Genomic DNA, 69,802 nt, shown 5'->3' with positions numbered 1-69,802 from the left:
GGTGTTCTGGCTTCTGGGATAGATGTGCAGCCTGCATTCGCTCCTTAAGACGCACACACATTTCCCCTTACTTTTTAGAAGGGAAAAAGTGAGTCTTATAGAGCAAAAAATACGGTATTTAAAATGCATCTCTGGATTATTTGTGGGACATAAGAATTCGTTCATTCCCCGCCCCCCCCAAAAAAATATAGTCCGGCCCCTCCACAAGGTCTGAGGGACAGTGGACCGGACCCCTGACCTAGAAGCCAGGTGCCTCCTCTAATGGAGCCATCTAGAAAGGGCCACCCGCCCTCCCGCTTTGACCCAGGAACAAGACCAGCCCAGTGCCTTGTGGCCTCCCCTTTGGGACCCTGGGACTAGAAGCAGCAGCTCCAAGCCCAAGCTGGCCTCTCGCCAACCGCCAAGATGTTCCCCCTTGGCATGCCAGGATGCAAGCAGGCCAAGGAGTCCTCAGGCTCCTTACCTAATATCCCAGTGCTGTTTGATGGGGCAGAAGCCTGTGCCCCACAAAGCAGCTCTTGAGAACAGTCTCTATTTCCCCATTTCCAAGCAGGGGAAGGGCCAAACTTCGCCCCTCCAGATCAACACTGACCACTAGCCCACTCCAGGCCTGTTTCATCCTCACTACTGAAGGGGTCCCACCTCTGACCTTAGGCATAAGAACATCAAGAGCCTACTGAACCACAGAATCATAGAGATGGAAGGGACCCCAGGGGTCATCCAGCTCAACCCCCTGCAATGCAGGAATCTCCGCTAAAGCATCCATGACAGATGGCCACCCAAGCTCCAGGAAAGGAGAGTCCACAACCTTCCACTGTCAAACAGCTCTTACCATCGGAAAGGTCTTCCTGATGTTTAGTCGGAATCTCCTTTCTTATAACCTGAAGCCGTGGGTTCGAGTCCTACCCTCCGGAGCAGCAGAAAACAAGCTTGTCCATCTTCCATGCGAAGCCCTTCAGCTATTTCAAGATAGCTTATCTTGTCACCTCCCCATATCTGGATCGGTCCACAGGCCCATCAAGACCAGCATGTTGCTCTCTCAGCGCCCAGATACCTGGCCATTTCACGTTCCCCGAGGACATCAGGAGGGGACTGGGCCTGAACACCTTGGCCTTGTGGGAAAACATTGTGGAGGCTTCTGGGGTCAGAATCCACCCCCAGAGAGCCTGCTGTCCAAACACTGTGCAGACTCCCTACTCCCCAACCCTCAGAGCTGGGACAGTCTCAAGGCAGACGCAGCCCTGGCTTTGGGTGGGCGGGACTGTCATGAGTCACTCAGGGACCTGGCATGACCCCCCACCCTTATGTTTTGACACCCGACTGTGTTTTGCTTGAGGTGGAAGGGGCCGCAGCCCAGAACACAGGCTGGTGGGCTCAGGGAAAGTCCCCTGCCCCTCCAGCTAGAGCAGGCATAGGCAACCTTCGGCCCTCCAGATGTTTTGGACTACAATCCCCATCATCCCTGACCACTGGACCTGCTAGCAAGGGATCATGGGAGTTGTAGGCCAAAATGTCTGGAGGGTCTGGAGGGCCGAAGGTTGCCTATGCCTGAGCTAGAGCATCTCAGGCAAGCAGGAAGAGGAAGACCCAAGACCCTCGGAATCCCGATGGCACAGAGAATTGGCCACAGCCCTGGGAAAAATGGGCCCAGTGGTCCGACCCAGTTTGTAAGGAGGCTGCAGAAGCTTGGAGTATTTTGTGTGCCACAATTCGGGGTTAGGGAAGGAGGGGTGTGTCTGTCCTCAGCACTGACCTCTCCAAAGTCAGTCTTATAAGGGTAGGTTTGAACAATTTGGGGCTATTAAAATGTTAAAAGTTAAATAAACATTGTGGAAGGAGGAGTGTTAAGGTATATAGAAGTGTAAAGGTAAAGGTAAAGGGACCCCTGACCATTAGGTCCATTCGTGGCCGACTCTGGGGTTGTGGCGCTCATCTCACTTTAGTGGCCAAGGGAGCTGGCGTACAGCTTCCAGGTCATGTGGCCAGCATGACTAAGTCGCCTCTGGCGAACCAGAGCAGCGCACGGAAACGCCATTTACCTTCCCGCCAGAGCGGTACCTATTTATCTACTTGCACTTTGTGCTTTCGAACTGCTAGGTTGACAGGAGAAGGGACTGAGCAACGGGAGCTCACCCCATCGCAGGGATTCGAACCACCGAACTTCTGATCGGCAAGTCCTAGGCTCTGTGTTTTAACCCACAGCGACACCCGCATCCCCTATATAGAAGTGTACATATGGTTAATTTGAATATGTTATTATTGAATAGGTATATTTTTGAATATTGTATACCCAATGTATCAGCCACCTGGAGGGTTTCACTGTTTGTGCTTTGGTGGTTGGTAAAAATAAAATATATTAAAAATAAAATAAAATAAAATAAAATAAGGGAGTCAGAATTTGAGAGTTGGAAGGGATGCCTGAGGGCCATCTAGTCGAACTCCCTTGCAATGAAGGAAACACAGCTAGAGAATCCCTGACAGGCGGCTGTCCAACGCCTGCTTAAAGGCCTCCAAGGAAGGAGAGTCTGTTCCACCGTCCAACAGCTCTTACTGCCAGCAAGTTCTTCCTAATGCTTGGTGGGACTCTCCTTCCGGGTAATTGGAGTCTGATCCCTGGAGCACCAAAGAAAAAAGCTTCTTCCATGACGACCTCCTTTTACACACACACACACACAACCAGGAACGAGTGTTTGGCCACACTGCCCTGTTAGGGACATAGAAAATAAATTTTATTCTCCACTTAGGTGCCCACACGGCGGCTGCATCCCTAACCACGACCCACATGGGAAGAGCGCAGCCGTCATCCCTCGAGACAGACCTCCTCCGCCCGTTGCCAGAGTCCGTGCTCGTTGCTGCAGAGGGGGAGGAGGAGGCGCGATGGCGGCGGCGGCAGCGGCCCAGGCTTGGCTCTTTGACATACTCAACAAAAACAAACGGGGGGAAATAATAATAATATCATATTCCAGAGACAGGACCCCCCCTCCCTGCACCTGCCCACCCCCACGCTGTCCCCCTCCTGCCGGCTGCAGGTGGGGGGCAACGGAGCCTTGCAGAGGCAGGCAGGCAGGCGGGCGGGCGGGGGGCAAAGCCGCGGGCTTGGCGGTGCTGGGAGCCAGAGGTGGCGCCGTCGAGGTCAAGGCTGCGCTCCAGCGGTGGCAGGCACCGGCGAGCCCAGAGTGTTTGGAGAGGAGATGACGGGAGAGGCTGCCAGGCTGCCGATGGGCTGAGAGGCGGACATGGAGGCAATCCCTGCAAGAGAGAGGGAGGAAGAGGGCAGAGCGTCAGGGCCCCGGCGGAAGGGGGTGGGGGAGCAGGGGCCCATCAGCCCTCCCTCGGGTCCCACGTGCCCCACGCCAGAGTAGTGTTACTGTCCTGAATGCAGTCAACACAGTTTCCTTCTTTTAGGTAACATGCTGCTCTGTTTGAATACAAAATAATAATAATAATAATAATAATAATAATAATAATAATTATTATTATTATTATTATTATTATTATTATTACTACGGTATTTTTGCTCTATAAGACTCACTTTTTCCCTCCTAAAAAGTAAGGGGAAATGTGTGTGCGTCTTAAGGAGCAAATGCGGCTGCGCAGCTATCCCAGAAGCCAGAACAGCAAGAGGGATCACTGCTTTCACTGCGCAGCGATCCCTCTTGCTGTTCTGGCTTCTGAGATTCAGAATATTTTTTTTCTTGTTTTCCTCCTCCAAAAACTAGGTGCGTCTTATGGTCTGGTGCATCTTCTAGAGCAAAAAATGTATCTATTATTTATACCCCGCCCATCTGGCTGAGTTTCCCCAGCCACTCTGGGCGGCTCCCAATAGAGTGTTAAAAACAATACAGCATTAAAAATTAAAAACTTCCCTGAACAGGGCTGCCCTCAGGTGTCTTCTAAAAGTCAGGTAGTTGTTTATCTCTTTGACATCTGATGGGAGGGTGTTCCACAGGGCGGGTGCCACCACCGAGAAGGCCCTCTGCCTGGTTCCCTGTAGCTTTGCTTCTCACAATGAGGGAACCGCCAGAAGGCCCTTGGCACTGGGTACTTAGATTAGCTTCTGAAGATTCTGCATTTTTCTGTATTACTTCCTTCTTTTCACTATTATTTTTGCCACTGCCCAGATAGCCATTTACTTCATTTTCAGAATCCCATAAAACCTTGGCTGTCATTTTTTTTTCAGGTGTGGAAAAAACAGTTCTACTTTGCTCCCTTCCACTGCAGCAACACTGAAAGCTGAAGGAAATGAATTATTTAAAAGCGGACAATTTGGAGAGGCCGTCCTCAGATACTCAGAAGCAATTGAAAATGTAATTAGTTCTGGAATCCAAAGTCCAGAGGATCTAAGTATTTTGTATTCAAACAGAGCAGCATGTTACCTAAAGGAAGGAAACTGCGTTGACTGCATTCAAGACTGTAACAGTGCCCTAGAACTTCATCCATATTCTCTGAAACCTCTTCTGCGTGAGCCACGCCAGAGCAGGACAGACAGGGGCAGCCCCGGCTCCGGAAACCTACCTGCCAACATGCTGGAGGAGCTGACGGGCGTGTTAGCTGCCGAGAGCACCGTGGAGGAGCCCATCCTGGCCGGATCTTTCACTATTGGATCTGGACAGGAGAGAACAGAAATGAGATGGGGGTGGAGTTGGAAGGGAACCCCCAGGGGAATCTAGTGTCAGGGGCTGGGTGGGTGCAGAGAAATGGTGGGTGCACCAGGTGGGGAGCCCCCAAAGGAACCAAGAGAGGGAGAAGGGTCAGAGCCTGGGGATTGGCGGTGGGGCGACTCTTGAGTGGTCGAAGGGGGAGAGGACCGCAGGGAGATGGCGCCGGAAACTGGAGCAGCAACAGGGTTTAGTGAGCAGGAGGAGGCTGTGGCAGAGAGCAGTCCAGACTCAGAGAAAGGAGACAGAGGGGAGACCGGCTGCTGAAGAATCCAGGGAGTCTCTCCCTCCTGCTGCAACCAACTCCCTTCCCCCTTGGTCTCCCAGAACACACAGAAATGAAAAGAGCGGAGGAGAGGTTGGCTGCATGCAGATGCAGTCTTCGATTGCTTGGGGGAAACCCTGGAGAGGAGGGGACTGTGAAAAGGTGTGGTGGGGGGGTGACATTCAGTCCTCACAATTGCCTCATCGGGGAAAGACCTACTACGAAGACTTGCCATGATCACGAGGCCTGTGCTGGTCCCCACCGCTTGCCAACCCAAAGAGCACCCCAATAGCTACTGGAGCCGGAGGGAGAGCTTTGGGGTCCCCAGAGGGCAAGGGGCCCTGGGGGAAGGGGGAGGCACTGGCAGGGCCTGCAGAGCTTGGGCAGAGCCCAAGGCGAGACCAGGAGTGAACGTTGGGTGCTTGAAGACACCGCTGCAGGGTCGTGGGCAAAGGCCTGGGAGAAATGGCCTGGCATCCCTCATGGCAGAGTCTTGCGCTGGGCCAGAGACCCTCAGGCAGGTAAGCAAAAGGACAACGGGCAGGGTGGAGCAACTGGCCAGCTAGAACCGAGTGCGCCATTGTAGGGGGAGGCGGGGGGGTGTCCTCACCTGGAGGGCTGCGGCCTGATCCGAGGTGGGGGGCAGCAGCAGTGTTCCCACTATGCAACCATTCAGCAATGGCTCCCCAGATGGATGGGCACCCGGGTGGCCCTGGCTCTGAGAAGGCTGGCAGCCAGGGCCCAATAAGGAGGGGGGCAGGAGGGGAAAGTGGCGGGGGCGGGGGGCACGTACAGAAGTAAGGGTGCTCCATGGCCTCGCGGGCCGTGAGCCGGGTCTGGTGGTCGTAGCGCAGCAGCTTGTCTAGGAAGTCGAGGGCCTCGGTGCTGACCAAGTGCTGGTTCTCGCTGTGCACGAAACGCTCCCATCGCTTGCGAGAGTGTCTGGGCAGGAGAGAGGCAGGCGGGGGGAGTCAGAGGTCTGGCGCTCAAGGGCCCCGAAGCCACGCGCTGCAAGGCCGGGGCCCCGGGACCTCAACCCACATACCCCACACACAAGGGAAAGGGGTTTTGGGGGCAGCGCAAGGCCCTTTGTGTCTGCTTGGAAGCCCCTCTCGCCAAGAGAGAGGGACTCTGGTCTGGCAAGGAACGGAATCACAGAAGGGTCCCCCAAAGGTCATTCAGCCCAACCCCCCTGCAATGTCCTGGCAAGGCCTCCGGGTGCCCCGCGCTCACCTGCCAAGGATGTCGTTGAAGCGGGGGTCCAGTTCAATGTTGTACTTGTCAATGTAGTCATAGAGGTCCTCTGTGCCCAAGACCTTTGCGATCCGCACCAACTGGAGAGGGAGGGGGAGGAGACAGTGAGAAAGCACAGAATGGGGGGGGGGGGAGAAGAGAGAAGGCAGGATCCCACCCACGCACCGAGCGAGGGGTGCAGACAGGGCCCAGCCCGGCTAGAACTGAAGCAGGTGCAGAATTAGAAAATTCTTGGAAGTAAGAAATAGGCTTAGGGGCAGAATATGGGCTAGTAAATATTAAGGGTTAGAATATTAATAAAGGAGAAGAGCTTAGTAAATTTTAGGAGTCAATATTATTAGAAATATCAATTTGGAGAACTGTCATAGAGGTGGATTGAACGAAATTCAGTTAGAGGGGATGCGAGGAAGTCAGTTATTAATGTTATGAGAATTAGGTATCTGAAGAAATAATTTTTTGTGTGTTTAGTTTACTGTATTGTAAAGTGTTTTTCTTTGTTGTGTGTTTTGTAATGTCTTTTTTTGTCATAAATGTGGAAAATCAATTAAAAAAATTGGGGGGGGGGGGATAGAACTGAAGCAGGTGTAGCCTCACCTGAGCAGGTCTCCCACCGCAGTCCTGCTGCCGCCACCACCACCCCGCAAACAAATGGCCCGTTTCCTCCTCCCCCTTGGGCAAAAGCGAGAACCAAAAACGAGAGTCTGGCTCACCTGGTCGTAGTTGTCGTGTCCGTGGAAGAAGGGCTCCTTGCGGAATATCATACTGGCCAGCATGCAGCCCAAGCTCCACATGTCCAGGCTGTAGTCATACATCTGCAGAAGGAAGGGGGGGGAGCAGTGAAGCAACCGGGGGGGGGGGAGGCAGGAAGAGAGCCACCAAGAGAGAGGACCCCTTCCCCCTCCCCCCCCTGCCCCAGAACCAAGCTTTCAGAAGGCTACAAACACCTTCGCCCCCTGCCCAGCCTTGCCCACCCCTCTGTTTCCGTCGGCTCAGACCATCTCCAGCTGGACCCACTGCCGTGGGCAGGCCCCCCAGGGACACCGACCCCCTGCCCCCTTCCTCTGGAGAACCAGGTGGCACGGATGGTCCAGCCCATGCCTGTCCCAAGCAGCATCTCCAGCCAAAACACCCTTGTTTTGAGGTGCTTGGGCAGCAGAGCGCCCTCTTCGCACGCAGGCGTCCCCAGGCTCTCTCCCGAGGATGGAAAAAGGGCCCTGGGGTGCCCTGCTGCTCTCCCTCCGCCTGGAAGGGATGGGCTGGGCGCCACGCAGCGCTGCGGAGCAAGGCCCCGGCCTCCAACCTACCTGGTAGTCCACCAGCAGCTCTGGACCCTTGAAGTACCGGGAGGCCACTCGCACGTTGTACTCTTGCCCCGGGTGGTAGAACTCGGCCAGGCCCCAGTCGATCAGGCGCAGCTGCAGGCAGGGAAGGGAAAGGCCAGGGGGCCCTGAGCGCCAGAGGAAGCGGGGAGGGAGGGGGGAGAGGACCCCCACCCTGGTCCCAGCAGCCAGGAGCCCAAGGGAGGCTGCTTTCAAGGAAACGGATCGTAAGAGTGTGCTGCTGATTACTATGTGCAATTCAACAGACAGGTTTTTTCACATTGTTTGAATTCGACAGATCGTTTGTTTTTTTGCTTGTTGTGGTGCTGTGGGGGTTAAACCACAGAGCCTAGGACTTGCCGATCAGAAGGTCGGCGGTTCGAATCCCCGCGATGGGGTGAGCTCCCGTTGCTCGGTCCCTGCTTCTACCAACCTAGCAGTTCGAAAGCACGTCAAAGTGCAAGTAGATAAATAGGTACCGCTCTGGCGGGAAGGTAAACGGCGTTTCCGTGCGCTGCTCTGGTTCGCCAGAAGCGGCTTAGTCCTGCTGGCCACATGACCCGGAAGCTGTACGCTGGCTCCCTCGGCCAATAAAGCGAGATGAGTACCGCAACCCCAGAGTCGGTCACGACTGGACCTAATGGTCAGGGGTCCCTTTGCCTTTACATCTTTTTAGCTCTGTGTGATTTATCTGTACTTTAATTTTTTGCAAGCCGACTTGAGCCCTGCTTCTGGCGGGTGGGGTGGAGATGGGGCATAAATACATAGGTAATCTTGGGCACAGTCCTCAATGTGTCTCCAGACTGTGACAAACACTCCCTAGCCGGACACTGCTGGACCGGCTGACTGGCCTTGAGCCAGCTGGCTGTGCCAGGTGAGGAAACCTCCATGGCTCCCCGCGACACTCACCCCGCAGCGGCCTTACCTTCCGGTGTTCGTGGTCTATCATCACGTTGTGAGGCTTGACGTCCCGGTGCATGACGCCCATGCTGTGGCAGTAATCCAGCGCCTGAAGAGAAAGTGGGAAAGAGAGGTGGGCAGCGGCAAACAGGCTGCGTTTGGAAGAGCGTCCTTGCCTTGCCTCAAAAGAAGAGCCATGCAAGGAAGCAGCTCTGGGCTCAGGATCCGGCCCCTTTGCCAGCCTACTCCCCACGACCACACAAGTTCTCTCCCAGCCCTGGCTGGAGTCGACAGGGAGCGGATCTGGGGCTTTCTGCATGCCAGGGCAATGCTCCTCTACTGAGCCACAGGCAAAGCAGGGAAAGGACTGGACGCCACCCACAGCGAGAAGCATGCGCACAGCCTCTCTTGGGCTCCTGGGTCACAGGTCAGGAGCCCCTGCTCTGCCCCCCAACCCGGCATAGTCACTGTGTGGGGCTAACCAAAGCACAGATCAGCTCATCTCCCCCACCCAATTTCCCTGCTCTCAGTTGCTTACCTTCAAGATTTCATACATGTAGAATCGGATGTCAAAGTCCGAGAGCGTCTGATACAATTGCTTGGAAGAAAAGAAATATTGCAGAAGTTCCATTAGCAAGACAAACCCCAGAGCTCTGGGCTTGATCTGTTTCCAGCAGCAAGGCTCTGCCCTGGCAACTGCAATGAGCTGCCAGCACAGCACCTCTCGACTTATGCTCGGAGCACCTCTCTGCACATTGCCGAGGGATCACAACAACCTGCCAGGTCTGGAAGGATGCTGAAGGGCTTCAAGGTTAGAGGGCTTAAAAGGGAGACTTTGAAGCCCACCCTGCTCACAGCAAAGCTGAAGGATGACTTTCACACACGTCCCCTCCAAACGGGATCACAGAATTGTGGAGCTGGAAGGGACCCCAGGAGTCATCTAGTCCACCCCCCTGCAATGCAGGAACAGCAGCTAAAGATTACGAGACTACCGCTCTTCACCACTACACCACACTGGGAGGAAGTAGGCTTCCTAGGACTAAGAGACCAAAGGAATAGCGGACAGAAAAACCCATTTGACTGCTCTCAGGTGGGTTTTATGGTGGTGGCCTAGGAAAGAAAGCATCGCACACATGGCCCAAACAAGGACAGGGCTCTTTAATCCGGAAATTAAATTAGCCAAAGGAAATGGGGCAGGGAGGAACTAACAGCTGGGCCTGCATAACTGCCTTTGGATGACATCTGCTCTCCACACCTTTCAGGTGGTATGTCTCTCTCTCTCTCTCTCTCTCTCTCTCTCTCTCTGTGTGTGTGTGTGTGTGTGTGTGATGGGCAACAGATAGAAGGAGGGGCAACAGTGAGGAGCTGGAGGGGGGAGACCTGAATAAAGCTGACACCACATCCCTCCCCCAAGTCAGGCCATCACTGACTCCACGTCAAAGATGGGTTTTCCAGCAGCCCTGGAACAGAAGGGTGACATTGCGCTGCGTCTCCAGGACTTTAGACCCATAGTTAAGCTCCACCCCACCCCACCTAATACACATGCACACACATCAAAAAGTGAGGAGACACCCAGAGGCATCGCATCACCCAACCGGCCTCCACTCACCTTAAAATCTGTATTGTTGACATGCTCAAAGACCAGGGCGGGTGTCCGGGACTGCAGAGCCAGCGCAGAGCGTTCCAGGGCAGGAGAGAGAGAAAACAGAGAATGACCAGAAGGGTTTAGTCTCAAAGCCGTGAGAAGGGGCAGAGAGGAGCACAGTCTTCCTTCTCCCCTAGCCCCCCAAAAGCTACTGTGGCCACGCTGCATCTATGGGGCAGGTGAGCCAGGATGGGGGTGGGCTGAAGGGAGACAGCAGCCCCCTGAGAAGCCCCCCAGCTCAGTTCTGGGGGGATCACCAATGGCTAGGATTCTTGAAAAAGAAGCTGGGCGGGGAAGACTTGGTTTCTGACGCAGAGAGGTGCCTGTTCCCCTCTGAAGCAGGACCGCAGGCTCAAGGTGGGCAACGGATGTAGCCGAGTGGCAGAACACCTGCTCTGCGTGCAGAAGGGCCCAGGTTGCACCCCAACGGCATTTCCAGGTAGGGCTGGCAGAGATGCCTTGCCTGGAAACCGGGAGAGCTGGTCAGGGCAAATACTGAGTTATGTTCCTAAGGGGTCCTGAAGCACACAATTAACCTCTCCTAGGGGGCTCTAGGCCTGGGCTCCAGCAGCCAAGAAAGAACGGCTGGATTTCATTTCATTTCACTTTATATACTGCCTTTCTATATTACAGTGGTACCTCGGGTTAAGTACTTAATTCGTTCCACAGGTCTGTACTTAACCTGATACTGTTCTTAATCTGAAGCACCACTTTAGCTAATGGCGGCCTCCTGCTGCCGCCGCACCACCGGAGCACAATTTCTGTTCTCATCCTGAAGCAAAGTTCTTAACCCGAGGTACTATTTCTGGGTTCGCGGAGTTTGTAACCTGAAGTGTCTGTAACCTGAAGCGTATGTAACCCAAGGTACCGCTGTACTATGCACAAGGCAGTTTGCAGGCTGAAGAAACAACAAAGTAGACGGCAAAGATCACACACCTAATAACCATCTGAGCCGATACAAGAAAGGCAGAATGGAAGCATAACTTTAAAATAAACAACTTATATCTGGATCCCAGGGAGAGGCCCTGCAAAAACTGCCCTGACACACTCTGCTAGCCTGGAGCTTGGAACGAAGTAGGCTATGGGCTGTGGATAAAAATAAACACCCCACATAGCCTGATACATAATAATAATAATAATTTATTATTTATACCCCGCCCATCTGGCTGGGTTTCCCCAGCCACTCTGGGCGGCTTCCAACGGAATATTAAAATACAATAACCTATTAAACATTAAAAGCTTCCCTAAAAAGGGCTGCCTTCAGAAGTATTCTAAAAGTCTGGTAGTTGTTTTTCTCTTTTACATCTGGTGGGAGGGCGTTCCACAGGGCAGGTGCCACTACCAAGAAGGCCCTCTGCCTGGTTCCCTGTAACCTCACTTCTCACAATGAGGGAACCGCCAGAAGGCCCTCGGCGCTGGACCTCAGCATCCGGGCAGAATGATGGGGGTGGAGACGCTCCTTCAGGTATACTGGATCGAGGCCATTTAGGGCTTTAAAGGTCAGCACCAACATTTTGAATTGTGCTCAGAAACGTACTGGATCAGGGAGCCAAGAGCTCACCTAGACCTGCCCTCTGGCCAAAAGGCAGCCCCCCCCTTCCAGGCAGAGCCCACCAGGAGAGGGCACAGCCTGGGGGTCCCAGAAGGGCGCAGGCTCAGCAGGCAGCTGCAGGTTCCAGGAGGAAGGAACATGGCGGAGAGGGGGAATGCTCTGCCCAGCCACAAAATGACAACTCCCGGTGTTGTTTTTTTGCCCAGCACGGCTGCCTTGCTGGAGGCAGGCCACGTCTCTGGGGTCCAGGTGGAGAGAAGCCAGGGATGTTTCCATGCCCCACTTATAGGAACTCCCTGCCTCTTTTGAAAATCAGCTTGAAAGGGGACCAGCTGCCTTGCGCTTCATCGAGCGCCGGGTGCATGAATGCTGCCACACACACACACACACACACACACACACACACACAAACCAGCCATTACCACGGGGTCCTTGACTATGTCTAGAAGGCTGATAATGTTGGGGCCTCCTCGGAGATTTTCGAGGATCTTGATCTCACGCTTGATTTTCTTCTTTTTTACTGGCTGGAAAAAGAGAGAGCAACACAGTCGTTGTCGTAAAGGTCCGGAATCAAGGCAACCGGGAGCACAGAGCACTTTGCAGACTCAAACGCACACTGAGCTCAGGTTTTGTTTTATGGTTCTCGGCTGAGGATCGCAGCACCTGCAATTCCACGGCAAAGGTGAGAGGATGGAGGAGGCGGGGGTCCAAAGGCCCCCCGAGGACACGAACTCCACCTGGGACTTCCTCAGGTTTCCTAGCCTTTAGGAGACAAGGCTGTTCAATGCAATTTCAAGCTTTGCTTTTGCAATTAAGATCCATAAACATAAAATCCTCCTCTTTCTTTTGAATCTGTTAGTAATTTATATTTAATTCTGGGTTTTCCCCCCCTGCCAGATAAATTTAGACAATGCTTTCCGCCATTCTTTAAAACATTCAATATTATCAATAATTGGTGAAGCTTAGAATAAAACCAACATCTTTAGCAATACATTCATCTTACCCACCGATATTCAGCCCATTAATGTCAAATTTAGACTTGACCAGATCTCTCTTAATTTCATTCCATAATTTCTCATAATTATCTTTATATAAATTCACATTTTTCACTGTTAAATTCACACCCAAATATCTCACTTTCTTCACAAAAACAAGGCCTGTCTTTTCTTTTCTCTCCTCGTTATCTAAATTTTTTTGCAACACTTTGGTTTTGCTCTTATTTAACTTGAATCCTGCTACTTGCCCAAACTCCTGAATCAGCTCCAGTGCTTTTCCTACACTGCGAGTCTGGATCTTGTAAAGTGAACACCAAATCATCAGCAAAGCAGAAACATCACCTTTCAAGAGGTTGCAGCACTTCATGTCTGCCACCTCAGCAGCCTCTACAACACCCCTGTGAGGTAGGCAGCTGTTATTCCCATGCAGGGGTTTGCCCACAGCTGCCTAGCAAGTGCCTGCCAGGGATGAGATTTGAACTGGAAACCTCCCAGCCCAACCCCTGGCCAAAGAGACACCACACACACACACCCCTGCCAGGAGAAAGGGGTCACAGGCAAGAAATTCAGGACCTCTTGCTCCCCACCCACCTTGAGGATTTTCACCACGACTTTCTCGTTGTTGGTGATGTTGATGGCTTCGAAGACCTCGCTGTATTTGCCACGGCCAAGCTTCCGAACAAGCTGGTAGTCATCTTGATTGCTGTTGGAGAAGAATAAGGTTTTTTTTGAAAGAGGTTGGCATGCTGAGGTGGGCTGCCTGTGGGCTAATCCAGCAGGGCTCTGCGGTTCCCCTTACCCCCATTCCACGACGTGTGACTCATAGTCCCAATATTCACGGGGCCTCTGTGTGTTGACGTCCGCATAGACCCTCGCTCGGCTTGGCACCGGGCCCGACATGCTCTCCCAGCCTGGAGGTCAGCGCCTCAATTGCTCTGGGGAAAAGGGGGAGGAGAGGATAAGCACAGGGGCATTAGAGAAAGGAACCGAAGGTCATTATTAGGCACTAAGATAAAAGAGAAGAGGGAGGGGAAAGGGGTATAGCAGTTAGAGTGTCAGACTTGGACCTGGGAGACAGGGGTTCGAATCTCCCCACTCGCTCAGCCATGAAGCTCGCTGTCTCTTGGCCCAGCCTGCCTCGCAGGGTTGCTGTGGAGCTTAAGTGAGCGAGAGGGAGAACCATGTTTGCCACCTCAAGATCCTTGGAGGGAAAAGACGGGGTGTAAATGCAGTAAGTAAATGATAAATGAAAGCTCTTCTCCCCAGCTCTTTTGCTCAGAACAACAAAGCAAACCCAGAAGCCGCCGAAATAGCTCTGAAGGGTCTCCTCTAAGTTGGGGCACTTGTGAAGCTTTGGTCAAGGGTTGGTGGCAAGAGAGAGCCCAGGAGAAGAGGAGGCCTCAAGAAGCACCAGCAATGGGAACCTGGAAGGCCCACGTGCCCATGCTCACACAGGGGCACACGCCTCGCTCCGTCTGCCAGCCTCGACCTTTGGCTGCCCAAGCCCTCAGGATGAGACCTGAAACAGCAAGAGCAAGAGGCCTGCACACCTCATGTTCTCAAGGAGCCAGCATGGTGGGTGGATGCGGAGATTGCATCCATAGTATCACGGCACAGGGGGTGAAGTTCTGGGGATGGCGTGCATATGCAAAAAAGCTCTCTACCTTCTGCACATTCAATCCGTGCAATTTCAATCGGCTGGCCTTCAACCACATAGCTGAAATCCTTCACACCCAACACATGTAATCTGTGATCGTAAACTGATCTGGGAGTAGGGGTGGGGTGCCTGATAGCGCCTCAGCTCATTGCCTGCTGGCAGGGAACTGCCATCAGCTCAGACGCGAGAGGTGGAAGGGCAGTTGTGTTATAGGGAACCTCCAAAAGTCTTGCGAAGCAGTTCCTCCTCTGGCAAGGAGGAAAGCCCCACCTCCAGAGGGAGGAGGTGGTGGGACCAGGGGATGCTAGGGAGAGCCTCAACACCGACCCTGAGCAAGCCAGAGGGGAGGGAAGTACTCCTTTGCCAGCCCCCACTCTGCTCAGGAGGTTTCGGCGCAGGGAGGGGAGGAGAAGGTTGGGGGTCAAGCGACTGTTATGCTGGGGGAGGTCCAATACCGGCCACTCCCTGATTCTGCTAGCGACTGCGCCAGACATGAACTTGCAATGCTCTTCACTGTAAATGGTTTTGCACTAAGAATAAAGCCTGGAAAAGACAGGTCGGAGTCTTGCCTGTTTGCTCTCGAGCAACTACACCAGCATCTGACACCTGCCTTGATCAATCTGAACAGCCGTGGCTCTCCAGGTTTCAAGCAGGAGCGTTTTCCCAACCCTGCATGGAGATGCTTGGACCGATCCTGCGGCCTTCTGCAGGGAAAGCAGGGAACCACAGGTGGGGTTGCGGGGAGAGCAGCAGGAGCAGGGCTGGTGGAGACCTTGCCACTTTCAACCGAGCTGAGGCTCCCTAGACAGAATCAGGCCCAGCCTGGAAGGTGGAGGGAAGGAGGAGCCTGCCTGTTTCCTGTGGCGTTGAGGAGCTGGCCTTGGGCTCCAAGCAGGCTCTTAGGGATTCTGCCTCCGTTCAGATGCCAGGCTGCCATCGCCGGACAAAACCCCTCAGGAACAGCCAGCAGGTCTCTTGTCAGGGCAAGGAGCCTGCCCTGCTGCCGCTGACTGCCTTCCAGGGAGGCCGGCCGATGCAGGAAGCGCTCGGGCTCTGCAGAGCCAACAGCCCTCCTGGCACCAAAAACCCTCCCTCCTCCTCCTGGCACCAGATCCACACGCTCTCTGCCCCGGAGGCCAATTAAGCCAGCAAGAGGAACCTGTTCTCTCTGCGCTTTCCCCCGTGCCAAGAAGCAATGAAGAGCAGGCCCAAAGAGCCCTAAAAATCTGCTACTCCAGGAAGCCCTTTCAGAGGACACTGTCTGACCCCACACCTGGGACCAAGCTGCCTCCTGCCGCTGCTGGGGCTCAGGCCCAGGAAATGAGGGCGCCATCCTGGTTTTAATGCCTATCCTGGGTGCAGGCCAGCTTCCCCTTGGCACACCGAGCCAGAGGACCAGCCTCCCTGGCCAGGACGTCCATCAGCTCTAAAGCCCAGTGATCCCCACGCGGACTTCCCAAGCCTCTCCTGGCTGTTTCAGAGTCTGGCAGGAAACTCCAGAGTCTACGGAACTCGCTGCCTCAGGAGGCGGGAGTGGATTAGGCAAGTTCATGGAGGAGAAGAGGGCTACTGATGGCCAACAGCCCTGATGGCTGTGCTCTGCTCCAACAGTCAGAGGCGGCCATGCTTCTAAATCGCAGTTGATGGAAACCGGGCATCCGGTTGGCCACTATGAGAGCAGGAGGCTGGACTAGATGGACCACTGGCCTGATCCAACAGGCTCTTCTTAGGTTCTTATGGCAGGTCAGCCCGGCTCCAGGAGAAGGAAAGTGAACCTGCCTAGAACCCCACAATGGAGGCCAATGAAGAAATCAGCAGAAATACATCTGCAGTTCCTGCATTGCAGGGCATTGGGCTAGATGACCCTTTGGGCCCGTTGCCAACTGATGACTCAGTTTTAATGCCTCCCAACCTGAGGGCCCTGCAGGAGCTCCAACCAACATCCCAGGGGGAGCAGAGAGGAAAGCAAAGCACCTCAAGGGAGTTTTGTCCTAGCACAGAGGAGACCCCTCAGACCATGCCTGCCATCTTCCAGCTTCCCCAACAGCCAGCTGCAAAAACGGCTTCCTTTGAGTCAGGTGAGGGCTTGCACATAGTGAGATGAAAGCAATGCGCATGCGCACACCCACACCCACCTTCGCCAGACTCTTCACCCTAGCAACTTAGCCAGACTCTGCTGGTTGAATACTATCAGAGCGCCTGGAAATATCAGACTCAGGCTGCAGGTGGTCCCCACCTGTAGGCAGGGAGCTTAAAAGCATCCCCTGGGAGACTGTGCAACAAAAGGCTCACCCGGTCCACCATCCTCTTTCCCACAGGCACCAACAAGAGACCTCCAGGAAGTTGACAAGCAGGACTAGAAGGTGTGCTTGTCCCCAGCACTGGGAATTTCAGCCTCCAATTCACCACCCTGATTAACGCCGTCTGTGCAGACACTAAGAGCTGAGCGACAGGGACCAAGCTCTGCCCATGGAAAACAGCTTCCTGTGGTATTTTATGTACGACTCTCTCCTGACAAAGACGCCAGAAAGCTTCCTCTGACAGCAGCAGCAGCAGCACCAGACTAGGATGCTCTTTCTGCTTTAAAGGGGGGGATCCAAGCGAAGGAAGGCCCCCGAGCCACACCTGCTGTCGAGCGAGGCTCCTCCAAGTAATCCCAGAAAAACTCTGCTCTCCTGTGCACCCTGCTCCCAGGCGAATGGGCACCTTGCTAGCAGGTGGAAGAGCAGTTTCTAAGCAGCGGCCAAGCTTGGGACGACGGCCTGGGGGCCAAACCCTGCCCCCTTCCCTGGGGTCTCCTTTTCCTTGCAGCCCCGCTTGCCTCCGCAGCCACCTCAGCAAATCAGCTGCAAAGCTGTCCATAGGCACCAGTTTCAGCAGCTTCCCAGGAATGAGGCTCTCTCGAATGAGTCTTAGCCACCTGGGACTCGGATTTGCATCCCTCAGAAGTCCTGCTGGGGGAAACCAGCAAGCGGGGGTGGGGTGGGAGGCAGCTGGATCCCTGGACTCTGCCTGCCTGGGCAGGGGCAGCGCCATCCCTCCTGGAGGCTGCAATGTGCAGCTTCAAAGGCGAGGCTCTGAGCGAGCGAAGGAGGGAAGGCTGGCTCAAAGGAAGGCAGCTGAGCGGTGTCTCTGGAGAGCCTCCCCCTCTCCGCCCCTTTGCTTCCAGGAGGAGGAAGAGAGAGGGCAGGCTGGCACACAGAGAACAGGAGAAGCAAGCGGCAAAGGACTGCTCAGCAGGAAGAGGAGGAGGAGGCAGGCGCTGCCAGCGAAAGGGCTTGGCCAGGAGTCCCACTAAGGTCAGACCCTCCAAGTGTCCCTATTTTCCAGGGAGGCCCCTGATTTAGAGAAGCCACCCTGATTATTTGATCCCAGATTGTCTCAGTTTTCCTTAAAGGTAAAGAGACCCCTGACCATTAGGTCCAGTTGTGGCCGACTCTGGGGTTGTGGCGCTCATCTTGCTTTATTGGCCGAGGGAGCCGGCGTACGGCTTCTGGGTCATGTGACCAGCATGACTAAGCCGCTTCTGGCGAACCAAAGCAGCGCACGGAAACGCCGTTTACCTTCCCGCTGGAGCGGTACCTATTTATCTACTTGCACTTTGACGTGCTTTCGAACTGCTAGGTTGGCAGGAGCCGGGACCGAGCAACGGGAGCTCACCCCGTCGCGGGGATTTGAACCGCTGACCTTCTGATCGGCAAGTCCTAGGCTCTGTGGTTTAACCCACAGCACCACGAGGGAACAGGCGTTTGTCCGCAGACAGCTTCCAGGTCATGTGGCCAGCATGACTAAGCTGCTTCTGGCGAACCAGAGCAGCGCACGGAAACGCCGTTTACCTTCCTGCCTATGTCAAAAGCCTTGCTGAAATCAAGATACACTATGTCCACAGCATTTCCCTGATCCACCAAGCTTGTAATTCTATCAAAAAAAGAAATCAGGTTGGTATGGCATGACTTACTTTTGAGAAACCCATGCTGGGTCTTAGTAATCACAGCATCCTTTTCTAAATGCTCACAGACCGACTGTTGAATTCTCGGTTCTACAACCTTCCCTGGTATTGATGTCAAGCTCACCGGTCGGTAGTTTCTTGGATATCCCCCCCCTTTTTTTTTGAAGATGGGGACATTTGCCCGCCTCCAGTCTGTAGGGACCTCACCTGTTCTGCAAGAATTCTCAGAGATAATAGACAAAGGCTCTGAGTTTACATCCGCAAGCTCCTTTAGTACCCTGGGATGCAGCTCATCAGGCCCTGGAGATTTGAATTCCTTTAAAGGAGCTAGTTGTTCCCTTGCCCCCACTTTTCCTATCTTGGGCCCCAGCTCCCTCCTTACATCATTTATCACCAGGTTGGGCACTGCTTTCCTTTTGGGTGAAGACAGAGGCAAAGTAGGTGTTGAGTGGTTCCGCCTTTTCTCTGACACCCAATAGCTTTTCTCCGTCTTCCCCACACAGAGGGCCTTCCACTGCATGTTCAGACCTCTCCCCACCTTTAAAACAACAACTTTACAGCTTAAAATTAAAAAATTCCTTCCAGTAGCACCTTAGAGACCAACTAAGTTTGTTATGGTATGAGCTTCAGTGTGCATGCACACTTCTTCAGATTCGTGCATGCACACGAAAGCTCATACCAATAATAAACTCAGTTGGTCTCTAAGGTGCTACTGGAAGGAATTTTTTTATTTTGTTTTGACTACAGCAGACCAACACAGCTACCTACCTGTAACTTTACAGCTGTTTTCATCCTCTGTATTTTAACATCTTTTTTTTTTTAATATTGTTTCCATTCTAATGTATTAAAGTTTAATTATTTTTAAAATGATGATCTTTCATCTGTTTTTAGCTTTTTGTATTTCATCCGTCTTGTTTTAATTTGTGTAAGCAGCCACGAGCCCCAGTTCAGGAAAAGGATGTAAATATTAGAATCAGAGAATTGGAAGGGACCCTGAAGGATAGTCAGTTGTCTCGGTTATGACAAGCATTCTTCCCTTTAACATGCTACCTTCTCAGAATCACTTCCCGAAAACAACGAAGGAATCCACTTACTCCTAAACCACAGGCTGCTTTGGGCACTAGGCCAGTGGATTACGAACGCAGCCGTAGGAATGCACTTCTCCACGGCCTCCGTCCCGTCCAGCTCCAGCCCATTCCAGACACAACAAGGAACCCGGAAAGCAGTGCAAGGAAACTGAGCCGGGCCACTAATATCCCCGGCTGACCTCTGTTGACTGGCAAACGAGCACAACACTGATCTAGCAGAGATTGCCAGCGCCGAGGCTGCCTTTCACTTGGAAGCAGCGGCCATGCTGGGTAACCCACAGGTCAAAGATATCCTCTGGAGCCGCAGCAGAGGCCTGAGAAAAACACTGCCCGCTCTGCTGGGAGCCCAAGTCAGAGCGGCTTCGATGCTTGGCTCCAGGAAATGGCACTGCCGTCCTGCCTCCCGTAAGCATGCGAGTTGCAAGGGGCCCAAAGGCTCATCTAGGGCAGCCCCCTGCAATGACCAGGAATATGGAACCCCGGAAGATGCTCGACACAGAGTCAGACTGTTACTCCACACTGAGCGACAGCAGCAATCTGAGATTTCGGGCAGGGGTCCTTTCCAGCCCTGCCTGGAGGTGCAGCAGACTTGAGGCTGCTTTTTTTCTGTGTTCAAAGCACCCCTGTGGGATGTGCCCCTGAGCTGCTGCCCTTTCTCAAACAGGCACTGCCCAGCAAATGGCCCCAGGATGAAGCAGAGGGTGCAAATCAGCTGCCAAAGCTTACAAGTGACCACATGGATCTGTGGAATTGTACCTTTGCAAATACCCTATGGAGTTTGCTCCACGTCTGTGAGGAGCCGATCTTTCAGTGTGGCAGCCCCTGTGAAATGGAAATCTGCTTAGTAACATTAAGCAGACAGCCTTGTTGTGCTCAAAGGGTTGGTGCTGATCTTAAAAGCCCTAAACGGCCTCGGTCCAGTATACCTGAAGGAGAGTTGCCACCTCCATCGTTCTGCCTGGACACTGAGGTCCAGCTCCGAGGGCCTTCTGGCGGTTCCCTCCCTGCGAGAAGCCAAGTTACAGGGAACCAGCCAGAGGGCCTTCTCGGTAGTGGCGCCCACCCTGTGGAACGCCCTCCCATCAGATGTCAAGGAAATAAACAACTATTTGACTTTTAGAAGACATCTGAAGGCAGTTCTGTTTAGGGAAATTTCAAATTTTTGATATTTTATTGCTTTTTTATCATTATTAATATTCTGTTGAGAGCCACCCAGAGTGGCTGGCAAAACCCAGCCAGATGGGCAGGGTATAAATAATAAGTTGTTGTTGTTGTTGTCTGACACCTGGTCAAAACTTTTCTGTTTTGACAAACCTACCTAGAAACGTATGCAAGTTTTACTTGGGCTAATAATAATGATGATGATGATGATGACAACGACATTGCTGACTATATTTGTATATTGACAATTCCTTTATATAACTGCCTAGGGACTCTTTGACTAAGGGGCTGACAAATTCTTCTAACTAAATAAAAAAATAGAGCACTGATTAGATTTTTCTCATGCTCAGCTGCACACCTGACCCTACAGTTGCTGAATACTCTTTGTCACATAGGACAGCCGAGGCTCCAGAGCAGAATTTGGCTCACCAAGAATCTCAGCATGTTTGCAATCCTCGTTATTGCAGGAGAAAACACAAGTGCTTGCACATTCAGACAGCATCCACTGAAATCTTGAGCAAAAGAGAGCTTTTCCCTCCCACCCCTCCCTGACCACAGTAATCCCTCCCAAAATATTTCAAAGTCTCTATATAGGCAGAACCCAGCAGAAAAGGTCACACAGGCACAACACCCAAACTGGCATAACCTGCCTTGGCTGACCAGGACTTCTGTATGACGGGGTGGTTTTAAACATGTAACTCGAGGCCTGTGTTTACAGTGCTTTGGTGCATTAAGAAACAGAGTGGAGCCTGAGGTAAGCCTCACACCAAGGTTGTGTGCATTTAAGTCAACACAACACCTATTTCTGGAAGTGGAGTTCAGCTGGAATTCTGAGAAAGGTCTCCTGTCTAAAGCTCCTGCGCGTGATAAATCGCTGCATTTCCTCCACTTCTCCATGCGCAGGCCAAGTGTGGCGAGCAACCTCAGCGTCAGGCCCTGTCTGCGCATAGCAAAAGAGATGCAGTGCCACCTTGGTTCCCCATGTATGCTGTGCAGACTCTCTGAACTAGGAGCCAGTGTAGCAGTCAGAGAGTCAGACCAGGACCTGGTAGGCCCGGGTTCGTGTCCCCACTCAAACACGAAGCTCACTGGGCTAGTCACTCTCTCCGCCTAGCCAGTGTGGTGTAGTGGTTAAGAGCGGGAGTCTCGTAATCTGGGGAACCGGGTTCGCGTCTCCGCTCCTCCACATGCAGCTGCTGGGTGACCTTAGGCCACTCACACTTCTTTGAAGTCTCTCAGCCCCACTCACCTCACAGAGGGTTTGTTGTGGGGGAGGAAGGGAAAGGAGAATGTTAGCTGCTTTGAGACTCCTTAAAGGGAGTGAAAGGCGGGATATCAAATCCAAACTCTTCTTCTTCTTCTAGCCTACCTCACAGGGTGGTTGTGAGGATAAAATGGGCCGGGGAGGGACCTATGAGCTCCTTGGAGGAAAAGGTGGGGTATAGATGCTAGAAATGAATGAATCCAGGACCCGAGAATCAGCATGCAATCCTTGACAACAGGCAGACACAGGGTGCAAACAGGGAGCAGGGACAGCAGCAGACTGAGCTCTCCGTTTGCACCAGCACCCAAGCTTGCCTCCGCACCAGCTCACGCTTTCCCTCTCACCCCGAGAAACGAGAGGGTGAGCCCCAGGTCACCGGCAGTGAGTTCGCCAAAGCCTCCTCCTACCTTGAGCCTTGGTTAATCTGCAGCTCCACCGCAGCCTCCGGGAGCCGTCCTGCGAGACGCAGAGCAAGGCACGTGCAGCATTCCAGGCCGGCGGGAGTTTTGGGGGGAGGAAGGGGGTGGGCAGCCGGGCAGAGCTCAGGAGGGGCGGCCAGACGCTTCCACCTGGTCAGCAGGTCTCCATCGGGCCCAGGAGGACAAAACGCAAAGGAGATTCCCGAAAACCCAGGCGCCTCTTCACAGCATCGCCCTGTGCCTGGAAGAACAGCAAAGGCTTAGGCAGCTCATCTCCATCTCCACCGCAACACACACACTTCACCAACAACACAGCCTCAGCCGTTGTGAACGGTGTGCTAAATTGAAAGAGTATGGACCAGTCTTCCTCAGCCTGGGGCCCTCCAGGTGTTTTGGGCTGCCATTCCCCATAATCCCCTGCCAGCATGGCCCGCAGGATGCTAGGGCTGATGGGAGTCGTAGTTCAAAGCATCTGGAGGATGCCAAGTTGGGGGAAGGCTGGTAGAGGCAAAATCCCAGCAGATAGGCCAGCAACCATCAACCCTGTCCTACTCAGAAGGGTCCTCACTTAGTCAAGTTCATTCATTTCAGTGGGTCTACTCTGAGTAACAGTGAGCTGCCATATACCTGCAGTTTAAATGGAGGAGGGAAAGGATTATATTATAAACTAAAAGAACAATTTCCTAAAGAAAAAACCATGTAGGGTTCATAAAGGGTTTTGATCATAGACTCCTAGAACTGTAGAACCATAGAACCTTACAGCTGAAAGGGACCCAATGGTAATCTAGTCCAACCTCTTGCAATGTAGGAATCCCTGGGTGGGCTGAAATCAGCGATCTTCCCGTTAACAACAAGCAGCCCTGACCCACTGCGCCTGAAAGAGCATTGATTGTAAATACTCCTGTCTGCTCCAGTGCCAAGGAATCAAATTCCACTTGGAGAACAGCACCTTCTACTGAGCAGTAATGGGCGAGATATGCTCTTCTAAATAAGCAAAATAAATATTGATGGGGGGGAGCAGAAAGCAGAGACACACACAGCAACCGGCCTGGGCTGCCTCTCAGCTGCTGGGGGCTGCAAAGACTGCCTGGGCCTGATTTGATCCAGCCATCTTTACAGGATCAAGAGAGAGTGTGCAAAGATGACTTTTCACAGGTCAGTTATGCCTTGATTCAGGCCTAGCCAGCATGGGGGTGACCTCCAGACTCCCACCAGCCTCAGGAAATAGGGCCAGTGGACAGGGATGGTGGGAACCATATCTGAGACCCCTGCCTTAATTGTCCAGCCATCCAGACCAGGCTTGCTTGCTCTGAAAGTTTAGCACATTCTTACAGATCTTGCACGTGTATATATAAGGCAGCAGGCTCCCAAGCACAATGCAAACCAACACAGCAATGGGAAGGGCCGCAAAACATCTGTTTTGGATGCAAAAGGTCCCAGGTTCAATATCTGCAAATAGGGCCAGTAACTCAAAATCCTGAAAATCCATTACTACCAGTCAGTGCAGACAATGCTGAGTGAGATGGACCAATGGTCTGAGTCATAGAGTCGGAAGGGACCCTGAGGGTCATCTAGCCCAACCCCCTGCAAAGCAGGAATCTCAACCAAAGCATCAATGACAGAGGGCCATCCAACTTCCAAGGAAGGCGAGGCCACAGCCTCCCCCGGAAGACCGTTCCAGCATAAAGCAATTTCCTGTGGGGTGGGGAGGGAGGGAAGAGAAGAGAAGAGCAAGCTCCAACACTGAGAGCCCCAAATGCTGCAGCGCCATCACTCGACGCCCCGCCTGCCTGCACCCCAGTACTGGCCAGGCTTGCTCACAGAGGCCAGAGGCCCATGCACAAAGATCTCCCGCTTGGTCTACTACAATGCGCTCTACGTGGGGCTACCTTTGAAGGCGACCTGGAAACTACAACTAATCCAGAATGTGGCAGCTAGACTGGTGACTGGGAGCAGCCGCCGAGACCACATAACACCGGTCTTGAAAAAGCTACATTGGCTCCCAGTACATTTCTGAGCACAATTCAAAGTGTTGGTGCTGACCTTTAAAGACCTAAATGGCCTCAGCCCAGTATATCTGAAGGAGCGTCTCCACCTCCATTGTTCTGCCTGGACACTGAGGTCCAACACCAAGGGCCTTCTGGCAGTTCCCTCAGTGCGAGAAGCCAAGTTACAGAGAAGCAGGCAGAGGGCCTTCTCGGTGGTGGCACCTGCTGTGTGGAACGCCCTCCCACCAGATGTCAAAGAGAACAACAACTACCAGACTTTTATAAGACATCTGAAGGCAGCCCTGTTTAGGGAAGCTTTTAATGTTTAATGCTGCATTGTTTTTAACACTCGATTGGGAGCTGCCCAGAGTGGCTGGGGAAACTCAGCCAGATGTGCGGGGTACAAATAATAAATTATTATTATTATTATCATCATCATCATCATCATCATCATCTTGCAAAGGGCTGAGTGCAGAAGGACATCAAAAGATGGGCTGGAGCTCAGCGACTGAGCACAAGGCGCAGCATTGCCTTTGAAAGGATCTCTGGAGACAGGGCTGGAAAATGCCACTGTCTGAGAGAAGCCAAGGCTCTGCAGCCGGCAGGAGTGGACAGCACTGAGCTAGTCCAGTTCTGCATAAGGCAGAACATGAGCAGATGCAGCACCTGATCCCAGGTGGTCTAACGAGAACGGTTTCCCAAAACTCATGGGTCCTTCCCGATTAATTTCAGCTAAAGATTAGGAGAAACTTCCCTATGGCCAGAGCTGCTTGACAGCAGAGCAGACTGTCTCCAGAGGTGACAGGCTCTCCTTCGCTGGGGATATTTCAGCAGAGGCCAGGTGTTCATCCGCAGGGATGCTATAGAGCTGAATCAGAGATGTCGTCAGAAGGAACCTCAAGCGGTCATGTAGTCCAGCCCTCTGCAATGCAGCAAAGTCTGGCTCCTGGTACTGGCCAGGGGACCAAAGCCGCACCCCAAAGGCTGCTCCCACTGTCCCCAGGAATAATGTCAAGTCAAGAGGGAGGCCAGTCTGGCCCCATGCATTGGTCAGAGGAGGAGGAGGAGCAGCAGCAGTTGCAGGGGGCTTGTTCCTTCATCCCCTGGTGGAAAGAACCCTTGGCTCCAACTGCCACTTCTCTGGCCCAGGACAGCAGAAGCAAAGGGAGAGGCCCCTCTGCCCACTCACCCACCCCACCCTGTACAGGGAAAGCTGCTGTGGGCTGCTGTTTAAGCAAGAACACCAACAGGGGAAGTTTGGCCTGGCCAGAACTGGGCCTGAACGCCCACTTCCGACTCACCACTTTGGCCTGCCAGAATTAAAGGGATCCCAAGACCCTGCAAATTGCAAGAGTCACAACTTGGAAGAAGGGGCCTCGCCTCCATCTTTCCCCTCTGCTTCCCTTGCAGTGCGTGAGATGCTTTGGGAGGCTAGAGTTGTCCGAGAACAACTCCAGGAAATAAAAGCCGGATCTTGCACTGAGAAGGAGGCGGCTGGACCTTCCCAAGGTCCTTTCCAACCCAGCGACTCCCATTAAGTGCTCAAAGAAGCACTCAAACACGGACACAAAGGGGACAGGCCTTTCCGGATCACCTGGTTGGGCTGTTGAAAGAGCACTGTTCCGGCACTGGGCTGCTTGTGCTGAGGACTTTTTATCCGCAAAGGCCAAAGGCAGACCTGCTTAAATCAATGTGTTCCTCCCATGTCACCCAGGCGGCTTATCACGGGGCATGATCTTGCGCTTAGTTGGCAACAGCCTCTTGCCTGACCCTAAACCGATTAGAGCCGCATTTTCTGAATTCCAGCTGTATTTGGACTACAACTCCCATCATCCCTAGCTAGCAGGACCAGCGGTCAGGAATGATGGGAACTGTAGTTCAAAAAAACAAGTTTGGGACACTGGATTAGAGGAACGCAGGAAGAAGCTGTCAAACCATTGCTCCATTTAGCTCAGTATTGTCCACACTGGCAGGCAGCACCTCCCCAGGGTTTCAGGAAGGGAGTTTGGCCCAGTTCTCGCAGGAGACGCCCCTGGGGTTTCAACCCGGGACCTTCTGCATGCAAAGCAGGTGTTCCGCAACTGAGCTGTGGCCCTAAAATAAAAATGCATCTATGCAAACGGAAGAGGTGAGAGTTAAGCAAAGAACTGATTCCAGTCGCAGAGTGGGTCTTATGCGTCTCAGAACTTGTCATTCTTTGATGGGGGGTTATATCCCCTCAGGATGAGGGTCCAGCGCTGGGGACGGGGCAGCTTCGGAGACAACAGGGAAGGTTGGGGTGGGGAATTTGTGGGTGCCAAAGCGCCCCAGCACCATGCCCACCTATCTCAGCAGGCTGCAAAACCCCCAGAGGGAATCTGAGGTGCAGGCACCCTCCCCGTACACCCCCTACCAGACAGGCCCCCCAGCTGCTCAGTGTCTGGGGCCCCATTTCACTGGGGGAGGGGGGGAAAGGAAAGAGAGATGACAGGAAGGGCCTCCCCATTCAGAAGGGACCCTTTGCCACCCAAACCTATGCTGACCCCACCCCCAAGCCCACAGATCGTATCCCCCCCTATAACTGCCCCACACACTTGCCAGGCGGGCAGAGAAGCCAGCTCACTCCTGGGGGAAGAGGACCCTTCGCCTGCCCGCCCCCCTCCCAAAAAAAATTGATGGGCATTGCCATTCAAACAGTGTGTGTGTGCCAGGTCATGTGATCGATTATGTGGGGCAGAGCTTACCTGGAACACCCCCCCCCCCATTCAAGTTCGCACCTCTGGAAGGGGGGGCTCTCTCATTCTCTCTCACCCCCTCACTCCACGTCCAGGTAGGAAGGCCTCTGTCTCTCCCCCCCCCCAATTTCCCTCATCCCCCCCCAGTCGCCCCCCCTGCCCTGCTCCAAGGGCCCCCCCACCCATATCCTCCACCAACACCCCCCAGGTCCGCCACGGACACACAGCCTGGCCCCCTCCCCACCCCCAAATGAAGGACCCCCCCTAAGAAGAGGGTCCCCCCCCCATTTTCCCTTCCCGCGGCGAAGGGGCTTCTCTCCCCCCCCCCCCTCCCTCTCTCCCGCTTCTTTACCTCGCCGGGCCGCTGAGGCGGCGGCGGCGGCGGCGACCGGGTCGAGCAGGTCTCTCCCGGGTCCGCTCCTGGTGGGAGGAGGGGGGCAGGGAGGGGGCTGGCCTCTCCCGGGTCCGCTGGGGGGGTGACAATATGGCGGCGGCGGCCGCGGGAGGAGGAGGAGGGAGGGAGGGAGGGGCCAGTGAGGTTTTCCCCCCGCCGGGCCGACAGGGGGCGCTCGGCCAGGACTCGCCACTTCCGGCGCAGGGCCATAGAGAGCGCGGGGAGGGAAGGGCCGATCGGGGAGAAGCCCCTCTGGCACGAGGGCCGCACCATAGAGGCGGACATTCAACCGCTGCGCTGACGCGCCTGCCGCTGCCAGCCTCCACGCGCACAGTGCGCACGTGTGAATGGAGGGCGCTTTCACGTGTACGGCCCAGGAAGGGGGAGGAGGGGGCCCTGCTTCAAGGCACCCAGGCCTGTCCCCCTCGCCTGAATCCCTGGGAGGGCGTCGGAAGAAAGCACGTGTATGTCCGAATGTGGAGGTGAAGGAAGCACACGTGTGTGTGTGTCCCGGCCTCCCCTTTGCTTCGAGGAGCAACGTGGTTAACTGACGGAACTCCCTCCCCCAGAAGTGGCTTGAAAAGCCTTTTTGGTAGGCATTTGTTGTTTAGTCATGTTACAGATAGGTAGCCGTGTTGGTCTGCCATGGTCAAAACAAAATAAAATAAAAAAATTCCTTCCAGTAGCACCTTAAAGACCAACTGAGTTAGTTCTAGGTATGAGCTTTCGTGTGCATGCACACTTCTTCAGATACACACTTCTTCAGTGTATCTGAAGAAGTGTGCATGCACACGAAAGCTCATACCTAGAACTAACTCAGTTGGTCTTTAAGGTGCTACTGGAAGGAATTTTTTTATTTTATGTTGTTTAGTCATGTCCGCCTCTTGACCAGAGCACGCCAGGTCCTCCTGTCTTCCACTGCCTCCCGCAGTTTGGTCAGGCTCATGTTTGTAGCTTCGAAGACACTATCCAACCATCTCGTCCCCTGTCGTCCCCTTCTCCTTGTGCCCTCCATCTTTCCCAACATCAGGGTCTTTTCCAGGGAGTCTTCTCTTCTCATGAGGTGGCCAAAGTCTTGGAGCCTCAGCTTCAGGATCTGTCCTTCCAGTGAGCACTCAGGGCTGATTTCCTTCAGAATGGAGAGGTTTGATCTTCTTGCAGTCCATGGGACTCTCAAGAGTCTCCTCCAGCACCAGAATTCAAAAGCATCCATTCTTCGGCGATCAGCCTTCTTTATGGTCCAGCTCTCACTTCCATACATCACTACTGGGAAAACCATAGCTTTGACTATACGGACCTTTGTGAGCAAGGTGATGTCTCTGCTTTTTAAGAGGCTGTCTAGGTTTGCCATCGCCTTTCTCCCAAGGAGCAGGCGTCTTTTAATTTCGTGACTGCTGTCACCATCTGCAGTGATCATGGAGCCCAAGAAAGTAAAATCTCTCACTGCCTCCATTTCTTCCCCTTCTGTTTGCCAGGAGGTGATGGGACCAGTGGCCATGATCTTGGTTTTTTTGATGTTGAGCTTCAGACCATATTTTGCGCTCTCCTCTTTCACCCTCATTAAAAGGTTCTTTAATTCCTCCTCACTTTCTACCATTAAGGTTGTGTCATCTGCATATCTGACCTTGTTGATATTTCTTCCGGCAATCTTAATTCCGGCTTGGGATTCATCCAGCCCAGCCTTTCGCGTGATGAATTCTGCATATAAGTTAAATAAAGCAGGGAGACAGTACAGCCTTGCCGTACTCCTTTCCCAATTTTGAACCAATCAGTTGTTCCATATCCAGTTCTAACTGTAGGTTCTTGTCCCACATAGAGATTTCTCAGGAGACAGAAATGTAAATATCTCTTTTGGTACACTTGATGGGTGTTTGGTGGAGGGCAAGGAGAACCATGGGGCAGGGTCCAGGATGCTCAGATTACTTCCCTCAGACCTCCCCTTTCATGATGTAACCATGATGTAGTTTTTTTTGGGGGGGTAACATGGGGATCAGGATGCAGGTGGCGCTGTGGGTTAAACCACAAAGCCTAGGGCTTGCCGATCAGAAGGACCCCAGAGTCGTCCGCGACTGGACCTAATGGTCAGGGGTCCCTTTACCTTTTTAACATGGGGATTTAGCAGCTAATAAAAGATTGGGGGCTCTTTTGTTCGGGGCTTCCATCTTGTGGCAGGTGGGAGTCCTGTCAATCAAGACCAAGCCTACTGGCTGCTGTTTTGCCCTGGTATTCCTGATGTCCTTGTTTTCTTGTCCAAGGGAGCCCTCAGATTTCTCTGTTGACAGTGGCAAAAACCTTCATATGCCCAGGCCTTTTGTGATCTGGACTTGCCACCCTGGCAGTGCGCTTAAGGTACAATTATCTCGCCAGCCCAGAATTTGGGCTCACTCTGCATGGCTCTAAGATGCCAACTGCACCTTAAAGGTGGGGGGTGATGCTTTCTGTGTTTTTTTTTAATGTAAAACAAAAGGCAAATTTGGAAGCAACCCTTTTGAAGAAGAAGAGGAGGAGTTTGGATTTGATATCCCACCTTTCACTCCCCTTCAGGAGTCTCAAAGCGGCTAACATTCTCCTTTCCCTTCCTCCCCCACAACAAACACTCTGTGAGGTGAGTGGGGCTGAGAGACTTCAGGAATATATTCTTGCTGCAGGTGTGAAGAAACGATTGCCAGAAATCAGTGTAATCCACTTGGTCATGTCAACAAGGTACAGTTCTGTGGACCCTTTAGCGCCCCCCCCCCCAAAACCTTTTGTCAACACAGATTTTTGAAAATATGCTTTAATCGCTTTTTGTGTGAGACAGATACATTCTGCAAACTCTTTAAAAAGTTGCTGGGTTGTCAAAACACGGGAATGACCACACACAGCCAAGAACCACCTTGGCTGAAAAAGAGCTGGGCAGCAGCAGTTGCCAACACAGCCACCTCCGCAGAGAGCAGGGGTGCTGTGGAATTGGAGCAACCCCCCCCCCTCAAGTCGCTGCTCCCCTGCTGCGAGGACGGATCCTGGGAAAGGGGACGGAAGAGAACTGAGGCAGCTCTAGGGGCAGAAACTGCCACGAACCCAAACCAGGCCCCCCAGGAGAAAAAAGCTTCCAATCACCCGTGCCACCACAGGCAGTAGTACCAAAATCCGGCCGCAGGAGCCCCTGCTAACCAGCATTCCTTATTCCCATAAGGCCTTGGGCTCAAGGCCGGCAAAAGGGGATGTTGCACCCCTTTCGCTACAGAAGAGCTGCCGGTAGCCAAAAGCTAGGACGCAACTGAATGCCCAACGCCTTCGGGCTGGACGGAAGAGGACCCCCCCCCCAGTGAGGGACAGTCCTTTAAAGCGCCCTGAAGGTCAGCACCAAAGGGAGGGAGCTGCCTTTGCCTACCCAGATGGAGGGCCATCCAGGCTCTGGGCAAAGCTCAGACCCCCCCCCCAACTCCCAGCCACACCCTCGGGCACAGCAGGATTCGAACCGTATTCCCATTGGACGGGGGACCACACCTCCCTCATTGAGCCATGGCAGGAGTCACCTGGAAAATTCCCAGCCCAGGTGCCGGCCCAATCCGGAGAAGGCAGGCCCCACTGACAGTTATTGCATTGATCCAGACTTCGGACTCAAAAAACGAGTACCTGGCGAGCAGCCGTTACAGACAGACACACACAGAAAAAGATCACACAAGGCAACTTTCCAGGGCAAAGATGAGGGCAGCAACATCTCTGCCCCTGCTGGTGCTGCGGAGAGCCGTGGGGCGCCCAGGAAACGACTGCTCTGCCCTCGCCAGGTGTCCCTCTGCTGGTGGGAAGGCAGGAGGGGCCTCGCCGGGGGGGGGGGGTGTCACTGGCTGCCCTCGTAGTTGAGCACGTAGTAGTCGTGGACGTACATGAGGACGGCAATGGGCTGCCCAATGATCAAGGAGATCCACACAGCCGCGTTCCCATAGTTGCCCTGAAGGAACCGGCCCACAAACCAGGCCAGAGGAATCTGCGGAGGAGGAGGAAAGAGGGAGGAAAGATGGCGGAGGGAGATGGGTCTTTCTAGCCTGGAGAACAGGCGACACAACAGCCATCTTCAGATATCTCAAAAGGTGGAAGGTGGAGCAAGCTTGCTTTCTCCTGCTCTGGAGGGGAGGACTCGAACCCATGGCTTCAAGTTACAAGGAGGAGATTCAACATCAGGAAAAACTTTCTGGTGGTAAGAGCTGTTTGGCAGTGGAATGGACTCCCTTGGAAGGTGATGGACTCTCCTCCCTTGGAAGTTTTTAAGCAGAGCTTGGGTGACCATCTATCATGGATGCTTCAGTTGGGATTCCTGCATTGCAGGGGGTCAGACTAGATGACCCTAAGGTCCCTTCCAGCTCTACAGTTCTGTGGTTCTATGATTCTCCATCTTAGGGCCAAAGTGCAGGTCCTGCCCCAAGGCTCACAGGAAAGAAGACAGAACTCTCTGGGGTGGTGGCAACAGCAGCATCCTGGACTCTGCTTGACCCTCACCCCCTTTGCCAAGACACCACATACCGGGACATACCGAGAGCCTCTGGCAAGGCTGAGCTGGCGGCAAGTGGCCTTTGCCAAGCCACTCATGCAAAATAATAAATAATAATAATAATAATAATAATAATAATAATAATAATTATAATTATTATTTATATCCCTCCCTCCCCAGCCAAAGTCAGGCTCATAGCGGCTAACAACAATAAAAGTAACACAGCATTCTAAAATCAGTTCATTCTAAAATCAATTCAGGATCAAATTAATGGCAACCATTGAGCTAGAGTTCTCCGAGGATTACCAAAGGAGGGGGTCAAACTGTGCCCTGGCCAAAGGCCTGGTGGAACAGCTCCGTCTTGCAGGCCCTGCGGAAAGATGTCTAGTCCCGCAGGGCCCTAGTCTCTTGGGACAGAGCGTTCCACCAGATCAGGGCCACAGCCGAAAAAGCCATGGCTCTGGTTGAGGCCAGCCTAACCTCCCTGTGGCCTGGGACCTCCAAGAGGTTTCTGTTTGAAGACCGTAAGTTTCTCTGTGGGGCATACCAGGAGAGGCGGTCTTGTAGGTACGAGGGTCCTAGGCCGTATAGGGCTTTAAAGGTTAAAACCAGCACCTTAAACCTGATCCTGTACTCCACCAGGAGCCGGCCGGTGCAGCTGGTAGAGCACCGGGTGAATGTGATCCCGTGGTGAGGACCCGATCCTTACCTGAGCCATCATCCCTATGAACGCCCAGGGCCGGAACATCTTCAAGGGCACGCTGACCAGGTACTGGGTGGGGACAGAAACCCACAAAGACATCAGTCCAGAGAGGAGAGGGCGCAAAACCTGGCAAGCCTGGCTGCCTCCCATGCCACCCTCTGAAGCCCAGCAAGCAGCTTGCGAGTCTCTCCTTGACTCCAGTCCCTCCAGAGGATAACAGAACGAAGGGCGCTCTATTGCCTCCTGAGCTTTCTGGTGTGAGCCCATGGAATGACCCACACTGGGCCGGGGAAGCAAGTCAAGGGAGGGAGCTCCAGCCAGGATAGCCTCGCCCACTCCACGTTCAGGAGTTTGAGCCACTTCGCCCTGTTCAAACCTTATGCTGAGAATGGAAGGCAAGACACTATCGCGCCCCCTGCCCCTTCTCTGCTTTCAGAGAGGACGGTCCTTCGCCAGCCCTTGAAAGATGCTTATCCATCATTCTTCAGAGGAGGAGGAGCCACAATGTTCCTTAGCTGCATCTAACTTGCTCAAATACACCTTGGCATTTGTCTCCAAATTCCTCCCAAAGATGCAGTGCAAATTGGGAGTTTTCTTTCTTTTTTTTAATCATTTTTATTAAGTTTCCCATTTTAACAATCCAATCAAATCACATTGAATGTTCCAAATTATACAAATAGATATCAAATACAGTGGTACCTCGGGTTAAGTACTTACCGTATTTTTTGCTCTGTAAGACTCACTTTTTCCCTCCTAAAAAGTAAGGGGAAATGTGTGTGCGTCTTATGGGGCGAATGCAGGCTGCGCAGCTATCCCAGAAGCCAGAACAGCAAGAGGGATTGCTGCTTTTGCTGCGCAGCGATCCCTCTTGCTGTTCTGGCTTCTGAGATTCAGAATATTTTTTTTCTTGTTTTCCTCCTTCAAAAACTAGGTGCGTCTTGTGGTCTGGTGTGTCTTATAGAGCAGAAAATACAGTAATTCGTTCCAGAGGTCCATACTTAACCTGAAACTGTTCTTAACCTGAAGCACCACTTTAGCTAATGGGGCCTCCTGCTGCTGCTGCACCACCGGAGCACGATTTCTGTTCTCATCCTGAAGCAAAGTTCTTAACCTAAAGCACTATTTTGGGTTAGCGGAGTCTGTAACCTGAAGCATATGTAACCCAAGGTACCACTGTAGTCCAAATAGTCTGCCTAAATTATAATTTTTTGTTGGGACTTCCCCATGCTTCAAGTTTGGGGGGGGGGGGGCTCTGATCATTGCAACTTGGGAGTTTTCAGGTGGATTCTTAGAGCCGAGGAACTACTTATGTTTACCTCTGCCCAACACACACACTTTTTTGCTATAAGCAAAACTTGGGAGTGAGCAATTGTCTCCCAAGCCTTTTCCTTACTGGTCTTCGCAGAAATGATCTAAGCTCTGCTGGCCGCCATGTCCGCCTGGACTGGAAGCTCAGTTTCAGGTGGCCCAGACACCCCCCTCAATCAGATTCCCTCTCTCGATTTCCTCTCTCTGCTTTCCTCTCTCGCACCAGATGCTGCAGTTACAGATAGGTAGCCGTGTTGGTCTGCCATGGTCAAAACAAAATAAAAAAATTTCTTCCAGTAGCACCTTAAAGACCAACTGAGTTAGTTCTAGGTATGAGCTTTCGTGTGTATCTGAAGAAGTGTGCATGCACACGAAAGCTCATACCTAGAACTAACTCAGTTGGTCTTTAAGGTGCTACTGGAAGAAATTTTTTTATTTTGTTTTGACCAGATGCTGCTTCCCTCTTTCGCACCCTTGCAGAGAAAGGCTGGCTGAGCACCAGCAAGGATGCTTTTTGGTACAAAATCCACAGCCTTTAAGAAGAGGGTTGAGATTGCAAGCCAGTAAAGGGCGGGGGGGGGGGGGAGACCCTTTGGGCTCTCCTGTCGACATTCATGCACAGGTAACTAACCTCGTGGAAGAAAGCAGAAGCGAAGAAGACGCCTGTCTGAGCCACCCATTTGCCAGCCCCCTTCTTCATCATGGGCTTGTAGAAATGCCTAAAAAGCAAAGGAAAGAGAACTTAAGAAGAGGTTGCTGGATCTGACCCTGGAGGCAGAGCAGAGCCCCTGTGGTTCAAGCCGTTGATAGAAATATTCCTAGAGAAGGCTCTTTCAAAGCCATCAAAGTTGGGAGGCCACAGCTGCCTCCTGCAGAAGTGAGTTCCACAGTTTAAATATGTGCTGCACGAAGGAGGACTCCCTTTCATCTGTCCCAAATGGACTATGAGCAGAATTAGCCCGGCTATCCCCCACTGACAGCTACAGCACCCCCCGCCCCTTGACCCCAGGATTGTCACAACTCAGCCTAGGTGTACCTCAAGCACCATTTGTGGACCGGGATGTTCCAGTTCTGCCAAAAATAGGTGACGGTCTCCGAGTTCCTGAAGGAAGAAAAGGGACATGTGTTACTGCGCGTCAACCCTTGACATCGAGAGAAACGCTTAACAGAATAAAATAGGTCCCCCCTCTCTCTTTCGGACAGGGGGTCCAATTCCTGCAGGGTCAAATGGGAGCGGTCTGGCTGCGCACAGGATTCACTCACTGAGTTTCACCAACAAAGGCTGAGCCCAGCCAGTATCGTCCCTATCAGATGCCTCGAAGGCTCTTCCTACAACACACATGGAAGGGAGGCGTCTAAATCATTCGCCGTCATCTTAAGTGATGGGGATCCACCCACCGCACTCCCACACCTGTTAGGGCTGGGGAAAACCCTCCCAGTCCTCGCCCACAGTGAGGAAGTCTCCAAAACCAAAACCTTGGCTGTTCTGCAGGGTGGTTTGAATGCCCAAAGCAGATCTTTTGAGTGCCATTTACAGATTTTTTAATAATTTTTTTATTACAGCCATCTGCCATTCTTTCTGTGGTCCTAGGGCAGGTTATAACAATCTGAGACACAGCTTAAAAACCTGAAAATTGAAAAAAAGAACAGAAGTCACAAAACACACAGGCCCTTCCTGCAGAACTGACTCACCACCAGTCCCTGTAGAACTCCCGGTCTCCAAACTGCATGATTTCCGCAATGACATTCAGGCTGGAGTGGAAGAACCAGTAGAAGAAGATGAGCCAGATCAGGTGGTTGGGGACCTGTCGGGGACAGCAAGGCAGAGGACAGCATTAGTGCAGGGGTCAGCAAACTATGGCCCGGGGGCCGGGTGCGGCCCACCAGGCTCGTAAATCCGGCCCACGGACCCTGCCGCCCGCTCGGTCAGTCAGTGTGCAGGGACTGACTTCCGTGACCCTGGCACAGCTTCAGATTGGCTGCAGGAAGTTCCTGCAGCCAATTCAAAGCCTCGCCGCCCGCGTGCTCAGGTAAACCCAGTGCAGCCATGGACAGAGGCGGGCGGGCGGCGGGCATCATGACGGGCGCGTCATGGAGCTTCAGCCAGAGCTTGGCATGCCTACTGACCTCATGCCTGGCACCTGGCTCGGCGGCCGCACTGGAGCAGCTGGAGGGCAAGTTGCGTGCGGCCTGCCCGCCAAGCTGGCCTCAGACGACGGGCCGCAGCGCATGGTGCATGCCGCCTGGGAGCCCCACAGGGACCGGCAGATGGAGCAGCTTCTGCTCGTCAACAACGCCGGTGAGCAGGAGTGCTGAGATGCGCTCCTGAGCACGTGCAGAGTGCGTTCCTCCTCCAGGTACAGAGACAGCTGCAGGACCGGCTTACAGAGTATTTATATTTTTCAAAATATAGTCCGCCCCCCCCCCACTACAACTTCCACCATCTTGTTCGTTTGATGCTAGGAGTGATTGGAACCGTAGTCCAAAGGACCTGGACAGCCCCCAGTTGTGACTTGCCTTGCGGGATCCAACCCCAGAGGCCTGCTCCCATCCCCAGCCCAACCCTCTGTGCCCAGGTGTCCTGGGAAGGAAGCCCAGTTTGTGGTACGTACAGCTAGTTTCAGAAGGCGCTCGATGATCCTGGAGTAGTCCATGTCCTGCAAGGGAGAGGAGAGCAAGAGTCAGCTGCAGAGTGTCATAGAATCATAGAATCATAGAGTTGGAAGAGACCACAAGGGCCATCGAGTCCAACCCCCTGCCAAGCAGGACACACCATCAGAGCACTCCTGACATATGGTTGTCAAGCCTCTGCTTAAAGACCTCCAAAGAAGGAGACTCCACCACACTCCTTGGCAGCAAATTCCACTGTCTCTTCCACTGCTCTTACTGTCAGGAAGTTCTTCCTAATGTTTAGGTGGAATCTTCTTTCTTGTAGTTTGGAACCATTGCTCCGTGTCCGCTTCTCTGGAGCAGCAGAAAACAACCTTTCTCCCTCCTGTATGGGACATCCTTTTATATATTTGAACATGGCTATCATATCACCCCTTAACCTCCTCTTCTCCAGGCTAAACATGCCCAGCTCCCTTAGCCCTTCCTCATAAGGCACTGACCCATCTGGGGTGTGGATGGCAGAAAAGCCCCAAGCCCCTGTGCCTTCTTGGGGGGCGGGCTGTCCAGGCAGCTTTCCTTTGGCACGCTGGCAACCAACACACCCTGCAGACCCCTCCCCTGGTTGCAGGTGCTGAGCACTTAAAGAGGCCCCCAGGCCAGCCATAAGCTAAGCTGTGGTTTTTGAAAACTCGGAAGCATATCATTTCTCCCTCCCCACTTTTCCCATTACAGCTCTAAGGGCACGTTGTGGGTCAGTCCTGCTTTCTTGGGAGGGGGGGTGTCCACAAGCAGTTCCCCAGCACCATGGTGGAGAAGAGGATCCCCAGGGCATGGCTTACCCGAAAAGGCTTCATGGAGTTCTGGATTGTGGGGACCATCCACTGCAACAAGCACACATTAAAATCAGGTTAATAGGGCCCGGGGGCGGCTAAAACCCAGGGGTCATCTAGCCCAGCCCCATAAGATACAACCCAGCTTAGCCTCCTTGGTTTGAGGGAATGTTCTCTGGCCCTCTGGCACAGAAGTCATCATCATCATCATCTTATTTTTTGTATGCCACCTTTCCACAGTTTAAAAAACAATGTTCAAGGCAGCTTACAGCATAGCAAGATTTACATAATTACAAAAGTCATAAACAATAAATAAGTAAAGGGACCCCTGACTATTAGGTCCAGTTGTGGCCGACTCTGGGGTTGCGGCACTCATCTCGCTTTATTGGCCAAGGGAGCCGGCGTACAGCTTCCGGATCATGTGGCCAGCAGGACTAAGCTGCTTCTGGTGAACCAGAGCAGCACACGGAAATGCCATTTACCTGCCCGCCGGAGTGGTACCTATCTATCTACTTGCACTTTGACGTGCTTTCGAACTGCTAGGTTGGCAGGAGCTGGGACCGAGCAACGGGAGCTCACCCCATCATTGCGGGGATTCGAGCCACCGACTGTCTGATCGGCAAGTCCTAGGCTCTGTGGTTTAACCCACAGCGCCACCCGCGTCCCAACAAACAGCAGTCCCTGATTTAGCAGTTGAATCAGGGAAGGTGGCAACCGTCTCTGCACCCCTTCCTGTCCTTGGCCCCCTGTGTCTGCTTCAGCATCTCGTTTGCCCCCCAACTCTGCACCAGACACTCCAGAAGGGGGCACAGGGCAGCTCTTGACTATTTCTAGACTGGAACCAGAGAGAGCCTGTGGTCTGCTTTAGGCACCCTGCCCAGGTGGTGCTCTCTGGCCAGACCCCCCTGCCATGCCCTGTGCTGCAAAGGTGCCAGCAGCAGGTACAGAGCAAGCCCCACCTGCTCCCCCCTTACCTGCTGAATCAGCCCCACCATCAGCTGGAGGAAGAAGAGCTGGAAAAGGGGGGAGAAAAGGAAGAGGCCAGGAGTGAGACACCATCAACACGAGACTCATGAATGTTCAAGGAAGCGGGAGGCTGGAAGGTTCAGGTCAGGTGCAGGAAAGTCCCTTTCTCTAGTTAATCTATGGCACTTACTCCTGCAGGCGGCAGGACGGCCACCAAACTGGAAGACTTTAAAAGCCGGATTGGATGGAAGAGGGAGACAGTCGATGGCTGCTAGCCAGGAGGGGACAGTGGCATATTTTTAAAAAAGTCATTTTTATTGGTTTTCCAATAAAAAAAACCTCCAATTGAATATCTAATCATAATACTTCAATTAAAAAAATAAAAAATCAAATTAAAAAATCAAATTATAGTCCAAATTGTATTTATTAATTTCTTGGGGCTCCCCACAATCTGGATCTCTGGAGCATATCTCCACATCTTACTCCTGCTTCTCTGTGGCATAATAATAAATAATAATAATAATGCCAAGAGGGGACAGTAGCATAATAATAATAATAATTAATAATAATTTTTATTTTATTGTTATTATTTATTATGTATACCCCGCCCATCTGGCTGGGTTTCCCCAGCCACTCTGGGAGGCTCCCAACAGAATATTAAAAGTGCAATAAAACATCAAACATTAAAAACGTCCCTAAACAGGGCTTCTGAAACCAGGGTGTTGCGCTCATGTTGTGCTTGCCGGTTTCCCATAAGCACCTGGTTGCTGACTAAAGGTAAAGGTAAAGGGACCCCTGACTATTAGGTCCAGTTGTGGACGACTCTGGGGTTGTGGCGCTCATCTTGCTTTATTGGCCGAGGGAGCCGGCGTACAGCTTTTTGGTCATGTGGCCAGCATGACTAAGCCGCTTCTGGCAAACCAGAGCAGCGCACGGAAATGCCGTTTACCTTCCCGCCGGAGTGGTACCTATTTATCTACTTGCACTTTGAGGTGCTTTCAAACTGCTAGGTTGGCAGGAGCTGGGATGGAGCAACGGGAGCTCACCCCATCGTGGGGATTTGAACCACTGACCTTCTGATCGGCAAGCCCTAAGCTCTGTGGTTTAACCCACAGCACAGATAAGCCATTAACCTGATCCAGCAGGGGTCTCTATGTTCCTATCGGCAGCTCCGCCAGCAGCCAGGCAGGATGAGCCCTACACCCAGCCTCCAGGCCAAAACTCTTTCTCACAACCCTGCAGGCCTTCCAAGACCCAGAGCCTTCCTTGCTAGCAGTTCCCACCCCTCCCTACGGCCCCAACACTACACTGGGTGAATTCCTGACCCCTCCAATATTACAGGGGAGGCAGGCAGCGTCTTCTTGGCATGGGGGGGTGGTCCTTACAAGTGTGCAACCTGCGCTAAATATTCAGCCACCGTCTCAGGGACTCGCAGCCGGCTGCGAACGGGATCCGTTCCGCAGCCCCGTTCGCATCCTAAGTAAAACGTACGATGCGACTGCGCATCCACGGGTCGCATTTTACCGCTTCCGTGCATGTGCGTGGCGTCATTTTGAGCATCTGTGCATGCGCAAGCAGCAAAACCCAGAAGTAAAGCGCTCCGTTACTTCCGGGTTGCCACGGAGCGTAACTTGAAAATGCTCACCCTGAAGCACATTTAACCCGAGGTATGACAGTATAACAGCCTTCATTGCCTTGCAAAGGGGGTGGGGAGCTGGGGGTGGGCAGGGGGCAAAGAGAATGGGTCGCCGCCAGACCCAGGACAGGGGGTCTCACCATCTCAGCCAGCCTGCGCAGCAGAAAGCGCTTGCGGATGCGAGGGGAGCGCGGGAAGTTCAGCTCGTAGCACAAGGTCGGTGCGAAGAGGAAGTAGTAGAGGTCTGCCATGGAAACAGGAGGAGAGAGGCATTAAGGGCAGGGGCACCAAACAGGAGCTGGTCTCTCCCTTTGGGAAAAGGAGCACAGCTCAGGCACAGAGACCCAGGCCCAACCTGGCCCCCCCAACAGCATCTCCCCAGGCAAGCAAGGCTGGGGGGACTTGGATGCCTGAAATCCTGGAGAGCCGTTTCTGCCGGTCAGTGCAGGGAACACTGCCCTAGATGGGCCAATGGTCTGACTCCAAACAAGGCAGCTTCCCCTGTTCCCCAATGTGGGGGGTGGGGAGCAGAATAATCCCAGGGGACCTTTGACCTCGGAGCCACCACACGCCAGGGGAAGGCAAGCGCCACAAATCTCTGGCCTCCCAGAGGAAGGGGGGAGGTCAGGAGTGTAAGCCCCGGGATGGCGTCGCCGCCAGACCCCCAACCCCGCCAGAGCCGCAGGGAACTGCCCACCACGGAGGTCTTGCCTGGCCATGTTACCTCTATAGGTCAGGTTCACTGGGTAAGCCACAGCCCCCGAGGCCACGTTCCCATTGGCCTTCTGCGACCCGGCAGCTGGAACAGACAACGAAAGGGCATCAGTCAGAGAACATAGGACAGAGAACGGCAGCGTTGGAAGGAACCCCAAAGGTCATCCAGAACAACCCCCCGCAAGGCAGAAATCTTGGGCCCAACATGGGGCTTGGACCCACGGCCCCAAGATTAAGGGTCTCCTGCTCTACCAGCTGAGCTACCCACAGTCGTTGCCTTATTCCTGACCCTTAGGGTCCCTTCTCATTCTACAATTCTATCATTCCATAAGTCAACTCAAGCCAGAAAGGTGCACAGAAAAGGACATTAGAATGGAAGAGGATGCAGCTGGATGAGGTCAAAAGGGGCCCCAACCATAATACAGTGGTGCCTCGCAAGACGGAAAACCCGCAAGACGAAAGGGTTTTCCGTTTTTCGAGGCGCTTCGCAAGATGAATTTCCCTATGGACTTGCTTCGCAAGAAGAAAGCCCATGGGGAAATCTCTGGGGACCTCTTTTAAATGCTGGTGGTGGGGAGCAAAGCCTTTCCCCCCCTCCGGCCTTCAGAAGAGGTCCAGGAAGGCCGGCGGGGGCCGAAAGGCTTTGCTCCCCACCGCCAGCATTTTAAAAGCGGTCCGGGATAGCAGGGAAGCGCTCCCCACTATCCTGGACGGCTTTTGAAGGCAGGCGGGGGGGAAGCAAAGACTTTCACCCCCCGCCGGCCTTCAGAAGAGGTCCTGGACCTCTTCTGAAGGCCGGCGGGGGGCGAAAGTCTTTGCTCCCCCCTGCCTGCCTTCCCGGGAGAGCGGAGAAACACAGCGCGTTTCTCCGCTATCCCGGACGGCTTTTGAAGGCAGGCGGGGGGAGCAAAGACTTTCGCCCCCCGCCGGCCTTCAGAAGAGGTCCTGGACCTCTTCTGAAGGCTGGCGGGGGGCGAAAGTCTTTGCTCCCCCCCCCCGCCTGCCTTCCCGGGGGCTTTAAAATCGCCCCGGGACAGTGGAGAAGTCCGCTGTCCGGGGCGATCTTAAAATGCTGGCGGGCGGCAGCGAAGGCTTCGCTGCCGCCCGCCAGCATTTTAAAAAAACCCGGGACAGCGGAGAAGTCCTCTGCTGTCCCGGGGTTTTTTAAAATGCTGGGGGTGGGAAGAAAAGCCCTTGTTCCCCCCCCCCAGCCTTCAGAAGAGGTCGGGGGACAGACTGTCCCCGGACCTGGTCTGAAGGCGGTTTCCATAGGAACGCATTGATTGATTTTCAATGCATTCCTATGGGAAACCGTGCTTCGCAAGACGAAAAACTCGCAAGACGAAAAAACTTGCGGAACGAATTAATTTCGTCTTGCGAGGCACCACTGTAATAATAATAATAATTTATTATTTATACCTCAACCATCTGGCTGAGTTTCCCCAGCCACTCGAGTGTTAAAAACAATACAGCATTAAACATTTAAAACTTCCCTAAACAGGGCTGCCTTCAGATGTCTTTGAAAGATAAGATAGCTGCTTATTTCCTTCACATCTGATGGGAGGGTGTTCCACAGGGTGGGTGCCACTACCGACAAGGCCCTCTGCCTGGTTCCCTGTAACCTCACTTCTTGCAATGAGGGATCCACCAGAGGACCCTCGGCGTTGGACCAGTCCAGCATCCTCTTCTGGCAGCGGCCAACCAGATGGAAAACTGGCACGCAGGGCCTGAGTCCCTGCTGTGGTTTCCAGAAGCTCGTATCAGGAGCCTTGTGGCCTCCAAGAGAGGAGGAAAAGTCTAGCCAGCCCGGCTTGTAGCCACGGACACCCCTCTCCTCTTCCATGAATTTGTCCAACCCTCTTTCAAAGCCATCCCAGTTGGCACTCGGGGAGGGTCTCAGGTGCCCGCACCAGGCCTGGCTCAGGGCTCACCGGAGCGGGTTCGGGTGGCCTTGGCTTGCCTCTTCTCCCGACACCACTTGTTGACATCCTTGAAGGAGAAGAGCTTGAGGAAAAGGATGGTGTGGACGCTCAGAGCAAAGACGGCCCCAACTGCAGAGGGAGGAGAGAAGCAGGTGAGTGAGAGACGCAACACACACCACCCCAGATAATCTGCAAGCCCCAGAGGCAGGAAGGGGGTGAAGCCAGCCTGACTCACTGATGTTGCAGGAATTTATGTATAGGGGGGGGGTTGCCCCTCCAGCAGATATCATGCACATGCAGCCCACTACCAAAATCAGCACAATCACTTTTGTGATTTGTCCCCACAAAACACTTTATCACAGTTTCTTCCTATCTATTCAAAGGGCCTCTGCTGCACAATACCAAATGATAAATGCATCTATGTACTGGCTCACTGGGGAAACTAAATAAATTCCTATAGACATGTGAGCTCAGCTCCTCAGCAGCCCCTCTGCCTGAGTGATAATTCCTGGCCTCCTGATACCTGAGTGCCAGACAGGTAGCCATTCCAGAAATAACAAACCCAGATGAAGGCAAAAGGGTGGGATTAGCTTGGCTGGGAAACAGGGAAATGTAAATATCTATTTTGTTACTCTTGATGGGTGTTTGGTGGAGGGCAAGGGGAACCATGGGGCAGGGTCCAGGATGCTCAGATTCCTGCCACCAGACCTCCCCTTTCATGATGTAACCGTGATGGATGGGTGATGTAGTTTGGGGGGGTGTAACATGGGGATTAGCAGCTAATAAAAGTTTGGGTTCTCTTTTGTTCAGGGCTTCCATCTTGTTCCACCTGGTGGCAGGTGGGAGTCCTGTCACAACAGTCTTCAATCAAGACCAAGCCTACTGGCTGCTGTTTTGCCCTGGTATTCCTGGGCTGGTTTCCTTGTTTTTTTTTTCCAAGAGAGCCCTCAGATTTCTCCATTAACACTGACCAACCCCCATGGAGAAGAGGTAGCTCTTCTCAAAGGCTACTTTGAGGGGGGAGACAGGACAAGGTGACTTTGTGCGCCAGCATCTTCTGAGAAGGAGAAGCCTCCCAGTTCACGGCCCGCCTCTGCCTGGGCCACAAGCGGTAGGCTTGGGAAGAGAGCGATACAACATCCCAAACTGCCCATACAGCCAAACCTCGGGGTTTAAAGTCGCTTCAGGTTGAGCGTTTTCAGGTTGTGTTCCGCGGTGACCCGGAAGTAATGGAATGGGTTACTTCCAGGTTTTGCTGCTCACGCATGCGCAGACACTCAAAATGACATGCGCAGAGGTGGCGAATCGCGACCTGCACTGATGCGGGTTGCGTTCTGCTCAGGATGTGAACAGGGCTCCGGAACAGATCCCGTTCGCATCCAGACGTACCACTGTATTGTGGTATCATTTCCATAATTTTTGACCTGGCGATTAATAATAGTAGTAGTAAATAATAATAATAAAATAATAATAATAATAATAATAATAATAATAATAATAATAATAATAATAATTTATTTATATCCCACCCATCTGGCTGGGTTTCCCCAGCCACTCTGGGCGGCTTCCAACAGAACACTAAAATACAATAGTCTATTAAACATTAAAATTTTTCCTAAACAGGGCTGCCTTCAGATGTCTTTGACATCTGGTGGGAGGGCATTCCACAGGGTGGGCACCACCACCGAGAAGGCCCTCTGCCTGGTTCCCTGTAACTTGGCTTCTCGCAGGGAGGGAACCGCCAGAAGGCCCTCAGCGCTGGACCTCAGTGTCTGGGAAGAACGGTGGAGGTGGAGACGCTCCTTCAGGTATACTAGACCAAGGCCGTTTAGGGTTTTAAATGTCAGCACCAACACTTGTATATCGCGAATCATGACGTGTGTGTCTGTGCGTGCGCTATGCAAAAATCACAATGTGGGGGAAATTGTGAAGCCAGGTAATGCCTCTCTGTAGCTCCAACCTTATTTCAGACATGTGGGAAAGCTGCTTTTCAAATCAAGGGCCACATTCCCTCCAAAGCAACCTCCTGGGGGCCAGATGTGAGTGGCGGGTGGGACGGACGAGGCAAAAGGGGATGGGACGTCAAATGCAGGTGCTGATTCTGCACTATAGGCTAGTTATGCAGAGAGAGAGAAGAAACGTACACCTCTCCTGCAACCGGCCCCCCAATCTAGGGGCCCTGCCACCCAGGAGCCCGTAACAGAAAGCCGCCTTTTCAGAGCAAGTCCACAGGTCGCGGGGAGGGGGACGGCTGTTCACTCACCTGGCGTGATGGAGGTGACAGCAAGAGTCACCAACGCAGGGAAGCATAAGATTGTCAGGAGATTAACGGTGTGCAGGACGGCCCCAAGGTGCTCCGACATAGAGCCCTGCGGAAGGAAGGGAAACAGGGGCAATGCTCTATGGCCACCTTAAGCGCTACCTGCCCACCCCTAAAACCAGGGTGTTGTAAACCAGGACTCAAGGCAGCTTAAACAAATCAATATGATGCAGATACAAAGCTGAAAGCATTATCAGCTGTAACAGTCAAAAGGGGAACTAAACTCTAATAGGATTAATATATATATCTAAAAAATACTGGTAATAAAAACAGCGCAGCACTATGACAAGCGATTCCTTAAAAAGAAGAACAGTCAGTGTTCCCAAAGGCCTGTTGGGAAAACACAGTCTTCACTGGCCAGCAGGAGGACAACAAGGAGGAAGCCAGTCTGGCTTCTCTAGGAAAGGTCTTCCAAAGTTGTCTTGGAGGAGCCACCACCGAGAAGGCCCTCTCCTGCGCCGCCACCCAGCATGCCCCTGAGGGTGGCGGAACTGAGAGAGGGCCCCCCCCCGAAGATCTCACAGCCCAGGTAGGTCCGTATGGCTGAACACGATCCTTCAGATAGCCTGAGCCTAAGCCCTAAAGAGAGCCCGCTTTGCGAGGGATCCCAGCTTGCCCCCCAAAGCACACTTACCGCCGCCAGCCTCTTCTCAATGTGCAGAGCTGCCAGAGCGAACACATTGGCCACTGGGGGGAAAGCAGATGTTGGCAATCATTGCTGGGCAGTGCACCAGGAACAAGGATTTGGGTCCCTGTTCTCAGCCAGCCCAGGAATTTGCAAGCCTGTAGGTTGGAAGGGACCCCCAAGGCTCATCTAGTAGAACCCCAGAAGAGGCACTCCCATCCACTCATCCCCCGCCACCTCCAACCCCCCCCCCTCTCTCTCTCTCATGCACATGCATTGCCTCACTCAAGAGCCCTGATCTGAACGGTGAAGGAGACCAGCAGCACCAGGGACCCAAAAGCTGCAGGACACAGAGGCCGCGAGGAGTTTTTTAAGCAAGAAGCTCTTCAAGAGGTGCAAGTGGCAGGAGCCAAGCGGAGACCAGGCGTCTGCTGGGTTGCGCAGAGAAATTCAAGACAAATGCCGAGATCACTCGACTCACCGATAATAAGGCACAGCGCAGGCCAGCTGTAGGGGTCTTTCAGGAACAGGGAGATGACCTGGATGGGGTCCACCAAGATGCCGTACCTGAGGAGGGAAGGAGCACATGGTCAGAGGCACTCTCTTCTCCATCCCAGTTGGACAACGCAGACCCAGGAAGGAGGAGGCTTGGGTGAGAAAGCTGCTTTGTTCCACACCCCTATGGGAGGACCTGCTTGATGCAGAAGGCCTTCTCCTGTCTGCTGGCTCCATGTCCTTTGGGAGAAGGGCAGGGCGACGGGAGGCATTTGGCTTCCCAGGAGACGTGCTGGGCGGCTGAGCTGCGCATTGACAAGGAGGCACTCTCAGGATCAAGCCACCCCAGGCCCAGGGATACCCCACTTGGGGAGGGAGAAACTAGAAGCCGCTCAGAAACAAGGCAGCAGATTTTAGCCAGCCCCGGCAAGGCACCCAGAGGGCTTGGAAGAGATGGGCAAACTCTGACAGAACTGGCTAGCATCACTACAGCCCTGTGTTGCAGGAGAAAAGTTTTTCATAAAGTTGGAAGGGACCTCTGGGGGTCATGCCCTCTGAGGGTCCCCTGGCATGCAGGAATCACAGCTACAATTATAACAAAGGCTTGACATACCTCGCTTTGCATGTCATGAGTCTATCTCATATATTAGTTTCACCTTTTAAGTTGAATTACTGAAGTAAATGAACTTTTCCACGATATTCTAATTTTCCGAGTTTCGCCTGTAAACAATCTCTGGCAGATGGTCACCCAAGCTCTGTTTAAAAACCTCCAAGGGAGGAGAGTCAGCCATCTCCCGAGGTCGTCTTCTGTGCTGCTGAAAGGCTCTGGCCCTCATAAAGTGCCTCCTAATGTTTAGTTGGCACCTCCTTGTCCCTTGAAGCCATGGGTTCGAGTCCTCCACTCTGGAGCAGCAGGAAACCATCTTGCCAGCCCACCAGTGCTGAGCTTGCATGGTCCGACTCAGACGGTGCCTTCCTATGTCCCTACAGGTCTGCAATGACCAGCAGCCATGGCTCTCTCCCGGTCCTGCCTGGAGATGCTGGGGATTGAAGCAGCAACCTTCTGCAAGCCAAGCAGGTGCTCTGCCCTTGAGCTGCAGCCCTCCCCTCCTCCTCCCCCCCCCCCCGCAAGTTCCCAGGATCTGCCGCCCTCCTTGTTGCTTCTGAGAGCAACAAGAGACAGGTCTCCAAAGCCGGCATAGGCAAACTCTGGCCCTCCAGATGTTTGGGACTAATAATAATAATAATAATATTTTTTATTTATACCCCGCCCTCCCCAGCCAAGGCCGGGCTCAGGGCGGCTAACAAGCAATAATAAAAACAAGTTGAATGACTACAACTTAAAAACAAGATTAAAATACAAGAATTAAAATATTGAAACATTAAAATATTAAAATGCAGCCTCATCACAGGAGGAGAAAGGAAAAAGAAAAGAGGGGGAGGGAATCAAATTGGCTCCAAGCCAAAGGCCAGGCGGAATATCTCTGTCTTACAGGCCCTGCAGAAGGAAATCAGATCCTGCAGGGCCCTGGTTTCATGAGGCAGAGTGTTCCACTAGGCCGGAGCCAGTGCTGAAAAGGCCCTGGCTCTGGTTGAAGCTAATCTAACGTCCTTAGGGCCTGGGACCACTAGGGTGTTGTTATTTATGGACCTTGAGGCTCTCCGTGGGGCATAACAGGAGAGGCGGTCCCGTAGGTACGAGGGTCCTAGGCCGTGAAGGGCTTTAAAGGTCAAAACCAGCACCTTAAATCTGACCCTGTACTCCACCGGGAGCCAGTGCAGCTGGAAAAGCACTGGGTGAATATGCTCCCATGGCAGAGACCCCGCGAGGAGCCTCGCTGCAGCATTCTGCACCCGCTGGAGTTTCTGGGACAGCTTCAAGGGCAGCCCCGCGCAGAGCATAACCACTGGTCCTGTTAGCTAGGGATGATGGGAATTGTAGTCCCAAACATCTGGTGGACCGGAGCTTGCCTATGCCTGCCCCCAAAGGCAGCCTGTCACATCCACTCTGATCTGCTATGGCAGAATTGTAGCATCCCAGGGGAGGTCTCTCCACTGCTGCCAGCCCCCCACACCAACCGAAGAGGAGCGCAAGACGTACTTGAGGAGGTTCTCTAGGAAGAGGCGAGCATTGCTCAAGACCTGGAAGACAAGAGGGGTAGAAGTGAGCAGCAGCAGTGAGCAGCAAATGCCAACCCCAACCCCTTCCAGTCCCAATCTCAAAAACTGGCCATAACTTGTCTCTCGATAGCCAGCAGGCGCCTTCAGCGCAGAATTTCTGCTAAAACTTTCCTGTTCAGACAAGCCTGCCCACATGCTTAGAAATGCTGGAAGGAACTATAATCTGATTTAGTGTTTTAACTTATTGCACGTTTTAATGTATTGCAATTCTCGCCCCCACCCCCATTTTTTATGGCTTTATCTTTTCTGTGAACCGCTTGGAGGTGTGTAAATTTTGTGAAATAAATAAGGATACAAATGAGAAAATGTAATGCAATGGGAGGCTGGTCTCAGGCCCTTCCCTCCCCCAGCACTAAAGAGGATTCTGTGGGACTGATCAGTTTGGGAGGGGAGCAACTGGGGGCAACAGAGCTACAATTCTGGCAACTGGTCAGGCAGCTTAGAGAGCTGTTTGTAATAGTTTTTAATATTGTAAATATCGTAAATCTTGTAATATTTCTACATTTCCAGGTTTTTGTATTATTTTTTCCCCTTTACTTCCTAACTCATTTAATATTTCCAATATTAAATATTTTCCAATTTCCCAATATTAATATTTTCCAATTTTTTACTTTCTTCCGACTTCCTCAGATACGCATTCTGTTGTATTAGTAAGCCCCTAGGACTGCCTTGCTTCCGTCCCAGACCCCTTTCAGGTCAAACTCAAAATACTCTATTATTTTTACCTTCTTCTACTATTTCTTTGTTTAATCTCCATTCTGCAATGTCAGCTCACATCCTTATGGAAGTTCTCAATGTTCTACTGTTTTTATATTTTATTGGAAGCCATCCAGAGTGTCGGAAGGACAGGATAAAATTAATTAACTTAATATCATTATTTTGCGGTGGGATGGGCAGCAGGACAAGCCACGCCGTCTTGCCACATGCCTTCCAGCCCATGTGGGCGAGTTTCACCCTGAGCAGTTGCCACAGAGGAGGAGGACAAGGAAAGAGATGGAAAGATAGGGAGGCATGTTGCTAAACCACAAGCCTGCCTGCTTCCTGATTTCCCAATCGAGGGTGAGCAAGGTTAAGTCCCGGGAGCAAAGGCCGTGGGGAGCAAAGGTGGAAGGGACTCTGCAAGGGGGGGGGGGCCCTGCCCTGCCTCTTTCAACACCACCCTCCTGCTGCGCTCTTCAGCTCACCTCTCCTCCACTGGGGACAGATGGACCGAGGGGAGCTTAAACAACATCCGGGCTGCCTTGGAGGAAAAAGGGAGCATTTCTTCCACCCAGCCCACCCTTAACATGACATGCAGGGGAAGGAAGTCTTCTCCCCCCTGCCTAGCACCCCACAACAAGGAGGGGGCATAGCAGGAGGCCCACAAGCCGCAGTTTTCCCCTTAGGAAGTGTGGGAGGGTGGTACTTCAGCAAAGGGGGGCTTCAGGAAGAAGCTGGATAGGGATGGGGATGCACAGACGGCAGTTCAAAGAGCGGGGCCTTTTTGGGATTGGCCCCTGACATGCTGGCTCCAGCTGAACCCAAAGCAGAAAGGTTTGGGGGTTGAAACTGGAAAGCCCCCTACACAAAGAGGGTAAGTGGAGTTGCAGGGTGGGAGAGAAGAGACACTGAAAGCTAATTTTCCATAAACACCCCAGTCTGGAAGTTGAGCCTTTCCTGGAAGTATCACATAGCTTTCTATCCTGGCAGGGCAGGGCAGCCTCAGAGTGGAGCCCAGTGGCTAGCGGGGCCAGAGAGCGCTCTGGGGTACGTGCCAGCTGCTGCCATTGCCTCTCCTCGCCTGGGCAGCAGGTGCAGAGCCAGCCAAGCACCAAGGCCGCCCCCACCCAAGAGTGTTGGAGGAGTAGCATCAAAGCAAAAGAACAGACAGGCTGCCTGTCTTCCTTTTCAAGTCCTGCCTGCTCAGTTTCACAGACTAACTCCAGGCTTAGCCAATGCCTCTGTGCACCTTGGCAAGACCAGTTTCTGCTGGGGCTGCCCCTTACCCAGAGTGGCTGCGGCAACCCAGCCAGATGGGCAGGGCATAAATAATAAAATTATTAGCATCACTGTTATTATTAGAGGAACGTACTGGACCAGACTACCCCGTTTCCATCGCAACCCCAAGTGCTCCAGGCAGCCCACAAAGTCAGCATGAAGGCAGAGACATAATAATAATAATAATAATAATAATAATAATAATAATAATAATTTATTATTTATAACCCGCCCATCTGGCTGGGCTTCCCCAGCCACAATGGGCGGCTTCCCAAAAAATTATTAAAATACTGTACTACATCAAAAATTAAAAGCCTCCCTAAAGAGGGCCGTCTTCAGATGTCTTCTAAAAGTCTGGTAGTTGTTGTTCTCTTCGACATCTGGTGGGAGGGCGTTCCACAGGGAGGGCGCTACCACTGAGAAGGCCCTCTGCCTGGTTCCCTGTAACTTGGCTTCTCGCAATGAGGGAACCGCCAGAAGGCCCTTGGCGCTGGACCTCAGTGTCTGGGCAGAACGATGGGGGTGGAGACGCTCCTTCAGGTATACTGGACCGAGGCCATTTAGGGCTTTAAAGGTCAGCACCAACACTTTGAATTGTGCTCGGAAACGTACTGGGAGTCAATGTAGGTCTTTCAAGACTGGTGTTATGTGGTCTCGGCGGCCACTCCCAGTCACCAGTCTAGCTGCCGCATTCTGGATTAGTTGTAGTTTCCGGGTCACCTTCAAAGGTAGCCCCACGTAGAGCGCATTGCAGTAGTCCAAGCGGGAGATAACCAGAGCATGCACCACTCTGGCGAGGCAGTCCACAGGCAGATAGGGTCTCAGCCTACGTACCAGATGGAGCTGGTAAACAGCTGCCCTAGACACAGATTTGACCTGTGCCTCCATGGACAGCTGTGAGTCCAAAATGCTGAGGACAGAACCCTGAGGCACCCCACAAGTGAGAGCCCAGGGGTCTGAACACTCATCCCCCCCCCACCACTTTCTGAACACGGCCCAGGAGGAAGGAGCGGAACCACTGTAGGACAGTGCCCCCAGCTCCCAGCCCCTCAAGACGGTCCAGAAGGATGTTATGGTCGATGGTGTCAAACGCTGCTGAGAGATCCAGCAGAACTAGGAAGCAGCTCTCACCTTTGTCCCTAGCCCGCCGGAGATCATCAACCAGTGCGACCAAGGCAGTTTCAGTCCCATGATGAGGCCTGAATCCCGACTGGAAGGGATCCAAATGGTCCGCTTCTTCCAGGCGTGCCTGGAGTTCTTCAGCAACCACTCGCTCAATCACCTTTTTTTTTTTTTAAATAATTTTTATTAGGTTTTTACATTTTATAACAACACACACAAAAAGACCAAAACAAACAAGTACAATTTCATACCCTAATTTTCTTGACCCTCTTTCATTGACTTCCCCCCACCCCCTCTTCTTACATCCCAATTCCAATAATTAATTCAGCAAGTTCTTACCTAACCTCTTAAACATATTAATATTACTTTTAAAACTTAATTCTTTTTATTTGTCTATATTCAACTTATCCAATTCTCTTATAATCATTAATTTCTTTTTTTTTTTTTTAAGGTCGATCTAACTTCCCTTCCACAAATTTTTCCCTTTATTATATTGATTATAGGTCACATTAACCAAATAAGCAAATCGTAACATTTTAAAATTCTATTCTCTCCCCCCTCCCTGCCCCGGTTTCTGTCCCTTCCCAAATAAATGTCCAAAAAACAAACAAAAAATAGTTCTTAGTCCGGATTCCTCATGTCCGAGGCCTTTAATTCTCTGTTAGTCCCTCTCTGCCAATTATATTGGTAGTCCTTTTTGTTGATCCTGGGACCCCGAAGGAGTTCAGTCAGAGTCACATCAAAAAATCTTCCATCCAGAGTGTTTAAAAGTGGTTGCTGCGAAAGGTCGGCTACTTTTCCATACTCAAGAGGGAAGTCCCAATCGTGTTGCTTTATTCTTTTTGGTTTTAATGTTCCAAGTACTCCAGGGACTTCCCTCTTCTTCTTTCTCATCTTTCGCAGATTTGTAATCCAAAGGTCGTCTTGCTCATACTCTAACAGTGTGGACTCCTGATTGGTGTTTTCCACTTGTAGTGTCTGCACTCCTTCTTTCCTCTCTGTCAATTCCAAGAGCATCTCTTCCTGCTCAGCTGCAGGTTTTTTATCAGTCATATCCTTTATACATTCAGCAGAGTTGTTTGTTTTAGAATTCAAGGTCGTAAGTGCTTTGCTCATAGCCATACTCTGCTCTTGCAGGATTCCCACGAGAAAGAACATTTTCTCTATCTCCGCCAGTAATTTTCCCTCTGCAGCCATTGTAGTGTCACTGATTCCCCCTAGGGGGCTTTCAGTTACTTGGTAGTTCTTTTCCAACAATCTGTTACTTTGTTATTATCACTACTTTATTTCCAACCACCTCAGTTCAAATGTATCACCTTTAATTCAGAGAGTTATTAAATAACAAGATTCTTAACTTTGTCCACCCGTTTGACAGCTCCTTTGACAGCTGTCAAACTCCTTTCACTTTTTCCTCCGGCACACAAACAGTACACTCCCGGGTTTGGGGGGCGGGGATTACACACAAAGTTCCAAAGTTCCTCCCTTTCTCTCCAGCACAAAAACTTCTTCTATCAAATTTATGAAAACTTTTAAGTCAAAAAAAATAGTAGTCTTTCCGCCTTAATTCTCCGTTCCTTGCTTTAAATCGTCTGTAAGTAGAGGGGGTGCGGACTTCCTTTTAGCACATCCCCCGATCGTACCGAATTCAAAAGGTAAAATTTTTTAAAGTCCCGATTCCACTACTCACGGGTTATTTGTTATCCAGTCCGAATTTTGGGAAGAAAGTCAGCGCTCACCGGCCATGGCTCGCGGCTTCGCTCCACTGAAGTAGCGGTCTACTCTCAGCACCACGCCACTCTCCGTACCCTCTCCGTAGCCTTTAAAAAGGCTCTTCGTGGGTCGGGGAGGGCGCTTAAGGTGCCCACCGAGTCACCAAGTCCGCAGGCTTCCGCGCCTGCAGTTTCTGAGGGTCCCCGTGTCGCCGGCACGGCAAGACCCGTCTTCAGCAGAGCCGATTCCCTCCGGAGCTCGGAGGGAATCCGCCATTAACCAGATCGCGCTGACCCGGAAGTCCCCTCGCTCAATCACCTTGCCCAAGAATGGAAGATTTGAGACTGGGCATCCCTCAGGCATGTGTGTGTGTGCACGCCCCAGCACCTCATATTCACAGGTACACTGCCTCTGAACTTGGAGGCTCTCTTCGGATGGATGGAGCATGTCTCCACTGACTTGATTGCTTGATTAGCTGGAGAGTATCCACCCCCCATCGTTCCGCCCGGACAGCTCCGAGGGCCTTCTGGCGGTTCCCTCATTGCGAGAAGCGAGGTTACCGGGAACCAGATAGAGGGCCTTCTCAGTAGTGGCACCCGCCCTGTGGAAAGCCCTTCCTTCAGATGTGAAGGAAATAAGCAGCTATCTTATCTTTAAAGACATCTGAAGGCAGCCTTGTTTAGGGAAGTTTTTAATACTTTAATGCTGCATTGTTTTTAACACTCGATTGGAAGCCGCCCAGAGTGGCTGGGGAAACTCAGCCAGGTGGGCGGAATACAAATAAATTATTATTATTATTATTATTATTATTATTATTAAAGCTCAGACCCCATGCTAGCCAAGAGTTAAGCAGCCAGAAGAAGGAGGGTTATCTCGCCTCATGATTTGTTCAAGCATTTTGCCCAGGCTGATTAAGGCCTCCTCCCCCAGCAAAGGCACGCAGCTTCACTTCACTTTTTGCGAGAAGTGAGGATACAGGGAACCAGACAGAGGGCCTTCTCGGTGGTGGCGCCCACCCTGTGGAACGCCCTCCCTTCAGATGTCAAGGAAATAAGCAGCTATCCTATCTTTAAAAGACGTCTGACAGCAGCCCTGTTTAGGGAAGTTTTTAATAATTAATGCTGTATTGTTTTTAACACTCGATTGGAAGCCGCCCAGAGTGGCTGGGGAAACTCAGCCAGGTGGGTAGGGTATAAATAAAATTATTATTATTATTATTATTATTACCCCACGAGCCAGCATCCCGGGACCAGATTGCCGGCCTATCGACACCACAATATCCCTTCTGTGCCATCAGGGAAGGCCACAACGGCCTCCTTGCCCCTGGAGTGTGTCAGTCTGCCTGGCTCCTGGCCAGCTCCTCTGCAGGGAAGGGATCCGGGTGCCTCTATCTGGAGATTGGCAGCTGCTGCTGCCACCGCCGGGAGACTCAGGAGGGCAGAGGTGCAGCGAGAGACCTGGCACAGGGTGCCAAGCAGCCTCAAGGCAGGAGGGCAAGGGCAGAGGGGCAAACTCTTGCTACTCACCAGCATGACAACACACCAGTTCAATATACCCCGGTAGTTGCTGTAGCCACTGGCGGAGCTCAGCAGGGAATCCTGAAGTCTGTGGCATCTGGGAGGGAAGGAGGAAGAAAGGAAGGATGGAGAGGTTAGAGGAAGCAGGGGCAGAAGCAGGCCGGCCCTAGACGCAGGCAGGGAGAAGAGGTTAATGCACAGCCACATTCGCACCCCAAAGCACGCATGCCCAAAACCTTCTGTGGCTTCTCCCCAGTGCTGACTGGGGCGGATGGGAATTGGGAGTCAAAGCATCTGGGAGGAACCGGGGGTTTTGCAGAGGGGGGGCTGCTCCACAGGAGGCGGCGAGGGCCACCAACTTGGGAGGGCTTCAAAAGGAGGTTAGACCAGGTCATGGAGGAGAGGCTGTGGACCTCTCCTTCCTTGGAGGTTTTTCAGCAGAGGCTTGATTGCCACCTGTCATGGATGCTGCAGCTGAGATTCTTGCATCGCAGGGGGTTGCAATGTTCCAGAGCTGGGCGATATACCGTATTGGCCCGAATATAAGCCGCACCTTTAAAATTGGGGGGGGGGGGGAGAGAGAAAAAAAGACAATACCCGAATATAAGCCGCTCCCTCAAAATTCCGCAGGCACTCTCACCCATTCCATTTTACCGTATGTCTGTTTCAGAAGCGATATCGCAAAAGCCAATTTTTGTAAGGTCGCGAATTTAAGCCACAGTTTAACTTTTCACGGTCAGAATTTGGGGGAGAAAGTGAGGCTTATATTCAGGCCAATGCAGTATCATCCAAAAAACTGGTTTGAAGTCCATATCATGATATTGGTTGCATAATTTTTGACCTGGCAATATATCACAAATCATGATATGTGTGTGCAGAAATCACAAGGTGGGGGGGGGGACCATGAATGCCTCTACAGAGCTCCATCCTTATTTCAGACATTGTGAGATATTGTTGGAACACTTCTGTTTAAGAACGATTCGGTTTACGAACTCCGCCAAACCGGAAATAGTGTCCCGGTTTGAGAACTTAACCTCGGCCTAAGAACAGAATCCGAACGGTGGACTGGCACCAGGAGTAGGAGGTCTCATTAGGGAAAGTGTGCCTCAGTTTAAGAATGGTTTTGGTTTAAGAACGGACTTCCGGAACGGAAAAAGCTCCTAAACCAAGGTACCACTGTATATCACAATGCTTGGAAAGCAGGTGTTGCCCAGCCCTAGTGGCTTCCAACTCAGATTCTATGATTTGGCTCTCAATAACTATTATCCAGAGAAGCTGTGCTCTGCCCTCGCAGTCGCTGAGAACCTTGAGAGAGGAGGGGGCTCTTGTCCTTGGATCCTGCCTGAGGATTTCCCGTAGGGGCACCTGGTTGGCCACTGTGAGTTCAGGATCCTGGACAAAGAAGAAGAAGAAGAAGAAGGAGGAGGAGGAGGAGGAGGAGGAGGAGGAGAAGTAGTAGTTTTATTTATATCCCACCCTCCCTGGCCAGAGCCGGGCTCAGGGCAGCTACCATCAATAAAATTTCAATAAAAACGAACCGTATTTTTTGCCCTATAGGACGCACTTTTCCCCCTCCAAAAAATGAAGGGGAAATCTGTGTGCATCCTATGGGGCGAATGCAGGCTTTCGCTACAGCCTGGAGAGTGAGAGGGGTCGGTGCGCACCGACCCCTCTCGCTCTCCAGGCTTCAGGAAGCTCTCCACAAGCCTTGGGAGCGCGCGGGAGTTCCTGTCGGGAGTTCCCTGCATCTCGAAGCCTGGGTCGCGCTGCAAAGCGCGCCCCGGGCTTCGGTTCCCCGACCTGGTTTGGAGGCTGGCGGTGGGGAGAAGCGCCTCTTGGTGACCCCCTGGACCAGAGCACGCCAGGCACTCCTGTGTTCCACTGCCTCCCACAATTTGGTCAAACTCATGTCGGTAGCTTCGAGAACACCGTCCAACCATCTCGTGTCCATGGAGTTTTCTTGGCAGGGATACTGGAGTGGCTTGCCGGTTCCTACTCCAGGTGGATCACGTTTGGTCAAAACTCTCCACTATGACCTGTCCATCTTGGGTGCCCTGCTTGGCATAGTTCATAGCTTCTCTGAGTTATTCAAGCCCCTTTGCCGTGGCAAGGCAGTGATCCATGAAGGGGCCAAAGTCCATTATGGGGGCCTAATCTGGCGGTTGGCTTTATCCGGCCCCTGTTGCAGTTTAATTCCCAGGGCAAAATCGGGGGGGGGGGGGCCTCAACAACTTCAAACCTAAAAAAAGGTCAACAAATTGGTTGGCCCTTTGGTCGGCCCTCACAGCCCTTCACTTCATCAAACCTGGCCCTCTTTGAAAAAAGTTTGGACACCACTGAATTAGGTGCATGTGGCAAGAGGGATTCTTCCACATTCTCCAGCCCAACAATCTTCCATCCCCTCCACAAATCTGAGCCATTTCCCCTACTTGACCCCAGGGTGTTTCTTAATCCCAGGAATTAAGCCCCAAGCAAGGCGGTGTTGCTGGAGCATCCATCACAGCTCCTTAATCTGTTTGGATAAGCCTTTTATCTCGATCTCTTGGCTGAGCTGCAGGCCAGCCACCCACTGGGTACATTCCACCCAGAAAGGGAACCGACCTAGCAGGAGAAAACCACATTCTCCTAGGCAAGCTTCCACTTTTTTGATATGGGAAGCGTCACAAAGATAAGAGGTGACATGACAAATTTATAAAATTATTCATCACATGCAGTAGGGCTGGGCAATGTCTGGTTTTCAACATCATCAGCTAAACACTGTGATATACTGTACCGATATCTAAAATAAGGATGGAGCTACGCAGAGCCATGGGCTGGCTTCAGTTTTCCCCGCAACGTGATTTTTCCCGGCTCCTGCTCCTAGGATTCACTGCCAGGGGAGAAATGAGGCGAGTTAACAGGGACTGCAAGAGTGTACAGAACAGGCTTCCTCTACCTCGGCCCTCCAGATGTTTTTGGCCTACAACTCCCATGATCCCTAGCTAGCAGGACCAGTGGTCAGGGATGATGGGAATTGTAGTCTCAAAACATCTGGAGGGCTGAGGTTGAGGAAGCCTGGTCTAGAAGCATTGGCTTGCTTCATGGTTGTGATTTCTGCATAGCGTGCATGCACACACACTCTCTTGTGAAATATCACCAGGTCAACAATTATGAAACCGACTTCAACCCGGTATTGGGCATTACGTCGATATATTGCTGAGGCCTCTATTTAGTTGTGTCCGACTCTTGGAGAAATTAGACACATAAATGTTTCATGCAATGCAGTTAAACTCTGGAACTCCCTTACGCAGGAGGCAGGGGTGGCGTTAAAAGACAGGACGAATTCATGGAGGAGGAGAGAGCTATGGATGGCTGTGGGAATGGTAGGAAGGTAGGAGAGGATACCAGACTGCTCTAGGAATACATCCCCCCTTGCTCCTGGCCATGATGGAAATGCTTCTGAATGCCAGTTTCTGGAAACCACAGGAGAGAAGAAGGATCTTGTGTTTGAATCCTCCTTGCAGGCTTCCAACTAGGGCATCTGGTTGGCCACTGTGAGAACAGAAGGCTGGCCTAGATCGGCTCCCATTGGCTTGATCTAGCAGGCCCTCCTTATGTCCTTATGGATCACTGCTCATTCCAAACACCCCTTCAAGATTAGGGAAGTTGCCCACAAGTGAACAGCTCATAAAAGCAGATCAGTGCCTCAATGACTGCCTCAGACACACACATACCGTGGTGGCAGCTTAGACGAAGTTCTCCAAGGGCCGAAATATTGTGAGGAACCTGGTGTTCTATTCACCTGCACATTTTTCAAGTTCATGCCCCAGAGCTGCTGGTCCCAAAAAAGCTTATGAGTCACTAGAAATAGTGCAGTCATAAAAAGGTAAAGGTAGCCCTGAGGACGTGGGTGGCGCTGTGGGTTAAACCACAGAGCCCAGGACTTGCTGATCAGAAGGTTGGCATTTCGAATTCCCACAACGGGGTGAGCTCCCATTGCTCTGTCCCAGCTCCTGCCAACCTAGCAGTTCGAAAGCACATCAAAGTGCAAGTAGATAAATAGGTACCGCTCCTATGGGAAGGTAAACAGCGTTTCCATGCGCTGCTCTTGATCGCCAGAAGCGGCTTAGTCATGCTGGCCACATGACCCGGAAGCTGTACGCTGGTTTCCTCGGCCAATAAAGCGAGATGAGCGCCACAACCCCAGAGTCGGCCACGACGGGACCTAATGGTCAGGGGTCCCTTTACCTTTACCTTTACCCCTGACCTTAGGTCCAGCCGTGCCTGACTCTGGGGTTGCGGCGCTCATCTCACTTTGCTGGCCGAGGGAGCCGGCGTACAGCTTCTGGGTCATGAGGCCAGCATGACTAACCTGCTTCGGGCAACCAGAGCAGCGCACGGAAACGCCGTTTACCTTCCCGCCAGAGCGGTACCTAGTTATCTACTTGCACTTTGACATGCTTTTGAACTGCTAGGTGGGCAGGAGCAGGGACTGAGGAATGGGAGTTCACCCCGTCAAGGGGATTCGAACCACCGACCTTCTGATCAGCAAGGCCTAGGCTCTGTGCTTTAGACCACAGCGCCACCCACATCCCAGTAAAGTCATACCTCAGGATAAATACGCTTCAGGCTAAGTATTTTCGGGTTGCGCTCTGCAGCAACCCAGAAGTAACAGAGCACGTTACTTCCGGGTTTCGCCGCTTGCGCATGCGCAGATGGTCAAAATGACGTCACACGCATGCACGGAAGCGGCAAAACGCGACCGACGCAGACGCACTGTTGCGTCTTCTGTTCAGGATGCGAACGGGGCTCCGGAACAGATCCCATTTGCATCCCAAACTGTATTAAAAACCCAAATGTCTCAAAATACCACCTTCCGCTTTTAGGAGCTGTGATGCTGGAACTGCAACACAGAGCCCAAGAGCCCAGCAAGAAGGGGGCTGAGTTCAAAGGGTTCCCCTCCCCCCCCAAAAAAAACAACGCCGACAACGGAGCATTTCTGGGTCAGCCATGCTCCGTGGCAGCTCAGCTCAGATTCCTTGTGCCCTTTGAGCAGAGACGCAGGAGACCAGCCTCCTGCTGCTACCTCAATCGAAGAGCTTCTCTCCGCCCCACAATAGTCCTTGCTCCTTCCGGCTTTGCAGCAGCCACACCGTTTGATGCTCTTTTGATCAGGCCGCTGAACCAAGTGTCTCCCAGCCAGACTACAACTGCCAGCCTCCCCAGGGAGGAGGCACAAAAGCCATTCTTGCCCAAGAGTCGCCTTAAGCATCTGCAGGGGGAGGCAGAGACCCCTCCGTGGGAAAAGGCCTTTGCCCAAATCCTTGCAAGGCTGCTGCCAGGGAAAGCCTTACAGCAGGGGTCAGCAACATTTTTCAGCAGGGGGCCGGTCCACTGTCCCTCGGACCATGTGGTGGACCGGACTATATTTTGGGGGGGGAAATATGAACCAATTCCTATGCCCCACAAATAACCCAGAGATGCATTTTAAATAAAAGCACACATTCTACTCATGTAAAAACACGCTGATTCCCGGACCGTCCGTGGGCCAGATTTAGAAGGCGATTGGGCCGGATACGGCCCCTGGGCCTTAGGTTGCCTACCACTGCCATACAGAGATAGAGGGACAAACGGTCCACAATCCCAGGCTGGGAGTAGAATAATAATAATAATAATATAATTATTTATTATTTATACCCAGCCCAACTGGCTGGGCTTTCCCAGCCACTCTGGGCGGTTTCCAACAAAGTATTAAAATACAATAACCTACTAAACATTAAAAGCTTCCCTGAACAGGGCTGCCTTCAGATGTCTTCTAAAAGTCGGGTACTTGTTCTTCTCTTTGACACCTGGTGGGAGGGCGTTCCACTGGGAAGGCACCACCACCGAGAAGGCCCTCTGCCTGGTTCCCTGTAACTTGGCTTCTCGCAGTCAGGGAACTGCCAGAAGGCCCTCGGCAGTGAACCTCAGTATCTGGGTAGAACGAAGGGGGTGGAGACGCTCCTTCAGGTATACTGGACCGAGGAAGACTCATTTGTTGCTCAGCTGTGGGCTCCCTAGGAATCCTGGTGCCATAAGCCGCTGCTTATCTGCCACAGCTGGAGAGCCAGTTGTCCCCAGCCTGGCCACCTCCACGTCTCCTTCCAAGGCAGCTTTTGGCAAGCGGGGGAGTGAGGCACCTAATCCAGTCCAAGGATCTGCTCCACCCCAGCACTGAGCCCCAGGCAAGGAGACCAAGGTGTCGCCATTTCAATAAAACAGGGCTGGCAAACAGGACAGAGAGTGCCTGCCACCTCTGTTTGCAAAACAGGCGAGGCACAAGCTGGTGAGACCTGCTGCCAGGTATCTTTTGTCCAGATTCTTAGACAGGTAGAGCAACCAGTTGAGGTGACTCAAAAGACAGGCAGGATCCAAAGTTGTGGAGTAGGTCAGTTTACCCGAAACAATGCTGTATGGCAGGGAACAGACTCTCACAAAAGGTGGTGGAATCTCCTTCCTTGGAGGTTTTTATGCAAGTTGGGTGGCCTCCTGTGGCGTACGACCTAGCTGAGATTCCTGCATTGCAAGGGGGCTGGTCTAGATGGCTCTCAGGATCTCTTCCAACACTACAATTCTATGGTTCTAATCGCCTTCCACTGGTAGGTTGCGACCCACTCCTGGGTCACATCCTTGCCAAAGGAGCCTAGTCCCCACCCTGGCACTGCAATGTCAGCTAGGTTTAACATGCACAGGATCACTAGGGACTAGTAACTCAGGTCTTGGAGAGGCTCCTTTCTATGAAACAGAATGCTTCTTGGCATTTAATAGTCCAGAAGCAGCTCCATTTTGGCACAAATCATATGGCTCAAAATATGCAATGTCTAACTACCCTCTTCCTCCACCCACAACTAGAGCCACTGTTTAGTTATGACCATTTCCCTCCGCGGCAGTAAAGGCAGTGCAAAGAAGGCTCCTTGGAATACCTCCATCCAGGTACCCACAAGGTCTACACCTGCTTTGTAGTAGCAAAACTGCTGTATCCCACATATTCAGGACGCATGCACACCCCAGACCACTTTTGTGGTTTTGGAGCAATTTGCATTGCAAGTCCTAGACGGAGTCTGCATCCTTTGTACCCCATCCCAGGCGAGTCAGGTGCAGAGCCTCAGAGGCAGCCCTCCTCTGCAAGCATACCAACAGGCACCTGAAGCTGCTGAGAGGCGACCCGGAGATTTGGGATGAAGGACAATCAATATGCAGGTGCTACCTAAAACCGCTTGCTCTTTTCATGCAGTTCCAGTGAAGGAGCAGAAGTGCTGGTTCAGCACAAGGGACTGGCTGTGTAATGACACACATTCCAGAGAAAACAGAAGTACCTGGACAGGTAGTCCAAGACAACAGTATTCAGGTGCTAAATGGGTTTTTGCTGGATGCACACTTTGCTTTGGGGTTTCCCAGCTGCTCCGGCTACAACCTCACCCAGACAGATGTTCTGGGCTGACTGTTACCCTGGTCTGATGCCCCCTCCAGTGTTTCAGACCGTAACTCACATCAGCCCCAGTCAGCAAAGCCAGGAGTCAGGTCCCAAGGCAAGATGAGAAGGGCCAGCCCTGTCACCTTTGGGAACCCTCTGATGCTCTTGGAAGAAGGGAGGGGGGCAAGAATGAGATGCACTTGCCCCACCAAAAGCCCTCCATGGCCCAAGGGCACCTGGCTCCCCCGCCCATCTTCACAGGGGAACGGACAACGTCATAGCTATCTGCAAATATACCACCAGGGACTGCTCAGCCTCTCTGCATCTACTGGGTTCTTCCTCCTGCAATCCCAATTTAACACCTAAAAGGTAAAGGGACCCCTGACCATTAGGTCCAGTCGCGGACGACTCTGGGGTTGCAACGCTCCTCTCGCTTTATTGGCCAAGGGAGCCGACATACAGCTTCCGGGTCATGTGGCCAGCATGACTAAGCCACTTCTGGCGAACCAGAGCAGCGCACGGAAACACCGTTTACCTTCCCACCGGAGTGGTACCTATTTATCTACTTGCATGTTGATGTGCTTTCGAACTGCTAGGTGGGCAGGAGCAGGGACCGAGCAACAGGAGCTCACCCCGTCACGGGTATTCAAACCACCGACCTTCTGATCGGCAAATCCTAGGCTTTGTGGTTTAAGCCACAGCGCCACCCATGTCCCTTAATTTAACACCTAACTCAAACCAAATATTATTCTACACCATCAGCAAGAGCCCCAAAGTGGAAGGTTGATGCGAAGGAATCTGCCTGCATCAAGCCCTCCCAACACCTGAGCCTTCCTAAGTCAACATGGGGGCTTTGCTGAGAGTTGGGGGGGGGGAGGCTTTTGCAGAGATCCTGCCTGCCTCTATTTACAAGGCCAGAAAAGACTGTAGCTCAAGGAGAAATGTCCATTTTAGGAGGCAAACCCAGCCACCCTCATTCCTCCTAGCTCTTGATAGAGCAAGTCTAGGAGATGGGCAACATTTGGGAAAAGAAGGCAGTGGCGGGTGGGGGCCACATTTGACCAGCCAGTCTGTGGGGCCTCACTTCTCTGTCCCCCCCCCTCCCCAGTTTCGACAGGGTTTTGGGATTTCCCCGGGGCCATGGCCAAGAACTCCTTGTGACAGTCGGTTTGCACCTCCAGGGAGCTCGTTTGCAGCTGCAGGGAACATACAGAGACACTCAAAGTGTATGTGAAATCCGAGGGTGAGTCACGCAGGATAGGCAGCCTGGCCATGGGGGGGGGGGAGGCAGAAGGGGAAGAAAAGCAGCCAAGAACAGGGTCAGAAGTCGAACCCAAGCGGGGATGGTGACAGGAGCCACACCCTGCTCACTGCTCCTCTTTATTGCCCTGCTTTGCCCCTTGAGAAGACTCCGGCTACTTTATTGGGGGCAGGGAGCACAAGGAGGGGGAAGCGGGGGGGGGGGTGGTCCCGACTCTGCTCAGAGCTTACCCAGGGCGTGAAATGGGTGCCCCAGAGCCATCATCTTAGCAACCCGTTTCTAGCCCAAACTAGATGTTGGGGGAGAAGGGGGGTAGAACAGGGGTGAGCAAACTTTTTCAGCAGGGGGCCGGTCCTCTGTCCCTCAGATCTTGTTGGGGGCCGGACTATATTTTGAAGAAAATGAATAAATTCCTTATGCCCCACAAATAACCCAGAGATGCATTTTAAATAAAAGGGCACATTCTACTCATGTAAAAACACGCTGATTCCCGAACCATCCGCAGGCCGGATTGAGAAGCCAATTGGGCCAGATCCGCCCCCCCCCCCCGGTCTTAGTTTGCCTACCCATGGGGTGGAATCACATAAGCCGCCCCCCAAGTTTTTCCTACCCCGTTTCCCCCAAAATAAGAGCGTCTGATATTAATTTTTACTCCCAAAGATGCGCTAGGTCTTATTTTAGGGGATGTCTTATTTTTCCATGAAAAATACCGTACACATTTATTGTTGAAACCGTGTTTAGGGATGCTTTTAATGTTTGATGTATCATAGTATTTTAATATTCTTTTGGAAGCCGCCCAGAGTGGCTGGGGAGGCCCAGCCAGATGCGCGGGGTATAAATAAATTATTATTATTATTAAAAGAAAGGAAATTTATTACCTGTGTACGGTACAACGCCTTCCAATAGCTTCGGGGGCCTTATATTCCAGAGTTGCCTTATTATTGGGGAGGCGTTATATTTGGGGGAGGCCTTATATTACAGCCAGAGGCAAAACTGGAAGTAAGTCTTATTTTCGGGGGATGTCTTCCTTTCGGGGAAATGGGGTACCTCTTCCGCAAGGTAGTGCAAAGGGAGGAGGGACCCCCCAAACCTCCCCGCGTGCCTGGCAACAGGTGAGTCCCTCCGCCTCCCCCCCCACAGGTAAGGGCTGCTCTGGGGGTCCCGGGCGTGGGGGACCCCGTCGAGGCCCCCGCTTTCTTCCGCCTCCCCCCAAAGAGGAGGGGCAGCAGCGACCCCCGCACCCCTGGGTGGGGGGGCGGTGTCCTTTCTGCCCTCAGAGCCCCCCAAGACGGTCGGGGAGACGGGGGGGGGGAGCTGAAGACCCCACTGCCCCCGGGGGGTCCCGCCCCGTCCAAAGGGCAGCCTCCTCCTCCCCCCCCCCGCCCAACGCAGGTAAGGGCCGCTCTGGGGGTCCCGGGCGTGGGGGACCCCGTCGAGCCCCCCACTTTCTTCCGCCCCCCCAAAGAGGAGGGGCAGCAGCGCCCCCCGCGACCCCCCAGCGCCCCTGGGTGGGTGGGGGGCGGTGTCCTTGCTGCCCTTCAGAGCCCCCCAAGAGGAATGGGGAGACGGGGGGGTCACTGGGGCGGAGGGCAGCCTCCTCCTCCCCCCCCCCGCGCCCCCTCCCCCCCACCTGAATGGGGGGGGCCTTCTTGAGGGGAGGGGGGTTTCCCGTCAGGGCGGCGGTTCTGAGGGGCGCCGAGTTTACCTGAAGTCTCCGCCCTCGGGGGGGTGGGCGGCGTCTCCGGCGCCCCTCCGCTCGCCGCCCCCTCCCGCCGGCGCCCCCGCCGCTCGCCGCCCCGCCGCCGCTCCCCGCTCGCCCATCCCGCCGCTCGGCTCCTCCGGCGCGTCCCCGCGCCCCGCCCCCATGACCTCGCCGGCCAAAACTTCGCCTCGCGGACGCCGTCCACCCCGCGCGGAGCACCACGGGAAGTGTAGTCGCGGGCCGGGGCGCCGCCGGGCGGAGGAGAGCCGAGGGAAAGGAGGGGCCTTTTGTACTCCGGCGCCGCGCCCCGAGCATGCTGGGAGGCGCCGCCGGATTGGAGGGGGGCCGCGGGGGCTGCCGGGAGGAGTAGTTCTCGGGGGAGGCGGCCGCTCGCAGGTTAACCCTTTCGGGGCGTCCCTGCTGGAAGTTGCGCCAAGGCTGATAATTCTATTACTGTTGTTACATACATACCGGTACATACATACATACATACATATATATATATATATATATATATATATATATATATGTGTGTATGTGTGTGTGTGTGTATGTGTGTGTATATATATATATATATATATGTGTGTATGTGTGTGTGTGTGTATGTGTGTGTATATATATATATATATATATGTGTATGTGTGTGTGTGTGTATGTGTGTGTATATATATATATATATATATATGTGTGTGTGTGTGTGCTGTCCAGTGGCAGCTTAGAGACCAACTGAGTTTGTTCTTGGTATAAGCTCTCGTGTGCATGCACACTTCTTCAGATACATGTTTAGGGAAGTTTTTAATGACTCATGTTTTAATATATTTTTTTATTTTTTGCTGGAAGCCGCCCCGAGTGGCTGGGAAAACCCAGCCAAATGGGCAGGGTATAAATAATAAAAAATTAGTATTAGTATTAGAGACATCACCTTGCCAACAAAGGCCGGTATAGTTCAACCCATGGTTTTCCCAGTAGTGATGTATGGAAGTGAGAGCTGGACCATCAAGAAGGCTGATCGCCGAAGAATGGATGCTTTTGGATTCTGGTGCTGGAGGAGACTCTTGAGAGTCCCATGGACTGCAAGAAGATCCATCCTCTCCGTTCTGAAGGAAATCAGCCCTGAGTGCTCCCTGGAAGGACAGATCCTGAAGCTGAGGCTCCAAGACTTTGGCCACCTCATGAGAAGAGAAGACTCCCTGGAGAAGACCCTGATGCCTGGAAAGATGGAGGGCACAAGGAGAAGGGGACGCCAGAGGACGAGATGGTGGGACAGTGTTCTCGAAGCTATGAACATGAGGGAGGCAGTGGAAGACAGGAGGGCCTGGCGTGCTCTGGTCCAAGGGGTCACGAAGAGTCGGACAACACTAAACGACTAAAGAACAACAATTCCTACCTTGCCTTTTCTCCAAAGAGCTCAGGGTGGTTGCTCACTTCTCCCCATCTCAATTTTTATCCTCACATCAACTCTTTGAAGTAGTATTGGCTGAGAGAGGCAGTGTCTGGTCCCCAAAGTCACCCTGTGAGCTTCATGGCTGAGAGGTGATTTGAACTCAAACCCACTGAGGTCATTATGGATGAGTCAAAGTGACTCGGATCCACTGATTTAAACTGGTCTACTATTAGGATGAGTAAAGTTGGGTACAACTTACAAAAAATTGGTCTAATTTGAAATATTTAAAATAGGTTTTTTAATGAATAAATAAATGTATAAATAAACATACACACTTACATTCCTTATCACATCCCCATCAAGAGTTGCAACACTTTGCAATTTTGCAAACTCCTTTGCGAAACAATTACGTAGTATATCTCAGCAAGCTCTGTTGCAGTTCCAACTTAGCTATAATTTGGGATCTGCCCATAACATTTGTTAGGCAAGTTGCTTGGCCAGTGGTTGATGTTCCACATAGATGGATGCCTGGATAATTTTTTCCATAAGGCTTTTAAATGGAAGAGGCCTTTGGACCCTGGAACAGGGCACCCTTTACACCCACCGGCACATCTCAGCTCAGGAGAATAATGTGTAAACTCTGTGTGAGACAGGAGAGAGTCTGAAAGGATCTTGAGGTACCAATGAAACATAGGAGAGGCCTTATCCTGAGTCAGACTTTTGCTCCATCTAGCTCAGTATTGTCTACACCAGTCTACACCAGGCTTCCTCAACCTCAGCCCTCCAGATGTTTGGAGACTACAATTCCTATCATCCCAGACCACTGGTCCTGCTAGCTAGGGATCATGGGAGTTGTAGGGCCGGGGTTGAGGAAGCCTGGTCTACACTAGCTAGCTCTCCAGGGATCAAGCAGAGGTCTCTCCCATCTGGCTGGGTTTCTCCAGCCATTCTGCGTGGCTTCCAACAAAGATTAAAAATACATTAAAATGTCATACATTAAAAACTTCCCTGAACAGGGCTGCCTTCAGATATCTTCTAAATGTCAGGTAGTTGTTTATCTCTTTGACATCTGGTGGGAGGGGGTTCCACAGGGCGGGTGCCACCACCGAGAAGGCCTTCTGCCTGGTTCCCTGTGTGATAGGAATTTAATGGTCTTAGATATATGGTAATGTTCATAAGTGTACCAACCAAGCACATACATAGATCAGCACAGGAAGGCCAACCTGGAACCATTTTGATTCCCAAATGTTTTCTCTGCAAGGTCAAACTGGAAAAGTCTCCCCATTGACTTTTCCTTCACAAATCCTGTCTTAAGGGCACATTTAAGATATGAATAGGGTGTGAGCCTGTGACTTGGCCCAGGCACTAAGTATTTATCATTACAAAAGACTGGCCAGGCTCCCAATCAAGTAACCTGCCAGACAATCCAATCAAGTAACCTGCCAGACAGGAGATAAACAAGGACAGGAGAAAAACAACATTCAAATTTTCTGTTTTAGACCGCCTTTTCTGTGATGTAGGTGTGATGTATCTGAGGGGTGGTCTTAGGTTACACCCCTTCTGTGATGTATGTATGGTGTTTCTGGGGGTGGTCTTGATCTACAGGGTGGCAATTTCAAAAGTCTTTATAAGGCCTTGCACACCATTTTTCTGGGTCCCTTCTCTCTCCTGCAAGTGAGGGGAGCACCCTGTTGCAACAGATCAATAAAGGCCAAGCCTACAGGCTGCTGTTTTGCTCCAACTTATGCTGGTTGGTGTCTTTGTTTTTTGTCCAAGGGAGCCCTCGGATTTTCCCGTTAACATCTGTGGCTTTGCTTCTTGCAATGAGGGAACCGCCAGAAGGCCCTCGGCGCTCAGCGCTCAGCGTCCGGGCAGAACAATGGGGGTGGACACGCTCCTTCAGATATACTGGGCTGAGCCTGTTTAGGGCTTTAAAGGTCAACACCAACACTTTGAATTGTGCTCTGAAACATACTGGGAGCCAATGTAGATCTTTCAAGACCGGTGTTATATGGTCTCGGCGGCTGCCCCCAGTCTAGCTGCAGCATTCTGGATTATTTGCAGTTTCCGGGTCACTTTGAAAGGTAGTCCCACGTAAAGCGCATTGCAGTAGTCCAAACAGGAGATAACCAGAGCATGCACCACTCTGGCAAGACAGTCCGCAGGCAGGGAGGGTCTCATCCTGCATACCAGATGGAGCTGATAAGCAGCTGCCCTGGACACAGAATTGAGCTGCGCCTCCATGGACAGCTGTGAGTCCAAAATGACTCCCGGGCTGCACACCTGGTCCTTCAGGGGCACAGTTGCCCTATTCAGGACCAGGGAGTCCTCCATACCTTCCCGCCTCCTGTCCCCCCCAAACAGTACAGTGGTACCTCGGGTTACATACGCTTCAGGTTACATATGCTTCAGGTTACAGACTCTGCTAACCCAGAAATATTACCTCGGGTTAAGAACTTTGCTTCAGGATGAGAACAGAAATTGTGCTCCAGCGGCGCAGCAGCAACAGGAGGCCCCATTAGCTAAAGTGGTGCTTCAGGTTAAGAACAGTTTCAGGTTAAGAACGGACCTCCGTAACAAATTAAGTACTTAACCCAAGGTACCACTGTACTTCTGTCTTGTTAGGATTCAACCTCATTCAGTCTCATTCAGTTCAATGGGACTAAAGGCACAAGCCTATGTCTACTCAGAAGTAAGTCCTATTGGGTTCTATGGGGCTTACTCCCAGGTAAGTGGGATTAAGATTGCAAACTTACTCCCAAGGATGTGTGCATAGGCGAATAGTAGCTTTAAAGGCACAGGAGCCTTGCCCCAGAGGAGTGGGGGCCCTGCTGCCTTAACGAAACCCATGAAGAAATAGTTCAATTTCCTCTCCCCAGCTCCAGTGAGGAAGCTGAGTGCAGTTGCAAAGAAGGAAAGGAAGGACAACTAACTGTGTGTTAATTTTCTGCATGACTGCAAACTCAAAAAAATCCTTTGTCATCATAGTTGGGGGGGGGGAGGAAATGAGAATGGCTGGGATCTGGTGTTATGGGTGGGGAAGTCCACAAGCAGATAAAACAGGCAAGTTTTCAAGAAGCTGAGTGCATCTGAACTTTTGAGGAATGGTGGTCGTTGCTCAAGAGTCAATTTGCAGAAACTGGCTTGTAACCTGTATGAGGCAAATTAGACCTGAAGAAAGAGACAATGCACATACTTATGTACACCAAGAGAATCTTCAGTAACAATTATATAGACAAAAAAATAACTGGAGGGGTGGGGGAAGCAGGTGAATGCGGGTGGCCATCTCAACGTCATGTCCTTAAAGGGGAATTATGCCAATTAAGATCAAACACAACTGCCTTGCCGTGGCGAAGGGGCTTGAATAACTCAGAGAAGCTATGAGCTCTGCTGTGCAGGGCCACCCAAGATGGACAGGTCATAGTGGAGAGTTTTGACCAAACGTGATCCACCTGGAGCAGGAACCGGCAAGCCACTCCAGTATCCCTGCCAAGAAAACTCCATGGACAAAGAGGAGAAGGGGAGGACAGAGGATGAGATGGTGGGACAGTGTTCTCGAAGCTACCAGCATGAGTTTGACCAAACTGCGGGAGGCAGTGGAAGACAGGAGGGCCTGGCGTGCTCTGGTCCAGGGGGTCACGAAGAGGCGGACACCACTAAACGACTCAACAACAACTTGCCTTTCCCTGACTTC

At 52.4% G+C, this 69,802-nt stretch overlaps 2 protein-coding genes across 2 annotated transcripts; both read right to left on the bottom strand.

The window, feature by feature from the left end:
• Positions 1–2,707: 2,707 nt before the first annotated feature.
• On the bottom strand, positions 2,708–27,339 carry LOC309348787 (casein kinase II subunit alpha-like). The gene is made up of 14 exons (XM_081874532.1): positions 27,181–27,339; positions 22,115–22,367; positions 13,388–13,523; positions 13,180–13,291; positions 12,016–12,117; positions 10,006–10,056; positions 8,935–8,994; positions 8,422–8,505; positions 7,482–7,592; positions 6,888–6,989; positions 6,157–6,257; positions 5,717–5,865; positions 4,516–4,605; positions 2,708–3,249 (listed from the first exon to the last, which is right to left on the bottom strand). Exons 3-14 carry the CDS (start codon positions 13,486–13,488, stop codon positions 3,134–3,136), a joined length of 1,179 nt encoding a protein of 392 aa, XP_081730658.1. The 5' UTR covers positions 13,489–13,523; positions 22,115–22,367; positions 27,181–27,339; the 3' UTR covers positions 2,708–3,133.
• A 3,576-nt stretch (positions 27,340–30,915) lies between these two features.
• DGAT1 (diacylglycerol O-acyltransferase 1) lies at positions 30,916–64,856 on the bottom strand. Its single transcript, XM_081874478.1, has 17 exons — positions 64,728–64,856; positions 54,339–54,426; positions 47,924–47,964; positions 45,809–45,894; positions 45,337–45,389; positions 44,646–44,751; positions 42,392–42,511; positions 40,471–40,545; positions 39,887–39,990; positions 38,119–38,157; positions 37,154–37,195; positions 36,317–36,361; positions 35,397–35,509; positions 34,741–34,806; positions 34,336–34,423; positions 32,403–32,465; positions 30,916–31,192 (listed from the first exon to the last, which is right to left on the bottom strand). The coding sequence occupies exons 1-17, from the start codon at positions 64,841–64,843 to the stop codon at positions 31,046–31,048; spliced, it is 1,392 nt and encodes a 463-aa protein (XP_081730604.1). The 5' UTR covers positions 64,844–64,856; the 3' UTR covers positions 30,916–31,045.
• Positions 64,857–69,802: the final 4,946 nt, after the last annotated feature.

The sequence above is a fragment of the Podarcis erhardii genome (assembly GCF_964252035.2).
Source record: "Podarcis erhardii genome assembly, chromosome: 8".
Classification (NCBI taxonomy): Eukaryota; Metazoa; Chordata; class Lepidosauria; order Squamata; family Lacertidae; genus Podarcis; species Podarcis erhardii.
This window is presented reverse-complemented; position numbering and strand designations above follow the sequence as displayed.

Coding starts and splice junctions, on each gene's coding strand:
- DGAT1 (XM_081874478.1), bottom strand. CDS start 64,843: ATGGGCGAGCGGGGAGCGGCGGCGGGGCGGCGAGCGGCGGGGGCGCCG. Junction 54,427..64,727: donor CCCGAGGGCGGAGACTTCAG/GTAAACTCGGCG, acceptor CTTCCCTCCCAG/ATGCCACAGACTTCAGGATT. Junction 37,196..38,118: donor TGGTGGGGCTGATTCAGCAG/GTAAGGGGGGAG, acceptor TGCTTGTTGCAG/TGGATGGTCCCCACAATCCA.
- LOC309348787 (XM_081874532.1), bottom strand. CDS start 13,488: ATGTCGGGCCCGGTGCCAAGCCGAGCGAGGGTCTATGCGGACGTCAAC. Junction 13,292..13,387: donor TCACACGTCGTGGAATGGGG/GTAAGGGGAACC, acceptor CTTCTCCAACAG/CAATCAAGATGACTACCAGC. Junction 10,057..12,015: donor ACATAGTCAAGGACCCCGTG/GTAATGGCTGGT, acceptor CTGGCTCTGCAG/TCCCGGACACCCGCCCTGGT.